Raw genomic sequence first — 72,089 nt, 5'->3', positions numbered from 1 at the left:
TTAAGTAGAAGAGTTGAAAGGATATCTATAAGCTTCATTACCTTTGACCTGTTTTTCAATCAGACTCTTAAGAAAATTCCTTTCAGATCAAATGATAAATAAAATTGAAAGGAAGGTGTTAAGGGATTGTTTCTAATTTACAAACACAAGCTTTTGAGCCTGAAAGAAAAAAAAATATATTATCAGATAAATACTAGGAGAACAACTGTCACTTTGATTATTTTTTTAGCAAGCATATATTTGAAAAGTCTTGATTGATTCATAAGGGATTAGCTAAATTATCTGGATTGTCAGGCATAGAAGAGATAAGGGCATTCCTTAGCCCCCATCAAGTGGTAAAACATCTTTCTTAAAATCAAATAGCAAGCAATTTGGGAATTTGAAAACAGTCATATCTTTCTCCTAATATAACATTTCCCTTTCTACTCTATGTTGAAGAACATAAAAAAGAGAGGAGAAAAATGGTACGTGAAATAAAAGGGAAAATCTTTTATCTAAAGAACAAACAAGATTTGGGGCAAAGGGAAGTAGGAGGATTTTATCCATTGTAATGGTTAAATGAAGATACTGTGTTTGAAAAGTGTAGAAACAAAATCATTAAATACTACTTCTCAAAATTAGAATAAGATTACCTTAACAAAGTATTTAAAGGCCAACTTCTTTGTATATCTTCATAGTTATAAGCTGCTAATTGGAAATTGAATAGACAGGTACTATTCCTCACTTAGAAAGTGGTTCATAAAGCTGTGAAAGTGGTAGTCATGAAGATGATGATAATCATTAAAACTACCTAGTGCATTGTTGTGAAGAAATAGACCATGATTAAAGATCAGAGCAAGAAGCATTCTCTGACTAAATTCTCACCTATGGCCCCTTTGTCCTCAACTGGAAGGCAATTAATTGGTCAGCTGAATTCAATATGAAGAAGAGAAGAGAGATACTATGACCTGCATAGTGGAGTTGAATGCTTCACCTACAATAAATCTTTGCTGACATTTATGTTATATTTAGAATATGTGTTCCTCTTGAGCCTTAGAAATTTTATCATATACCATATTTAAGGGTAAATTCAATGAAGTGTCTTCATCTTAAATAATGAGACCTCAAGAGTATATTCCTGTAATTATATAAACTTGCCAATGACACAATTATAATTCTTATTACTTAACTAAACACTGAAGAATGAACTTTGGGCTTACTAAGGTGTTGAGGGATTTGTATTTATTTTGCATCCAGATGTCTCTATGAGGAAAAGCTTCTTGAGAATCTGAGTCAATCATCTTAATATTTAGGACAATTACTAACATTGTTGTAGTAGTAAAATGAAATGTCACCATCAGTTTAAGAAAAAAGTTACCTTCTGGTTGCTACTCAAATTTTCTAAATGACAGTTCTACTCCAGGGGTTTGCATATACTATGATTTTACCACAGAAATAGAAAGGATTTCAAAGTAATCCCATTTATTTATTTATTTGTTTGTTTGTTTATTTAGGGTTGGGAGATGTTATTTAATTAATTAATTTAAAGGTTTTTTTCATGGTTACATGAGTTTTGGTGATTCAATAAGGACTTTACTTAAAAGGCAGTCGAATCTCCCAATTGGGAGAGCAAGCTCTCTCAGTCTAAACCTCTCCTGCGACCCATCCCCAACCATCACCCCTCTCCCTAGCAGCAGTTAGAAAATCCTAAATCCCTCTCCTCTTCTGACTAACCCTGGCATTAATAAATCCTCTTGTTAACTATTCAAGCCTCTGGTGAATCTTTGTATCAAAAATTGAGGCAAGGGCTAAAGAGGAAAGGAATCATTTTCTTTTATTCCTTGAGAGAACTGGGGGCATACATCTTGACAGGAAGTACCTACTGGAGACTTTCTCCAGCCATCAGTTTGACTGGCAGGGAGGGGCCCTCTTAACTCCTCCCTCAAAAGACTTTAGAAACTAACAAGAGAATCCCTCAAGCCAAAACATAAACATTTCTTACTGGCCCTAATTTCCTCCCTGTATCCTCTGTCTGAAACCTCTGAGAATAAACCTGTTTTAACTGCCCTCTCCTACATACCCCATTTCCTTTATCTCCTATATAGCTTCCCATACCTTCATTCCTCCTCCAATCACCTTATAATCACCTAATATTTCCTTTTATCTTTCCTCACACACAAATTGTGTTCGTTGACCCACTCAGATTATTTATTTACTTTTTGATAACAATTATTATGTCAAATAGTTTGTATGGTATTGGGAATAGTTGTTCTTTGAATGTTTGAAAGAATTCACTTGTAAATCCATTTGGTCCTGAGGATTTTTTCTTAGGGAATTCTTTGATGGCTTGTTCAATTTCTTTTTCTGATATGTGATCATTTAAATATTCTATTTCTTCTGTTAATCTAGACAATTTATATTTTTGCAAATATTCATCCATATCTCCTAGATTGCCATATTTATTGCCATATAGTTGGGCAAAATAGTTTTTATGATTGCATTGATTTCCTCTTCATTAGAGGGGAGGTGTGCCTTTTCATCTTCGATACTATTAATTTGGTATTCTTTCTTTTCTTAAATTAAATTGACCAGTACTTTGTCTATTGTATTTGTTTTATTCAAAGTACCAGCTTCTGATCTTATTTACTTATTCAATTGTTCTTTTGATTTTGATTTTATTAATTTCTTCTTTAATTTTTAAGATCTCTAATTTAGGTTTCATCTGGAGATTTTTAATTTGTTCACTTTCTAGTTTTTTGACTTGCATGCCCAATTCATTGATCTTTGCCTAATTTGTTAATATATTCACTCAAGGACATAAATTTCCCCCTGCGTAGTGCTTTGGCTGCATCCCATAGATTTTGGTAGGATGTCTCATCATTGTCATTCTCTTCAGTGAAATTATTAATTGTTTCTATGATTTGTTATTTAACTATGTGATAATGAGATTAAATCTACCTTGTTCATTCTCAAATCTAATCACCAAAACATGTAAGCACCTCCACTTAACTCACAAGTTGGGAGGTCTGTGACCCACGTGTGCTAGAGTGAATAAAGAATCAGAATTTACTGACTGCCTCCTGGCCAAATTCCTTTTTACCCCTTACAACTAACTGATTTTAGAGAATAACATTATTTAATTTCCAGATAATTTTTGATGTGCCTATCCAAGTACCAATACTAATTATTATTTTATTGCATTATGACCTGAAACATTTGCATTTATTATTTCTGCTCTTTTGCACTTGTTTGCCATGTTTCCATGCCCTAGCACAAGGTCAATCTTTTTGAATGTACCATATGCTGCTGAAAAGAAGGTATATTCTTTTTTGTCCCTATTTATTGTTCGCCAAATATCTATTAATTTCATTTTTTCTAAGATTTCATTCACCTCTCTTAACTCTTTCTTATTTATTTTTTGATTTGATTTATCTAGATCTAATAGCGGAAAGTTCAGGTGTCCCACTAGTATAGTTTTACTATCTATTTCCTCCTTCAATTCCACTAGTTTCTCCTTTAGAAATTTAAGTGCTATACCATTTGGTTCATACATGTTGAGTACTGATATTTCCTCATTGTCTATACTGCCTTTTATCAGGATGTAATTATCTACCCTATATCTTTTAATCAGATCTGTTTTTACTTTGGCTTTCCTAGATATCATGATTGCATCTCCTACCTACTTTTTCTCAGTTGAAGACCAATGGATTTTGCTCTAGCCTTTTACCTTTACCTTGTGTGTGTCTACCTGCCTCACACGTGTTTCTTGTAGATAACATATGGTAGCATTTTCGTTTCTGATCCACTCTGCTATTTACTTCCTTTTTCTGGTTGAGTTCATCCCATTCACATTCAGAGTAATGATTGTCACTTGTGTATTCCACAACATTTTAATATCTTCTCTAAGGTCTGTCCTTTCTTCTTTCACTATTTCCTTTTAAACCAGTGGTTTGCTATTAATCACTCCCCCTAATCCCCACCCTTATTTAACTTACCTTTCTGACCCCTTTCTTTTTGTTCCCTTCTTAACATTTTTTAGGGTCTATTAAATTCCACCCCCCTCTCTTTCCCTCTCTTTTTGTATCTCCTGTCTCACTACCTGCCTTGGTTTTTCCCTTCTGAATTTCCCTGTAGGGTAAGATAGAATTCTATACCCCAATGGATATAGCTGCTCTTTCCTCTCAGAATTGATTCCACTAAGAGTAAGGTCTAAGTATTTCTTATTAACACTCTCTTCCTCTCCTTCTTAAAATACTATTCTTTCCCTATGCTTCCCATACATCTCTTTGTGTGGTGTAGATTATCCTATTTTTCTCATTCCTTCAAGTTTATCTTGGTGCCATCTTCTATTCCCTTACCTTTTCTTCTTTGCACATTTTCTTAGACCATTTAGTACCCCAACCTCTCCCTATGAATAATTCTTCTAATTACTATAATAGAGAATAGGATTTTTGAAAGTTACAAATAATATTTTTCCATACAGGAATATAAATAATTTAATCTTATTGAAGCCCTTAAAGAAAAAATTACTTTTTTTTCTTTTCCCTCTCTTTCTTATTTACCTTTCCATGTTTCTCTTGTTTTTTGTGTTTGGATATCATACTTTCTACTTACTTCTGGCTTTTTCTTTAGTAAGCCTTAGAAATCCTCTATTTTGTTGAATTAGCATACTTTTCCCTGGAAGTATATAGTCAGTTTTGATAGGTAGAGGATCCTTGGTTGTAGACCCAATTCTCTTGCCTTTCTGAATATCATATTCCAAGCCTGGTGGTCTTTTAGCTTGGAGTGTGCCAGATCCTGTGTAATCCTGATTGGTGTTTCTTGAAATCTGAATTTCCTCTTTCTGGCTTCTTGCAATATTTTCTCCTTAATTTGGAAATTCTTGAATTTGGCAATTACATTCCTAGGGATTGTCTTTTGAGAAATTAAAGTAGAGGGTGATCTTTGGGTTCTTTCAATGTCTATTTTGCCCTCTTGTTCAAGAACATCAGGGCAGTTTTCTAGGATAATTTCTTGTAATATGATGTCAAGGTTCCAGTTTGTTTCAGAGTTTTCAGGTGATTCTCAAAATGATTCTCAAATTGTCTCTTCTAGACTGGTTTTCTTGGTTAGTCATTTTCTAAGTGAAATATTTCATGATTCTTTCTATTTTGTAAGTCTTGTGACTTTGCTTGATTAATTCGTGATGTCTTGTGAGATCATTAGCTTCTACTTGCCCAATTATATTCTTTAAAGACTAGTTAACTTTTGACTATAATCTTTTGATTTTCCTTTTCTGTCTGGTCTACCCTGCTTTTCATGGCTTCCAGTAGGTCATTTCTGGGCTTCAATTTGCTTTTCATTTCATGTGATTTCTGGACCTCAATTTTCAAGTGCGATATTTCATCTTTTAAAATGTTATTTTCTTTTTGAACTATTTCCCACTTTTCTTGCCAAATCACTTTGCCCTTTCTCCTGATCTCAGATTTGAACTCTTCAAGGGCTTGTAACCAATCTCCATTTTGGGGGGAAGGTTTGGATGTTTTTACTTGTTTGTCCTCCTCTGCTGTCTCCTCTGTGGTCTGGATTTTTTCTCCACAAAAATTATCCAGGGACTGTGCCTTTCTCTTATTCTTTCTGGTGGTTGATGGTTGTATTTCTTGGGTATTTATGGCCATCACTATGCTGGTGTTTACTTCAAAGCCAGAAGTCTGAGTGAGGAGGGCAGGTTCTCTGTGTATGGAATTATGGAGCAGTTTTTGCCTAAAGCTACCTTTTGAGTCTGCGTGGCTCCTACTGTGTGCTGCCCCTCCCTCTCTCAGCTCTATCTTCTTGTCCAAAGTCCACACACTTCTGTCTCCTGAGATCTCAAATTTAGCTGCTCTCAGGGATAGGTCACTGCTTTTCTTATTCAGCTGCCAAGAACATTGAGATTGCCCCACTCTCATTCTGCTTCTGGCGTGCTGGCTCTGACTCTAACACTTTAGGTGGGGTGCAGGAGAGTTGATCAGCTCGTGTTTTGGTGGGAGCTTTTTCTCCCCCTAATAATGTGGAAATGCCCAAATCCCATGTACTTTCAGTGCTGTACCCTATTTTTGAGTCCCTTCATTCATCTGAACTTGCATTTTTTGTCCTTTTGAGGTATCATATATTGGTTGGTGCTGAGGAGACTAAGAGTCCTGCTTCTACTCTGCAGCCATCTTAACTCAGAAGTTCAGGAATTTTATTTAAATAAGAAAAAGAAGACTAAAGTCATATTATAGGAATTTAACTAAAATTAAGAAAGTTAGAAAGAGAGGTTTGTAAGTTTTAAAATTAATATTCAATGCCTCCAAAGTATGATATTTATAAGTATTTATTAAAACATGGGGAAAGAGTCCCAATTCACCTTTTACCATGAGGCCAAAGACCCCTGTGACCACGCAAACCCAATTTAAAATACAGCCTGGGAAAACCAACAAGCAATAGAAAAATGCTTAAGGAATTATGGGTATGGGGAAAGGGAGTTTAGGTAATGTAGTTTAAAAGGGTACAAGGTCTTTTCAACTTTACAGTTTTAACCAAAGATGGAGGAATTTTTCAGGTTTACCAGCTAGCAGTAACTTTATGGTATGAGTCCATTTAAGGAAGTTCCCCAGAAGATGGATGATTAACAATATTCCCTTCCAGGATTAGAAAAGTTACACAACAGTATTAATTCAGTAGAAGACAAGACTATGGCAGCAGAGAGTGGCAACAGATGCACCCAGAACAATTGATTGAAGAAGGTAGAAATTTAGATAAAACATGAAGGAACCCAGGGAAGTCACAAGGCAGAGATAAGAAGGAAGAGAATTCTAGCCAGGAATGAAAGACTGAAAATTCCTTAATTCTAGATATGGAGTGTCTTATTCAATATGATCCATATAGCAAGGTCCACTCCAGTCTCTCATTATTTATCTTTCTAGCTAAGTGATTAAGCTTCTTGCCCAAGTGATTACACGAGAGGAAGCCAGTTGGCTCTTGGGAAAAATATTTTGAAAGAGTCTTAAATGTCCACAGGAAGTTTAGATCAGGGACCTCACAATTAGTTCAAGGACTCCCAAAATTCCAATATCACAGTAGTGACAAAATTAAAAAATGGACAGAGTGATATCTGTGATATATTAATTGGTCTGGAGACTACAGACGAAGAAACAGATGCTATTTGGCAATTCTATTGCCTATACTCACTTTTGGGTCATGGTTCAAGGACTGAGATGAGGGCCTTGAAAAGCAGTATCACTTTCAGTCACAGTAGATTAGTGACCTGGAAGAATTATATTGTTTTATATGCCAAGGTATCAGAGGCACAAAGGAGAAGTATCTATTCTAATCCCAACATATTAGTGGTGCAAAAAATTCACTGAGAAGTTCTTAAAACAAATTGGAAAAATATAAAAAGCAAGAAAAAACTCACTGAAAAAAATAACCTCTTAAAATTAGAATTGGTTAAGGAAAAGCTAATGACTCCATGAGAAACCAAGAAACAATAAAACAAAGGAATAAAAAAGCAAAATATGAAATATTTCACTAGATCTAAAATATTACATGGGAAACTGGTTAAGAGGAGATAATTTTAAAATAATTGAACTAGAACTCAAAACCATGAAGGTGTATTAAAGACCAAGACTCACCTGAGCTTTCTCAAATTCCCTTTCAAAAATCTTTAAAATAATTATTCAAGATGATATCTGGGGTATAGGGGGGAAATGATGAAATGAAACAATTTTTCCTATACAAGACAACTTAGCAGGTTGGCAACAAAGGTCTGTTTCACTGAAATGAAAGTGTAGTGCAAACAAGTGCAGGATGCCCCAGCAAACTATCAGTAGAACCGGGGACAGACTCAATTGTCAGCAGCCTCTTCTAGAGATCTCAGCCTGTACATAGTAAAGAAGTAGAATGACTTGTTAGAATGAGATTAACAGTGCTTTTTCATGGCTCTGGGTGATGATTTCAGTAGCTCTTCCCACATACAGATCTAGTCTGTAGTCCTGGGTCACAATCCCAGCAGCATTAATTTAATAATGCCTGCAGTTGCAGGGGAACAACACTAGTCACAGTTCTGGCATAGAAGAGTGCTTGTGATCATTCATAGACAAGAGCACAGGTCAGGAAAGAAGTGACCATATCTATCCTTAGATCATGCCACGTTGAAAGAAATTAAAAATTACAGACCTCCTGAGCTAATATGAAAAGGTACACAGGAAAGAGAAATCAGAAGGGATTCAATAAAATTACACTATTTTCAATCATATATAGAAATATGACACTTATAATGCCTGAGAATTTTGTCATTATTAGTCCATATATAATAGTCCATAGAAGGAGTATATATAGACAGAGAGCCCAGGTGTGAGTTGACAATGATTGGATGAGAATAGGCTAAAATATCTCATATGAAAGGCATAAAATGAATAGCTTTTACAATGAAGGAAAAGGTATAAGGGTCTCGGGAAACATTTGAACTTTGTTCTGATGAGAATTTTCTGAAAGAGGGAGTAGTATTCATGCTCAGTTGAATATAAGAATCTATCTTATTTTACCGGAAATTACGAGATGAGGTAGATAAAGGTATACTAATAAAAAGCAAATGGCCAACATTGGAATACTAGTTTGTTTGTTTGTTTGTTTTTTCCTATTAGAATCTGTAATTTTGGAAGCTTCCCTGGGAATCAGAAAGTTGATAAGGCTGTTGTGGAAATTATTTTCCCACTGCCTTGATATAGACAATTTAGGTAAACAAAATCAAAAAGCCAAATTTCTCTGAGGCAAGGTAGAATTTTAGAGTTTATTGGAAGAGGGCCAAATCTCCCTGATAAACTTAGAATTTTACACATGTTACATAGTTGGACCCCAGCGAGAAACAAAGCCAAGCAAGAGAGACCTGGCTTGTATACTAGGAATATTTCCAAACAAGGTTGATGATTTGTGTCATAAGACATAGCATCATTCAGATCTTTTTAAGAAACTTTTACCCAACTACAAAGCTGATTGGTGAGTTCCTTTAGGAAACCTATATTAGTCTAAAGGTCAAATCATAAGATAATACCCTTATTAAGAAATACTGATGATCATTACCTCAGGGCTCATCTGTTTGAGTTGGGAAAGATGGTTAATTCCCAATAAGGAAGGGTATGCATATTTGCACCATATCAGGACATAATGCAGCATTTCAGGACCTGAAACTCATATGGTCAGCATCTCATGATAGAAGGGAAATAAAACTTGGGGAGGGGTTGGAAATCCCCTTAGAAGCAGTTTTATGCTTTAGTTAGAGATCCTTATAAAAATCATGAATTTTACTAATTTTAATTATAATGTAATTATACTATTCACTTTAGAATCACAATATTGATTATTTTAAACCTATCACTATCAGTAAAATCTAATCAAGTATAAGGGGGTAGGCGATCTTTCTTCTAGACAAGGCTCTAAGACTAAAGATTTCTAAATTCTCCTCTAGATTCAAATCTTAATTATATAAAAAATTATCCTTGTTTTGAACTCCACACAGAGAGGAGGAACTACAGTTGAAGGCATTTTTAGCAGAAAAAATTGAACCTTCTTTTGCAGAGAAAAAAAGTATTTATGATACATTACACAAAACAAGACTCCTGAGGTTCCAGGTTAAGATGGGGGCAAAGTAAGAAGCAGCTCTTTACCTCTCCTGACCAAAACACACAAAACTCCTCAAGGGGATATAAAAACAAGTCCAGATGAATGGAGGAACCCCACAACAGGGCACAGCGTGGAAGGTACGTGCAATTGAGGCATTTCCATGCTATAAAGGGGTGAAACAGCTCTCATTAAATCGCGGGCTGAGCAACCACCCCACCCCCACCCCCTCCACACACAACACCTATAGCACCGAAGCCAGCTAAAAAGAAATAGAGCAAGTTTGGGGCACCCATCAAGTCATTGGCAGCTCCGGAACCTGTTCCCGAGAGCAGCAAGATTTAGGACCCCGCGTGGGAGCAGAGAGTGGACACAGGGCGGAGAACGCAGGCTCAGAGCCCAGGCATGGACGGAGGCATGGGTGGAGGCAGACACAGCCAGGAGCTAAAGCTCTGAAACCCTGGGTGGGGAACCAGTGCAGACTGGTATACGACTGTGGAAGCAGCGCCCTGAGACTTGTAAAGAAACCTCCTGCAGAGGATCAAGCAAGGGGGTCCACCAGGGGGCTTGACCTTGGAAAAAACCAGAACTCAGACCTCAGGAGCCAAAGGACCACAGACAGACCCTGAGCACGAGGATAAACCTGAGAAGCTGCTGGGCTAACAATGGCTACCCAGAATCAGGAAGTTCAGAAGAGAAAGATTAACAACAAGAAAAAGAAGTCTTTAACACTCAACAACTTTTACACAGAGAAAATCCAGACAACCGAGCAAACAGAGGAGGAGAACAAACAAGCATCCAGACCGTCCTCAAATAAGGAAAATTCCTCACAAACTATGGGAGAGTTCAAACTGAGATTCTGAGGAAGATGGAAGAGATGTGGCAAGAAAATAACAGTTTAAAAGGTAGAATCTTGCAACTGGAAAGTGAGGCTCAGAAATCAAATGAACTGATAAGAAAATTGAACACCAGAAATGACCAGATTGAAAAAGAAAACCAAAAGATCATAGCTGAAAACCAGTCCCTAAAGGCTAGAATTGAGCAATTAGAAGCTAATGATCTCTCAAGACAACAAGAACAAATTAAAGAAAGTCAAAAGTCTGAAAAAAATAGAAGGAAACATGAAATATCTCAATGAAAGAGTGACAGACCAAGAAATCCGGTCTAGAAGAGACAATTTGAGAATAATTGGTATTCCAGAAAAACCAGAAATTAATAGAGACCTGGACTCCATACTAACAGAAATAATTCAGCAAAATTGCCCTGAAGTCCTATAACAAGAGGGCAATATAGACATTGAAAGGATTCATAGAACACCTGCGACATTCGATCCAGAAAAGAAAACACCCAGAAATATAATTGCAAAATTCAAGAGTTTCCAAGCAAAAGAAAAAATCTTACAAGAAGCCAGAAAGAAACAATTCAAATATCAAGGAGCACCAATCAGGATCACACAGGATCTGGCAGCCTCCACGCTAAAAGATTGCAAGGCTTGGAATACGATATTCAGAAAGGCAAGAGAGCTGGGCCTGCAACCATGGATCAACTACCCATCAAAACTGACTATATATTTCCAGGGGAAAGTATGGGCATTCAACAAAATTGAAGAATTCCAGGTATTTGCACAGAAAAGACCAGGGCTAAATGGAAAGTTTGATATCCAAGGAAGTTTGATATCCGAGGAAGAACTGCAGGAGAGGAAACATAGAAGAAAAACAACTGCTTGAACGCATGGGTCAGGGTGGACATGATTGAGGGTGTGGACTCGAAACTACCACACCAATGCAACTACCAACAATTTGGAAATTGGTCTTGATTAAGGACACTTGACAAAACTAGTGGAAATGTGCATTGGCCATGGGTGGGGGAAGTGCGGGGGGGCGAAGGGAAAAGGAGGAGCATGAATCATGTAACCATGTTAAAAACGAATATTAATAAATGTTTAAAAAAATAAAAAAACAAGACTCCTGAGGATTCATAAGGATTCTTTATTTGTGACAAGTGATCATGCTACAAGATAAAAACAGAAAAAGTCATAAGATGAGAATACAAATTTATTATTGTCAATACTGCCAATTTATCCATTCTGGAAATAATGTGAAAATGTGTATAAAATTCATATAACTATTTATACAGTTTGATTTAGAGATCCAGCTATTATACATCATATTGATATTGTAAGAGTCCAGGCTTATTAATTTTGATGTTATTTTAGGAGCATTCAAATAGCCAACTCTTAAGATTGGTTTCTATATGCTTGAGTTAAATTGAACCTCAACCTTGCCAAATTCCTAGTCCTTTCCTGAGATTGCACTCTGGAAGACTAATAGGTTATCTCAATCTACTTATTTTACCTATGAATCAATTAATATATGTATCAAGCAAGCTTAGATACCTTAGGCCATATGGATTCCTGATCTAGACGTTAGCTACATCTATTGTTTTAGATTCCAGCAGTTTGTATCTCCTGATGATTACTTCATAATGTTAATGTAATGGATCACTTGCCTAATTATTTTCCATTCCCCCATACTGTTGTAACCCCAATAAAATAGCAGTATGTTGGCTAAGGGCTAAGCTCTTATCCAACTGAGGTTACTTATGTTGGAACTTTCCTTGTCTTTGTGTCTTTATTCTCACCTTATATTCCTCTTCCCTTAGACTTTAACTCATAACCTATTTTACTCTGAGTCCCTGGTTCCCCTTTCTGTGTGTCTTATCTATTTGGAAATATTGTGCAGCTGCTGGTTAACTGCATATATGTACTCCAATGAAGTAAAAGTTTTTAAAATATCCATATTAGTATAATTTGAGGTAGCAAAGCACCAGAAGAAAAATAGATGCCTATTGACTCAGTGATAGATAGACAAATTACTGAACATAAACTTAATGGAATTTTATTGTGCCATTATCAAATGACAGGAACAATAACATTTGCAAAGTTTTTTAATTTTTTAAGATTTACAAAGTTCATACCTCATTTTACATTTATCATAAAGGTGCTTAGTAGATGCTATTATTGTCTCATTTTATAGCAGAATAAATGGAGACATATAGAGGCTAACTGATTTGCCCTGGCTCCCACAGCAAGTAAGTGACTGAGCCCATTTGAACTCAGTTCCACTTAACTCCTAATTCATTGCCTTATCTGCTATTCTTTCTAGGTGTCTTTATCAAATTCACCCACAAGAGAATTAAGCAGAAGTCATTATAACATGCTGTTCCCAATTCAGATAGGTATTGATGAAAAACTACTCTTTCTTCCATAAGAATTTGACCCTTAGAGGCAAACTTCTTTTTTCAGAAAGGAAGACTCCACCATCGCCATTTTTCTGGAAATGGAAAAAATGGTATCATACAAAGAAGTCATTAGTGATAATTCTCCTTATAGGACTCCAAATATGAGGACTCAGACTTTCTAAGAATTTTTTATGCCTCTCCTCCTGTGGTATAAGATAAGGAAGAGATGACAGAATCAATTCTGCTATCTTTTATGGGGAAGGCAGACAAAAATATCAGCTGGTGTGAGAAGCAAGAAGCAGAGATCATGATCAACTTTTTCATGCTTAGGATCATAAGACCAAAGAGCAGTTAATGACAAAGTCCTGCCAGTGACAGTTCTACAAGATCATCCTATAGTAACACCTATCAAAGAGTATGTAGCTGCTAAAGATGAAAAGTAACATCAGACCATCCAGGAGCAGAAAGAGAAAATAATAGAAATATAAGATAACAGTAAACTAAGTACTGGAGGCAGATGCAATTACCCCCTCTATATGTCCCTGACACACAGGTTACCTATCTTTGCGTCTTCCCTACTACACACATGTACACACATACACACACAAATACACAAACACACACAAATGAATTATATCTATCTTGTTGAAGAGTAAATACCGCTCTTTGGTAAAGGAATATATGGATATAATGTAATACACTGAAATGAAATTATTAATAACTGAACGAAAATCTTCCACTTCTAAACAAATATACCTAGTGGACTGAGTACTATTTTATAGATTTGAGTCACTGGGTGTGACTAAACCATTTAACCATTTAACCAATAATTGCTTTATTTTATGGGACAATAAAAGATATTCACATCTCACAAAGGGATCACTGAGGAGAAATATCTTTTTTTCTCTTATGCATGAATTATTTTATTATTCCATGCATTGATTAATTTGGGTGTGGAGAGAAACTCAACTTCATACATTGCATTATGATGCCCTTCATTCTGGTTTCCACTATAGATAACAATACCTATGAATGTTGGAGCTCTTTCCAACACCATTGAACAGTATTAAGAATCTACTGTAGAAATAGGCTTCTAAGTTTCAGTGGGGATCATACATAAATTATAAGACTGAAGATGTCAAATTCACACAGAATGAAATGCCATGAATGGGTTGGGATCTTTTATAGAAGAAGGATCAATCATGTTATTGATAAATATATTAAAGTGACTAAGAGGAAAATTGGATTGAACTCAACATTTTAGCTTGTCAACAACTTTTAGATTCTGGTTCTATCATAGTCCCTCTTGGATAACCCTACTAGCTATGTATTATACGTAAATTTGACATAAATTCCAAGTAGCTATAAATTCTTAATTTTATAAGGTCTATCCATTCCTCCTTATTTTGATTTATTGAATCAAAAAAATAAAGAAATATTTTCTCTTGATTACATAGCAAACTTTCAAATAGAATATACCTATCGTTCTCCCCACCACCAAAGTTCTGTTCTCCAAACTAAATTTCCCAGTTCTATCAATCAGTCCTCATGGCATGATTCTGAAGTCATCCTTTGAAATCCTCTTTGTTATTTTCTTTAGTCTCTCCAACTGATCAGTATAGTTTCACCAGAGGAGAATACAGATTCCTGGATACTATAGTCTTTCAAAAAAAGCAATTAGATGTATCACATTATTATCTAACTTCATAAAGCCATGATAGCTTGAAAAATTATTTCTTTTTGCTTGTTCTTCAATTTCATTTTTGGTATCATTAATATTTTTCTTTGTTATTGTTTTTTATTTCCCTTTTTATTCTTTTATGCTCTAAGATTTCTTTGCATATTAAGTGCCTTAAATATCTTTAAATCTATGATATTATCATCAGAATCAAAGAACATTTCCCATCTTGAGTTAATAGGGGGAGAATTTCATTTAAACTAGAATTGTCAGTACCATTACATGTTCCAAAACATATAGACCAGCATGATTACCTGACAGTAAGCATATTCTTCCTTCCTTAGATGATGTTTTTCATCACTTTTTATTTTTTATTTTATTTTATTCATATGGAAAAGTGAATGATAGGATTTTTAAGTCAATGATTAAAACTGATCTGAGATAATTTTCCCAGACCTGGCCTCTTCTAATTTCACTGGGCCATTAGGGAGTAGTGATACTGTTGGACTTATGAGGAATAGAAGAAAAGTAAGGCATTCAGCACAAAGTGGGACAACATTGGCTTGAATGGACAAAAGAGTCAAAGGAAGCAGCAAGTTAGTTTTACCATCCCAAATATCATCACTTCTTCCAGCCACAAAAACCTGGGTCACTTATGCTGCTAGCTATACCCTGAGCTACTGCCATGTGGAATGAAGTTGAAGACACAAAAATGAACTGAAACAGGAAATAACAATATTACAGAAAGACTATTCCAAGCAGAAAAATGATAGGTCAAGGAGAGTATAATCTGGGCAGAACAGGTGCCTTGGAATTGTTAGCATACATGTTTTGATAAGACTGTCAATGGGTCTGTATCACAACAGCATCTGGGAAGATACTGTCTGTTAAACTTGGAAAAAGAGCTAATCCAACATGGAGGTGATATGTAACTGCTTCAAAGACATTTTTCTTTTTGCTTATTTGGGGGAAACATTTTGATTATCTATTTATTTAGTCTGAGTGATTAAATAAAGTATAGGTACTTCATTTGTTCAAAGAAAGATAATATCAAATCTTGCCTATGGAATAAAGAAAAGTTCTGCCCACCTAAGGATGGGGACCAAAGAAAGGGGAGGAGGACAAACTATGCCTTATCTTTAGTCAAAAAAACGCATACCCTCAACTATATGAGGAACATGGAGATCAGAGAGATTAAATGACTTATCGTAGAGCACATGGAAAAGGGAAGAGTTGGGATCTGACTAAAAATCTAGAATGAATTTGAGAAACTTTACAAGACCTGGCAATTTCCCTAATTTGTTGCTGGGAAAACAAAATAATACATTTCTTTAGTACCAATATTTCTGGGCTCATGTTATATAGATATACCATGAAAAAGATGTATACAGAAAAAGGAAATAGTTTGTATTTGAATTAAAAAGAAAGACTTCCTTATGGTCAAATTACTGCATGGTATCCCTGATCATTTCTAAGGCAGTAGATATATCCTTGTACAATAAATAAATAGATCTTATCTAACTGTGGTATTAATAGGATGACATGGATAATATTTTTATAGGATGAAGAACAGATGAGCAGTAATTGTTATCATTGCTGGTACTCCTATCAATTAAGTACCATTTAAGTACTAGCATCTGTCCTCTTAGTAAGCTATATCTATATTTCAATGATATTGTCAATGTTGAGAACACCTAGACTCCTTTTTTATACACAAACAAAAAAAACACAATATAAATACTTTTGTAGGAGATGATTGCTTTTATTTTTAATATATTTTCCTAGATTACAGGAAATACAGTTTTAATGATCATTATTTGACATTTTGCCATTCATGTTTTCTCTTTCCCTCTTTCCCCCTTGTCCTCTCACTCTGAGATGGGAGGTAATATGGTTGGTACCTGTGCCATTATGCAAAACATATTTCTTTATTATCATGTTGTGAAAGATACATATCATTTAAACCAGAGAGAAAGTAGTGAAGGAAATAAAGCATGTTTTAAGCTGCATTGAAGTTCCCTCTGTGGTGGTGGAATTTTTTATCATAGGTCCCTTGAAGCTAACTTTGATCCTTGCATTGCTAAGGATTAGTTAGTCATTTACAATTATTCATTGTAATATACTTATTACTGCTCTTGCTATACAAAGTTCCTCTTACTCTACAATGATCCTCTAGTTCTGCTCACTTCACTACATATCCCTTCACATAAATCTTTCCAGGGGTTTTTTTGTGATCATCTTCTTTGCCTTTTATATAAAACAATAATGTAACATTATAATCACATACCACAACTTCTTCAGCCATTCTCTAGTTAATGCATGGATACATTATGTTTCCAATTCTTTACTGCTATAAAAAGAGTTGCTTTAAAGATTTATGTATAATCAGACCCTTTTCCTTTATTTTATTTCTTTGTGATGCAGACCTAGTAGTGGTATTGCTGGGATATGTTTGTCTTTCAAAACAGATTTTCTCAGTTTTATTGAATTTTAAAATGAACTTTGAATTGGGAAGTTATAGGTTCAAATGGTTTGATGTTTTCTCATGAGCTTTATATCCCTAGTCAAAGAATTTGGCATCTTTGTCTCTATTTTCTGCAAAATGAATAGATAGTTACTAAAATCTAATCTGTTTATAAACTAAGATGATATGTTCTTTTTTCCATATATTCTACTTCTCCCAATAATTTACCATAACTCTATCCATATGATTTATATCTATCTCCAAAACACAAAATTCACTTTCATTTGTGGGAACATGTTGAAATCATTTGAAAATGTTAATATATGAGTATGAGATTTTTAAAATCACTTACTTGAAAAGTCACCTCATTTTGTAGTTATACACCTCAAATTCAAAAGGCAAGGATTTTGTCATAATCTCTAGTATTTAACCAAAAATAAAATTATTCAAAAATTATCATATATTATTTGTCACTTTCCTTTTTGATAAATAACAAGAAATGAAAAACAACTAATTGGGCACTTTTATATGTCAATCAACTCTTAACTAAAAGAATAGGAAAATTAAATGTACATCACTTTCTCTTCCATTTTGTTGTAACCATTACTAGGAAAAAATATTTGAGTCCATGATGAGAATTCATGGATAAATGAATAGGAACATCAGATATTTGGAAGAAAAGAATTCACATTTTCTACATGACCTTAAGATGATGATTCCTCATTTTTTTACCTGTGGATCCTGTAGGTCTTTAGAAAATAATATTATTCATAAAGAATTTCATTTATGTTCTGAAGTCACTTTTCTATTCCATAACTTTCTCATAGCATTTTTCACCTCTGAATTCCTCACTGTGTAGATGAAGGGGTTTAACATGGGAGTTATCATAGTATAAAATATTGCTACAGTTTTGTCCATTGAGAAGGTAGTCAGAGGCCGCAGATACATGAAAGTGCAGGGGACAAAGAACAAGAAAACCACAGTGATATGGGAGATACAAGTGGAGAGGGCCTTTTGTCTCCCTGCCAAGCTGTAACTTTTCAGAGAGTAAAGGATAACAACATAGGATGCCATTAAGATAATAAAACTAATCATAGATGTTAACCCTCCATGAGCAGCAACTAGTAGACCAATGAAAAAGGTTTCTGTGCAGGCTAGCTGGATCAAGGGGATAATGTCACACATAAAGTGGTCTATAGCATTGGGTCCACAGAAAGGGAGCCAGACTATCATGAAAATCTGTCCTATAGAGTGCAGGAAGCCCACTGTCCAAGCCAGAACCACCAAATAACAGCAGAGGCGATGGTTCATTATGGTTGTGTAGTGCAAAGGCTTACAAATGGCCACATACCTGTCAAAGGCCATTATTATGAGGATAACAATCTCAGAGCCACCAAAGAAATGTTCTACAAAAACCTGGGCCATGCATTCATTAAAGGAAATTGTTTTCCTCTTAGAGAGTAAATCTGTAAGCATTTTGGGGATAGTTGAAGTTGAATAACATGCATCTATTAAAGACAAGAAGGTGAGGAAGAAGTACATTGGGGAGTTCAGGGTCTGGCTGAAAGTAATAGTGATCACAATGAGCACATTACCCACCACAGTGACAATATAAGTGATTAAGAATAGAACAAAAAGTATTTTCTGAATGTCAGGGCTGTTTATAAGACCTAAAAGAATGAATTCTGTCACATTATTCCTATTTTCCATTTGATGTTCATAAAGACTCTGAACTCAAGGGAAATGACAAAATCCTGTGGAAATATAGATGTTTATGAATGAAGGTCCCTTCCGATGAGGACAAGTATTCCAGCTGGAGTAGCATATTTTCTTCTCACTATGTGGCTCTGAAGTAATGAAGAAGTTATATATTATTTGCACATAATTAGTCACATATGTAGCAGGAAACAATAATTAATCAAACACATGCCAATATTTACATATTACTGTAAAATACACATTTTAAAAGAGGGAGTTCTATCTTTTTTTGAACTTACAAAATTAATTTTATAAAATGACAGAAAAGTTTGTATTTGTCTAATGAAAATTTTATAGTTTATAATTTGCTTTTGCCTCAGCTCTCTTTGTAAAAAGACCTGGATTCAAATCTTGCCTCAGATATTTATTAGCTAGGCATTGTTGCATTTGTTTTTCTCATTTGTAAAATGAGGATAATGATAAGACTTACTTTCAGTGTTCTTATAAGCATAAAATTAAGTAATATTTATAAAGTTATTTGCAAACCTTTTGTTTCTAATGCTATTAATTGCCATTTTCTTAAGTACCTTTATCATTATTATTCCTCATTCCATAATAAAGCAATTTTCAATTTTCAATAAAATTGAAGAATAAAATATTTTTGACTTTTAAGAAGAAAAAGCATATGCAGACTTGCTGGATTTATGACTGGAAAATAAGGATTATTTATTATGTAAAATAAAAAATTCCTGTGGCATTTTTTTGTAAAAATTATAGGCATCCATATAATATTATAGCTGCTAAAAATGAATATTCCTTATCTTTGGTTATTTGAACACTTTGGTACAAGACTGGTAAGACAAAGTATAGATTACAATTTGCGTTTGTTGCCCAGAAATTCCTATTAGCAACTTTCTCTGCAGTCAAATAAACAAGAAAATTTAGTTCAAGAACTTGAAAAACTATTCCTAAATGTCAAATACAACCTTAAGTAAGCCTATATAAACAATACAAGCAATGGGTATTGGAAGAATTTTGTGGAATTAGTAATTTGTCTGAGTGTGGCAATAAAGAGGAAGTTTGAATGAATTTATAGAGATTCCCCCCTTCTTTTTTTTTATTGTAAGGCAAGGGGGTCAAGTGACTTGCCCAGGGTCACACAGCTGGGAAGTGTCTGAGGCCAGATTTGAACCTAGGACCTCCCATCTCTAGGCTTGACTCTCAATCCACTGGGCTACCCAGCTGACCCCTCCTTTATTTCCTAATTCTTTACAAGTACTTAATTTATGTATGCAGTAGGACAAATTCCCAATTATTCATTTGAGTCTCCCTTAAGTAAAATTAACAAAAGTTAAAACAAGGATGTGAATCTATACAACAAAACATTTGTTGAACAGTGACATCCATTCATTTCCATTATTACTTACTTTATTGGTCAGGAAGTTCAAGTTTGATTTTTTTTCCCCTCTCTGAACTGCTGGGAGAATAATTGGAGGTGAAAGGAAGAGTTGAGATGAATTGTACTTGTAGATATTGTTGTACATGGAATATCTGAGTTTTACCCCTATCTTGAATATATACATACATACATATATATATATATATATATATATATATATATATATATAATTTGTAACCCCATAGCAAATGACTTAATCTCTATGTACTTAGTTTTACCATCTGTAAAATAAGAGTATTAGTATGAGATTCCAAGACCACTAAGGTCCCTTAGAGCTCCATGTCCATTATCTTATGACTACTCCTATTATTACAGAGGTGTAACTAGAGCATGTCATTTAGAGAACTGATTTATTCCAGCATTTATAATTAGTATTTGGTGGGCTTGTGTTTCAAATATCTTTTTTCTAAATTGCATTTCAATGTTCTTTCTCCTACCCAATGCTGAAGGATGACAGATATAGTAGGAATATATATATATATATATATAAATATATATATACAGATATCTATATGCATCTATACATTCATACGTGTCTATGTATGTGTATATATGTATACATATCTATGTAAATGTATATATGCATATATATTACATATAATGATTTTTATTTTTATTCAGAAATATGTCTGGATGAAAATATGGGGTGAGATTAAAGGTAGATTCATATGTAATGGGGAAAAGACACTGATTCCATTGAGACAGAAAATTCTTTAAGGGACAAAACTCCTGAAATCAGCACATTATTTCTCACATCCAGCAAGTAGACAGTCTTCTTAGGACTGTATCCATTCACAAACCTGCTCTCCCAACTCCAGGCTATTTGTTTTGTGTTGAACTAGAAGGTGACTTAAATTTTAAAAGCATCAGTAAAAGTCTGATGATAGTCAAAGATATGATGACATTGATAGCTGAATCTCAATAGAAACGATCTAGCCAGCTACTGGGCAGACATAGCTTAAGTCTTCAAAGTCTGTGTAATTAGCCTCCTAACACAGAAGTCTCACCTATGAGCCCTTTGGACTGGGACTCATTCCCAGATACACAGACAGCTGGCATCGGGTGATCCAGTGAGAAGAGAATGTACATCCAGGGAAGTGACAACTAGCTCGTTTAGAATAAGTCTCTGTTGGCTAATAAACATAACCTTCCAGGAAGTGTTGGAAAATGCCTTTCTCTGGAGCTTCAAAAGTTCTTCCACCTATTGTGTTTGGGAATACATTCTGTGAAGCATCTTTTTCGACAGTAATGAGATCCCATGTGCAAAACTCTCTAATTAGATACATGTGGCAAAGACACAATTAAACTTCATGTTAATTGAACATTAGAGAGAAACTTTGAAGGTGTGGAATGATTTTTACTTTACTATTATCCCCTGGCTCCCATATAAAGAAGGCAAAAAATCTGCTAAACTAACTCAAGTCTTCAGATTATTCATATTTATTTAATGCAATTCTCTAAAGAATCATCAAGTAACTTTTATGAACAATTTCATTAACACTGTGCTAAACCAGGGAACACCCAACCTTCAAGACAATGTTTGCCCTTTTTAGAACTTACACTTTAATTACTGTCTAATGCTTCTGCATGGGTAGATATGATCCACAATAGAATATGAAAGGACAAAAGAGATCTCTATGCTAACCATTTTAGAGAAACTAGAGAAGGAAGTAATGATTTTTAAAAGGAAATTAAAAAAATAGTTTCATGACAACCAGGGAGCCAACCAGGGAGCCCGTGGTATATAAATTATAATTGATGTTCATATTACTACAACTGATGATGATGATGATGTTGGGAAAAATAAATCCACAACATTGATATCATCAATTTAGATAACTAAAGTCAAATAAGTCAAATTCTCCATGTCAAGGTAGAAAGTTAGATTTTATTGGAAGAGGGTCAAATCTTCTGACAAAATTGGTCTCTTGCACGTATTATTACACAGTCAGACACCAGCAAGAGACAATACAAAGAGGCAGAGACATGGTTTATATACTAGTACGTTAACAAAATGAATATTTCCATACAAGGTGCATGACTTATATCCCAAGACATAACATCATATAGACCCTCTCAGTTACCCAACAACAAAGCTGATTGATTAGTTCATTTAGGAAAGCCCATATTAGTCTAAAGCAGTGATTCCCAAAGTTGGCATCACTACCCCTTGGTGGGTGCTGCAGTGATCCAGGGGGGTGATGATGGCCACAGGTGCATTTTGGGACTGTGAATAACTGTAAGGAGGAGGTGATAGTATGTGACATGGGGCTCTAAGTAATATTTTTTCTGGAAAGGAGGTGGTAGGCCAAAAAAGTTTGGGAACCATTGGTCTAAAGGTTAAATCACAAGGCAATACCCTTATTTAGAGAATAATGATGACCATTACCTAAGACTCAACTGATGTGGAGGGGAAGGATGTTACTGTTATGATTAAAAATGATAAGGGCCAAGGGGGCAACTGGGTAGCTCAGCGGATTGAGAGCCAGGCCTAGAGACAGGAGGTCCTAGGTTCAAATCCGGCCTCAGACACTTCCCAGCTGTGTGACCCTGGGCAAGTCACTTGACCCCCATTGCCTACCCTTACCAATCTTCCACCTATAAGTCAATACACAGAAGTTAAGGGTTTAAAATTTAAAAAAATAATGAGGGCCAAGATCAAAAGGGAGAATAGTATTTTAATAAAAGCCATGCTGATAGAGATAAACTGACCACGCGCCTGTAAGAAACCTATTCCAACCTCACCCTCAGCCATTTACCTTTTCCTCTCCCAGCATGCTCAGGTAGCTCAAGAGGCTGTCCAAAGTCACTTCCCCCCAATTTAAAACAGTCCCTAACCTTGAATACATAATCCAAAACAGGAAACCTATTGGACCACAGGAAACATAGTTTTAAGGACCTCAAGTGATTTTAAATGAGACATTACTTATGGTTATTTCCAAAAAGGGAAGGGTGTAGATCAGTGGTTCCCAAACTTTGTTGGTTTACTGTCCCCTTTCCAGAAAAAATATTACTTAACCCCCTGGAAATTAATTTTTTTTAAAATTTAGTAGCAATTAATAGGAAAGATAAGTGCACCTGTGGCCATCACCGATCCCCTGGATCACTGACAGTACCCACCAGGGGGCTGTAGCACCCACTTTTGGAATCACTGGGATGTTTGTACCATATCTGGACATGAAACTCAGATGATCAGCATCTTATCGTAAAGGGAAGTACAAACTTAGGGAGGCATTAGAAATCCCTTAAAAGAAGTTTTATGCTTCAGTTAGAAATCCTTATAAATTTATATATATATATATATATACATATATATACATATATATGAAACATATTATTTAATAAAATAAATATATATAAATCATATATCATAAAATCATGAATTCTACTAATTATAATTAAGATTATAATGAAATTATATTATTCACTTTAGAATCACAATATTGATTAGCTTAAATCCATCACTATCACGAAAATCCAATCAGGTATAAGAAGGTAGGGGTCTATCTTCCCAACAATGATAATTTTTTTTTAGTTCAAAGACCTCTGAAAGCATACACTTCTCTCAGGAAGGGCACTCTTGATACAGCTGATAGAGTCATTGCATAAGCTCTTTATGTCCATCTAGACATTTATTTTTGAAGTGGAAGAAATGAATTCATTCCTTAAATACTACAATCTACTTTTGAATCAACAGAAAATGTTTCTTTCTACGGAGTCTGAATGTGCCTCTATCAAAATGTTTTGCATGATAGTGAACTTGGGAAGTAGAATGGTTCATATAGTGAAGAGGGCACTACCTAGACATTTCTTGAAATCCTGACTCTATCTATCACATATTAATGGTTTTACGTTTCCTAAAGCACTTTATTTCTCTGGATTTCATTTTCTTTAAATATTAAAGGAAAACATTGGACTAAAGTCCCCTATAGCTATGTATGATTCTATCAATTAAACAAGTTACTCTGTCTCTGTGCATATATAAATATATATAATTACATCTGCACATACATAGTGCACACAATATGGGTGTAAATGAACATATACTCATTATTACAAACTTTGATATATGTGCTTTGCAAGTGTGTATGTACATTCATAAATTATGCTTATGCAGGCATTATGCATTCTTTTTAATTTAACTTTTTATTTTTATTTATTTAATTTTTTTTAGGCAATGGTGTTCAATTGACTTGCCCAGGGTCACACAGCTGGGACGTGTCTGAGGTAAGATTTGAACCTAGGACCTCCCATCTCTAGGCCTGGCTCTCAATCCACTGAGCTACCCAGCTATCCCCTTTATTTTTTAATTACACGTATGAACAGTTTTTGACAATTGTTTTCTGAAATTGTCTGATTCATATTCTCTTCATCCTTCTCCTCCCCATTCCTTAAATAAAGAGTCTAATACAAATGATACCAGTGCTTTCATGTAATAGATAGGCATAATATATTCTTAAGATACTGTAGTACACTTAGTCTAGAGAAACTATTTGAGTTTTTTTGGCCTAGGTTATGAGCAACATAGGAAAAGGTGTCATTATAAATTTTTTTGTCTCTTCCCTTCCTAAGTTAGGGAAAAATACAAAAGAGATTTGGAATTCCAGAAGTATCAAATTGAATTTGATCAGATTGACCTCCCTAAATCCCAGGAGTCATAGAAACTATGATGTTTGCTTGGTATTAAGGAAAATTCTGCTTAAAAAATGTTCATTCCATTTTACTCTAGTCATTGGACATGTAGGGTTAGGCTAGGGTGGTCTAAGAGGTACACCTTGCCCTTAGGTGCATCCCCTTCCATGACTACTTCTATCCCAACATTTTGATGGATGTCTTTTGATGATGATAGAAATTGCCACATTGTAAGTGGAAAGAGTATTAAAAAATGAACATAAAAGAGGCAGGGGAGCAACACAAACAGTAAATTCTTGATTCTTTTCTCTCTTGTCCCTCTATCTCTTGTAGTCAGGAAGCCTCTTATTCATTGCTTCAGTATCCAGTTCCAAAGATTCAAGATGAAGACTTAATAACAATTCCATTCTCCAAAATTCCTTGGCAAAAGTTCCTGATCTTTAATTTCCTTTCATTCCTAACTCTACAATTTCAAGTTCACATGACTTCATTTAATAAAATGGAGACATGGTGTCCACTAGAAATGCACTGTTTCTATGCGCCTATTTCAAGCCCAGGGTGATTGAAAAGATATTGACCTTAATGCAATAGCAGTATAATTTTTGAGCTGAAATAAGAATAGGATGGGCCCTTTTATTTGTCTAGAGGAGAGAGAAAAACTATATATCTTGATAACCCCCTATATTGCTTAAAGAGACTCATTAAAAGAAAAACAACACTCAAATATCTTAGAACTGGGAACTGACACTGTTGATGCTAAAGGATAGTAAAAAAAAGTTGGTTTCTGCCTATCAATGGCCTTTAACTTGTAGTTGATCTAGGAACACTTCCTCATCCAATTCTTTATAAAATATTAGAAATGAAGACATATGCTTTTATTACTCAATTACCTTTGTTTATACTCCTAAGCTCATTGCAAGTAGAAATGTTTTTTTCCAAGTAAGAGCAATGAAATATTTTGGCTAGAGTCTTCACCTTTTATAATTTTTTTCTTTAAAGAATCAGTTTCTTGTAATGAATAAAATGTTACTCAAGTATAATCTCTCCATTCTAACATCAGCCTTCATTCCAGGAAACCAGCAGTTATTTCCAGTGACAAAAGTAGACAGAAACAAGCATGTGCATGAGTGTGCCCATGGAAGTATTCACATAGCTACACACATAATTTAAATGAAATAGGTTTAAAACATAATCTATAAGTATGTCAGAAAGAGAATGAGCTCTACAATAAATTCTCTTTTTTTTAAACCCTTACCTTCTGCCTTGGAATCAATACTATTTATTGGTTCCAAGGCAACAGGTGATAAGGGCTAGCCTAGGCAATGGGAGTTAAATGACTTACCCAGGGTCACAAAGTGAGGAAGGGTCTGAGGTCAGATTTGAACCCAAGATCTTTGTCTCTGGACCTGGCTTTCAATCTATTGAGTTACCTAGCTGTCCCTCAAAATCAATTTTCAAAGAGGAAATTCAGCAATATTCTTAACTGTAGTCTATAAGGCCTACCAATAAAATTTGTGGATTTCTAGGGGAGTGTAATCTTGAAAGAGAAATATTATATCTTTATTATATTATTATTACCTAAATGTAATTGAGCATTCCCATCATTTTTTTTATATTTGCATCAAATATTTCTCAGAGAAGGGAATCATAGGCATCATAAGACTGCCAAATGCAGTCTATAAAAATGTTTTAAGAACTCATGTTCTTCCAATTAATTTTCTTCATCTCTTTTTTATTATTATTATTCATTTTGGCATCCATAACAACTGAATTCTGGGATTTTAACCAGAAATAAAATTTCATATAGCACCAAACATCCAGCAGTTTATTCAGCAACAACCAACATAAAAATGTAATAATTTTTTGCATATATGTGTGCAACTGAAATGTATGTAACAAGGTACATGTATGTAACAATGTATGTAGCAAGGTATGTAACAAAATTTAAAATATAGATTGTTGCTGCATTCACATTGTCTATTATCTAGTAAACATGATTTAATTCTCAGTTTTAGAAAAATAAAAGACAAGTCTCTGGGTATTTGGTTTATATAATAATAATTTACATTTGGATAGTACTAGGTTAGAAAAATACATGAGCATTTGACAATATATCAGAATCTTCCAAAAACATGTGTTTTCATTTATGTTTTTAATCAGGAAACAAGTACTAGAATTTGTCATAGAAAATGATGGTAAAGTTTATGAAACATGCATTTTGGGAAAAGACTCAGATCTTAAATACATTTGTTTATATTTCTAAAGAAAACTTGAAGCCCTCCTAGATCGATACATCCAGAGTTGTAATTTTCCAAAGAATCCAACAAGAAATAGGAGAATGTTAAAACAACATGAATAATCATTGAAATGAAACCTGTATTGGTAAAGATAAAGAGAACAATGAGGATAGTCTGGGCAGGCAAGCTGAATCTACGGAATAATATTACACATAAAGCGATTGGACACATAAAGACACTGGACCCACAGAAGAGGTCCAGATTATGGTGAAAATATGTCCAGTTCAATGTAGGAAGTCCACCTAATTCAGAAACGAGATATCAAAACTGGTAATTCATTATCTTTGTTTAGCACAAAGGTTGGCAGGTGGTCATATAACTATTAAAGGCAATTACTCTGAGGACAATCTCAGAAGGCACAGGGAAATGTACTAGTAAACTCTAGGTCATGCACACATTGAAGAAAATACTTTCCTCACAGGACAAATTAACAAAAATTTGGGGGACCTTTGATGATTGTAGGATCAGGGAAACTGTAGAAAGCAATGAGGTCTCCCTAATCCCAGGTCTTTGGAGAGACATACAGACACATAAGCAAGTTGGCAGGAAGGGAGGGGCCGGATCTTGTGGAAGTGCTCCTTCAACTCCCCTCTCCCACTAAGCAGTTGGAGTCAGTTAACAGTTTGGTAATGGTGGACAATCTGGCTTGAAAACTTCAGGGCCTAGATGGTAAGGGGGAGAAAGGCTAAACTCCTTATGATGATATATTTTTTTGGAATTATTTTCCCACAGGACAGAATTAGTGAAGCTTCCTGTTTAAAAATTCACTGGCTCAGAGATTAGGATTAACTTCAGGGACACCAGTAAGAGGAATTTGGTTAATGGAGGATGTGAATATATTTCCCAAATTGTCAATATCCAGACACTGTTCCTAGTTAATAAGGATTTAATGATATCAGGAAATGGGAAGGGGGAATATCACTTAGGGTTGATAGGTAAGGAAAAAACAACCTAAACATTTATGTCTAAAATAGACCCTCCCCCTAAAGGGGGAAATGTATCTTGAATGGCTGATCTCTGTATCCCTATAAATATTCATCTTCTAAACCTAGATAGCTAAACTAAGATAAACAGTGGTATTGTTGAAAGGTCTAATCAAAGGTTTGTTAGTCAGAGACTGAATGGCCCAGCTCAGAGCCACATAGCTTGCAGAGACAGCTCCCAAATCAGGATCAAGACCCAACACCCAAGACCTAAGACCCAATTCCCAAGACCAAAGACTCCACAAGCAGGGAGACCTGCCTTTTTATCCCAGGACTCCAACTGCCTCTAACTGCCCCCTCTCTCAGAGTTCTGTGGGGCACTATGGAATTCTGTGCTGCAGCCTGAACCCCTCTCAGCAATACGGATCCCACATGATGGGTAGCAAGCATCTTCCAAAGAAGAGAAGGCTAGAAAGAAGCATATTGGAGAAAGCAGAATATGATAGAGGCCATAGAAATCACAATGAATATATTACTCATCACGGTGATGATATGTGATTAAAATGTAACAAATATGTTTTTCTGCATGTCAAGAGCCCTTGAGATTCAATAGCACAAATTCAGTCATATTCCTATTTTCTATCTCATTATTTACTATTTAACCATTAAACAGCTGCTGAATTCACTTGTAAATGCCAGTTATTTTAAGGAGATATAGGTGTGTTCAAGCATTATGACTCAACTGAGAAATTCCTTTTCACAGTATAGCTTTGAAACAGTCAAGAAGACATGTAGTATCTACTTCTCCAATTACACATAAAAATGATATTTACAATCATTTTTAAAAATTGAGTTCAAACTCCCTCCTTCCCTTCTTTCTCTTCTCCTTCCCTAGGAAAGTGAGCAATTTGGTATTGGTTATACATATACAATCATGCAAAATATTTTCATCTTAGTAATGTTGTAAAAAGGTGTATATTAAAAATATTAGAAAATGAAGTGAAAAAATAGTATCATTCCAACTACATTCAGACACTATAAATTCTTTTTCTGGAGATGGACAGCACTTTTCAACATGAGTCTTTTGGAGTTGTCTTAGATCATTGTATTGGTGAGATTAAATAAAATAATTCACAATTGAGCATTATATTTTATTGTAGTTATTGCGAACAATATTCTTCTTGTTCTCTCTTCACTTTGCATCAGTTCGTAGCAGTCTTTTAAGGGATTTTTGTAGGCATTCCATTTGTCATTTCTGATAGCATAATCATACATGACATCACCCTAGCCCATATTAATTCCCATGACTAAACCACTTTGAAATCAAGAAAACATTATCCCTAAAAAAAACAAATAAACAAAAAACCTAGGAGTGCCATGGCTCCTAGATTCTTCCCTTCCCACTCTGGTTCAGTTCCCAGATCTCTCACACTCCCACCTATAGTCCCTTACTTTGTGTCCTCGCCAGACCCTAGCATCCTCCTCCATGCTCCCCATGTTTGCTTGTGAAGCTCTATTTTTTATAAAGAAATTTTATTTTATCAATTATATGTAATAGTTTCCCACATAATTTTTATCAAATTATATAATCCAAGATATCTTCCTCTCTTCCTCCCTCCTACTCAGAGGTGGTAAGCAATTTAATCTGGGTTATAGATATATTATCATGGAAAACATTTCCATAGTGTTCATTTTTTTTGTAAGAGAATGATCATATTAAACCAAAACATCTAAATAAAAATCTAAGTAAATGAAAGTGAAAAATAGTGTGTTTTGATCTGCTTTCCTACTCCAACAGTTCTTTTCTCTGGAGATAGAAAGTATTTTTTGTCATAAGTCCATCCGAACTGTCCCAGATCATTGTACTACCAATAATAGCTGTCAGTCACAGGTGATCATAGTATAATAGTGCTATTACTGTGTATATTGTTCTGACAGGCAAACTATTCTATGTTCTCCTAAATTACTATGATATCACTTTTTTGTCCAAATTTTATACCCATTTTGACATTATCTTGGTTTAGGGTATGAGATATTGGTCTCAACTATAAAGGTGAATTACCAGGGAAGTTAACTAAATATTATCTGTGGGTTCACAATGGGGTGTGGGGGTGACAGGGATGACAGATGACTGGACCAAATAAGGTAGGGAGACCAGGTTTAACTACTAGGAGGTAACTGTGAACAGAAAATGGTAGTTAGGCCCCAACAGTCACTCAGCCCACCTAGGCAAAGGCCTATGGAACCAGCAGTAAAGGTTTATAACAATTTAATTGAGGGAAACAATAATAAAGGATGGGAATAAGAGATTCTACTCTTACAAGCTAAGGGCAAATCACAGGGTCAAAGGAGGGACTTATCTATACTACTATAAGACTGTGCTGTTTGGAATTCAGGGAGGTGCCATTTAAAAGTATTTATAAACTTCCTGTGGACATGTGGGGGACTTTGAGATTAATTTTCTGTGATCCAATGGGTTTCCGGTTTCTGACATGATTATGTCAGATGACAGGAACCAATGTAGAGCTCAACTTAAATTTAGGAACTGGAGCTGAGGCTCGCTCTCTCTGGCATGCGAGACTAAGGAAGATGGGTGGAGATATGGATGAGTGCAATTTTAAAAAAATAGTCGTCGTATATATATTTTTCAACATGGCTATAATTAAACTATTAATTTACCTCATAACTTCAGCCTTCATCATTTTTAATCCTTACAAGACCTAAGCCAGGCAAGGCCTAGAGAATAACAGTACAGGGGTAGGAATCCTCACAGTAGAGTCCAGAGATGTTTTCAGGATGCCAGGAACCAACTCCTCCAGAACCCATGGTCCAAAGTAGCCCAGTAGGGAGAGAAAATCTACAAGCTATCCACCAGATCGCAGATCACTCCCTACCCCATGCTTTCATGCAGGATTAATATTCTCTGCTTCCAGCCTTCACCACACTCCAGGATCCCAGGGAATCAGAGCACAACTGCACTAGCTCTGAGCTCTCCCAGGGAATCAGTTACTGCTTATCCCATCCATCATGGAGTCCTTCTCAGAGAATGCAAGCCACTTCCTGCTTCCCCATTCCATATGAAATTCTCCAGCCCTTCCTGTTAGGTCTAATACTAATACTAAGCTAATAACTAAATAAAAATCTTCCTCACAATACTACTGAGTTTCTGCAATACTGTTTTCTACTTTTCCCAGCAGTTTTTGTCAAAAAGTGAGTTCTCATCCCAAAACCTGGGATTGAGTTTATTAAACACTAGATTGCTAAAATCTTTTACCCCTAATCTAATCCATTGCTACACCACTCTATTACTGTATTATATTATTTTGATAATTATTGCTTCATACTATATTTAAGATCTGGTACTGCCAGACCACCATCCTTTCATATTTTTCTTTTCATTAATTCTCTTCATATTCTGAATCTTTTGTTATTCAAGGTGACTTTTATTATTATTTTTTTTCTAGTTCTTTAAAATAGTTCTTTGGTAATGTGATTGATATGGCTAGCACTGAATAAGTAGATTAATTGACGTAGAATTGTCATTTTTGTTATATTAGCTTGGCCTACCTATATGCAATTAATGTTTTTCAAATTGTTTAGATATGACTTTATGTGAAAAGTGTTTCATAATTTTGATCACATAATTCTTATATTGGCTTTGGCAAATAGATGCCCAAGTATTTTAAATGGAATTTCTCCTATAATCTCTTGTTATTGGACATTATTTGTAATAATATACAGAAGTACTTTGATTTATGTGGGTTTATTTTATATTTTGTGAATTTAATAAAAATTCAAGTTTTTATTCTTTTTGAAAAAAACATTTTTGTCACCATCAGAGCCATCCTTTGACTGGACAAATGTACTCACTTAAAGAGGAAGCAAAAGGTCTTGTGGCTCCATGGCCTTCTGGAAGAGACTGGCCTCTAGAAAATTGGGCTCTGATGTGAACTGAGGTCAAATTTGCCCAACCAGAGAGACCCAGAAGGAGTGATGTCAATGGATACACAAGAGAAGCAAATGAGGAAGTAGAAGGGGCTTTTGGAGATTTTTTTTTTGGCTTTTGGTGCTCTTGATCTTGGAATTCTTGTTGGCATGGCTACTTTTGATGACAAGTGTGGCAAACTCAGATTAATTATACATGGCCAAGTGATCATTTGCTACTCTCTCTCTTTTAGTAATGAATGATTATGAAATAATATAAAATTACAGAGAATTTTAATCATGACAGTATCTTGTAACTTTGCTAAAGTTATTATTTCAACTAGTTTTTAGTTGAGTTTTCTACGTATACCATCATATCATATGCAAAGAGTGATAGCTTCGTTTTCTCATTACATACTTCACTCCTATTTCTTTTTCTTCTCTTACTGCTGAAGCTAGCTTTTCTAGTAAAAAAAAAGATAGAATTATAGTGATAGCAAGCATTCTTGTTTCACCTCTGATCTTTTTGGAAAGGTTTCTATCTTGACTGTATTGTAGATGATATTGCTAATGGTTTTAGATAAATACTACTTATCATTTTAAGGAAAGGTGCTTTTATGCCTATGCTTTCTAGTTAAAAACAATAGGAAGAGATGTTGTGTTTCATCCAAGGCTTTTTCTGCAGCTCCTGAGATAATCATGTGATTTCTGTTAGTTTGGTTATTGATATGCTCAATTATGGTGATAGTTTTCCTAATATTAAACTAATCTTGAATTCCTGTTATAAATTTCACCTTCTCTTCTTTCTTCTGCCCTCTTCTTTTTCCCTTCTGTGTTTCCTTCATCATTATCATCTTCTACTCCTCCTTCTTCTCCTTCTTCTCTTCTCTTCCTTCTACTTTATCTTACTGTCCTTCTCCTCCTACTCAAAAATTTTCAGGGACTCCATATTACTGATATAGGAAAATATAGTACAACACAGCAACAATTATAACAATAACAAAAATATTATCTTTGATATTTGCAGCCAACTTCATTATATTTCCCATATGTATTGAACTTGTTTCCCATGATTATATTTCATGCATTTGACATTTGAATTTTCAAAATGTTGTTCTTGTTATTAATTGTAAATGACTTTCCTTTGCTTCATTCCTTTGGTCATAAAGTTTACTACGGTGGGAATGCATCCCTTTCTCATTTTTATCTCATTAAAAAAACAGCTTTCTTCAAAGTTTAGGCTAAATACTTCTTTCATGAAATATTTTCTGATCCTTTCTCCTCCAATTTTTAGAATTTATTTTTCTTTGGAAAAATTTTTTTATGTCTTTGCAATTTTCTGTATTCTGTTTAAATATCTTTGTTGATTGCCATACAATTAAAAATTATCTCCTTAAAGTCAGGTACTATGCTGTTAATATTCCTATTTCTAACACCTAGCACAATTCCTGGACCAGAAGAATCATTGAATGTATATTCATTATTTTGATTTGCTTAGGACTATTGTTTTAGAGGCTTCTCAAATTTTCCCTGGTCTCTATCCCAATCTCCAATATATGGCAAAAATAGATTTGTCCACTAAATTGTCGAAAAGTCCTGTAAGTGGTAAGTAACACCTATTTTTATCTCCATTTTTCAAAGTCTATTTTGAGAAATGAAACATTTAGTGGGTAACTTGGTAGCTCAGTGTATTGAGATCCAGGCCTAGAGGTGAGAGGTCCTACTTTTAAATCTGGCCTAGAACACTTCCTAGGCAAGTCACTTAACCCAAATTGCCTAGCCTTTATCACTCTTCTGATTGGAAATAATACATGGTATTGATCCCAAGGCAGAAGGTAAGAGTTTAATAAAAAAAGAAAGAAATGAAATGAAACATTTAGAGATATTTTTTAAATGTAAGACTTTTTCCTTTTCTTTTTTTTATTCATCATGGAATGTTTGCATAAAATTACTTATCTTAATTACAATTTATTGTATACAATATACAAATTACAATGATTGTAAGGATGATCTTAGACCAGTCTACAAAATATTGGTAAAATAATATAGAAAATATTCATAACTACAAGGTTGACAGTTTTATACTGTATTGAGTCAACTGTACAAAGATCTTCTAACTATATTCATGATGGTTAAGGATTATTCATGGGTGGAAAGTTTATAGAAAAAGAAATAGAGGCTTTATTATACTTGGTTTTTTTCCCTGAACTAGCTCTGTATGCTACAGGCCAATCAATCCCTAATAGGCCTCAACTTCAATATTTAAACAACAAGAATATGAATAGAAATATTTATAACTTCTTGTACTAAAAATAATTTTGATTAAAATATCAATACAAATTAGAGGAAAGATATTAGAATTTGAGCCAAATGATAAAATGGCCCTTCTGACCTTAAGAACAGGATAAAATTTTGGTTAACTTTTCCACAAATGTCTCTGGCTCATTACACTGGAAATTGGAAAAGTAAATACATATTTACAAATATAATATGTAAATACATGAATACAATAATTTTTCTGGGAATATTGAGGGCATTTTATAGGATGATACTGAGCAAAGGGATTGACAAATATTCTGCAACACTATTTTAAAGAATGACTTTAGTCACACAGAAGTTTAGTGACTTACTCAGGGTTACATAGATTTTATAGGTTCAAAGGAACACTGGAACTCATATCTTCCATAAACTGAGATGTCTACTCTCAGGATCATATCTCATCTCACAACACAGCAAAAATATAATCACAGATTTCTACAGATTTCAGTTAATATATACTTAAAACTTGGAATAATAAAATATTCAAGGCAATAGTGAAATTAGCACATTTATTTTGTAAGGAAATATATTCCCACACAAGCCTTCCCATTCATAATACATTCTCAGCATTCTTCTTGTATAATATCAGTTATAGAGTATGGTCAATAGAACCAATTTTCTTTTTAAAAAATGTCCCCAACTACAAAATGAATAGTTGTTTTCCTTAGGAGTCCATGGAACTTTTAGAGTAGGATTTTAAGGAAAAGCAACTTCAGGGGCCCTGACACTAATGATAAAACAGTGTTTATATATCAGTTGATTGACAGAGAAGATGGTCTCTTCATTAACCACCTTTTTGTTCCCAAGGAAAAGAGTCTTAAACATAGAATGCCCTTTTGAGTTTCTCTTGCAGGATGTTAGTGTTTGGCTGGGCCATCCTTTCTCCTCCAGAGCTGCCTCATGGCATTCTTCATCTCCTTGTTTCTCAGAGTATAGATTAAGGGGTTCAGCATAGGGGTGACAATAGTAAAAAAAACAGTTATTGTTTTATCAATGGAGAAGGTACAGACAGGTCTAACGTACATGAAAATACAAGGTACAAAGAATAAGACAACAACTGTAATGTGGGATATGCAAATAGAAAGAGCTTTGAGTCTGCTTTCCATACTGTGAGTCCTCAGGGAGTTTAGGATGACCCCATAGGAGATAAGCAACAGTGTAAAGATGACAACACAGATTGCTCCTCCATTAGCAACCACTGAGAGTCCTATGATATAGGTATTGGTACAAGCAAGTTCTAGTAAAGGGTACATGTCACAGATGAAGTGATCAATGACATTAGGACCACAGAAGGGGAGCCTGAAAATTAAAAGGAGCTGAACCACCGAGTGAAGGAAACCTCCAACCCAGGCTACAACCAGCAGCAGAACACATGTATGTGGCCTCATGATAATCAAATAGTACAGGGGCTTACAGATAGCCACATAGCGGTCATAAGCCATTACCATCAAGAGAAAGACCTCTGCTCCACCAAAGAAGTGTGCAATAAAAAGCTGGATCATGCAGGCTCTGAAGGAAATAGTTTTCTTCTCATATAGTAAGTCTATGATCATTTTAGGGGAAAAGGTTGTGGAATAAACAGCATCCATAAGAGATAAAAAAGCAAGGAAGAAGTACATTGGAGATCGCAGAGAATGGCTAGAAATGACTGTTGCCACAATCAGGAGGTTGCCCCCCATAGTTATTATGTAGATGGGTAAGAAGATAACAAATAATATTTTCTGAATCTCAGGATTCTGAGTTAGTCCTAGGAGCACGAATTCAGTCACATTGTTCCTGGTTTCCATTCTTTAATGCATAAATTCAGAAATCAAAATTTATTCATCTGTAATAGAAATTATTACCATTTAATTAGTTTTAAAAGTAAAGGAGAAATGGTTAGCTTTAAAAGTGATTCTGTAGGGGGCAGCTGGGTATCTCAGTGGATTGAGAGTCAGGCCTAGAGAACGGAGGTCCTAGGTTCAAATCCGGCCTCAGACACTTCCCAGCTGTGTGATCCTGGGCAAGTCACTTGACCCCCATTGCCCACCCTTACCACTCTTCCACCTAGGAGCCAATACACAGAAGTTAAGGGTTTAATAAAATAAAAGTGATCCCCTAAACTGTCTATTTTGTAACAAAGGTGTTTTTGAACAGAAATATTAGCGAATAGACACCTAAAACCTAATAATATAAAGTATCTTTTCCAAGTCTAGTCTTGAGCTACAGGGAGAAGACAAAATAGACAGATAGGTTCAAATTTTTAGCTGGGGAGCCCCATGTTTAAAATTATTTCCTGGTAGTCAGAGGGGATTTTGGGCTCCCATTTGAGTTTCATTACTGTTAGATATATTTTTCCTTTTGTTTAATGTTTGAGTCCCCTTTTAAAATGAAAGTAGAGAGTTTTGCATTAAAGCATAAACATTTTAATAGTTATGTTTTAATTTTTCCACATCAATCAAAACCACAGTGAACCAGACACTTCTAAATATAAGGAAATAGATACAATAGTGAAACATTCTCTCAAGGGAAACATCTTGCATATATATGTCTGTCTGTCTGTATATAAAGAAGGGAAAGGGAAGAAATGTTTATTAAACAACTGTCTGCCAGACACTGGGCTAAGTGCTTTACATATTTATATTAAATAGATAGAAAATAATTAGAATGTGGGAAGGAGCTAGTAACTAGACCGGGGATCAAGAATTTAATAAGCATAATATTGAAGGTATCTTTGGGACTCTGAAAGGTAGACACTCTTGGAATCAATCAATCAATTAATATTTGTTAAATAACTATGAACCAGGAACTATGCTATGTGGAAAAAATTACAGTTTAAAGGCACATAAATCCTGGTCTATGTGGGAGTGGTGCTGAAATTTAGAAAGCAAAGTCTTCTTGACTGAACTATAGTTGCAAGAAGAATAGTCTCATTTAATAAAACTGGAAATTTTGTTGCACTCAGTTTTTAAGGACTTTAAACATCAAGCAAAGGAGTTGATATTCTAAAAGTACTAGGGAGGCACTAGAATTTATTGAGTTTGGAGCCAGCAGGTGTGATAGTCTCATCTGTGCTTAAAAAATGATTCCACAAACTATGAGAATAGGTTGTCATAGATAAAAATGTATAACAAAGAGATCAGTCACTAAGGAGGTTAATGCAATAGTCAAGGGGAGAAAGCAACTGGGGCCTGAATCATAGAGTTTAAAGAAGGAAATAATGTGTCTGAGATTTTGTGCAAAGAAATTTGATAAAATTTTAGCAAGTGATAATATTAATGGAGAGGGTGAGAATGAACAGGAAAATTAGGCTCACTCATTTGCAGCTGGGACAATAAATGGACAGTGCTGCCTTTGATAGGAATAGAGAAATTTTGGAAAGGACCCCTTTAGGTAAGGGTCCTCTATATAAGACATTACTACAGCTCTGGGATAAAATAAAAGATGATTAAAAAACTGTAAACTGTAATAAGGGAATAAATCTAGTAGGGTAATAACAGGGGTTATGGTATGTAATATGTGAATTATGCAAGTAGGGTAATAAACTGAGGTGGTAAGGGACTAAAAGGCAGGTAGGGAGATAAGGTAGTTGTAATGGAAATTAAGGCAGGTAAGTTTGTAATAGGGGACAAAAGCACTGTGATTAGGGGTTTGTGGATCCCTAAGGCAGTAAAGTAGATAAGGAATATACAATAGTGGAGCAAAGGGAGACACAGACTGGGTACTGGTGTTTGAGACAGAGACACTGAAGGGAAACAGACTGAGCCCTTCAGGTAGGAAGGGCACTTCTACAGAAAAAGATTAGGGCTATCCAGGAATGGCTTGAAACTGACTAGAGGGCTTTCTAGTCAGTTTCTTAGGTTCACAAAGGAAGAGTCCAGAGGAAGTATAGGGATTACCACTTCCTCTCAAAATGGACGCCTCCAACTCCCTCAGAATCCAAAGAGAATATTGTTCCTTTCTCCCCTTCTCCCTCTCTTATCAATCAACTAATGAATTAGCCAAAGGTTTGATTAAGTGACAAACAGGGTTTGTTGAGTTTCAGGGTTGATTGTAAAGGACAGAGGGATACAAGGTAACTCTAATAGCCACCTAGGGAAAGCTTCAGGTGGGGGAGGGAGACAGGAATGTGAGACTGAGAAAGGACCTGCCTAACTCAGCCCCAAGAGGTTTTGTTGCCTAAAAGGGGTAGGAAAGTTGGAAACAATGATTCAAGAGATAATTTCTATCAAGGGAAGCCCTACTTGACTACAGGGAAACTAAATCTACAAGTTTGAAAGCTACCACCCAGATTCACCCTCCTTTCAAAAACCCACAGAAATTCAGGAAGGGAAAATGAGGATTGGGAAAGGGAAGGTCAGGGAAATCCAAAGGAAATAGCCAAGCTAACAAATCTTAAGAGAAAAGCTGCAGAATATAGGACAGGTTTTCAGTCCAAAGATAGAGCTCAGTTGACCCTCCTACTCTCATCAAGTCTCCAGGATCAACTGCCCCTCCTCAGGATTCTAAACCCTTTTCAACTGTCAGAAATTCTGCAGTAAGGATTTGCAGCGTTAATATGCACCCTTTTGCACTACAAAACACATACATCCTTCTGTGACTATTAAAAATATAGTTTGCTATGCATAATTATAAATAAATAAAACCAAGTTAAACAGGTAAGCATGAGAGCAAAAAGGGAAAATTATTCAGGATTAACACCAAATAAAACAGAATGTAACAGCTCACAAATTAATATTTTAATTTTTTTCTTTTTAATTAAAATCAACATTTTATTATTTTACATGATAGGAAAAAGTTATGAGAAAGAAAATATCATGGTATATGGGTGAAAGTTCACTCTTGAATGCCAATACTTACTTCTTAAGATTAAATTCAAATGTTACTGAGGAAAAAATTAAAAATGAATTTGAAGTAAGTGCTATTATCTGAAGAATGAATTATTTTTATGGATATATGACATAATATTTTATAGATATATTTTCTATAAATATATTACCTGCAACATATGTCTCTGCTTAGAGAGCCAAATTTGTTTATTAGTTTACTTTTCACCTTAGATATTAATAACTTATCTTTGGTACTAAACTCACCTGAAAGTAGAAGCAACTGCTTAGTCAACAGAATACTTCAGTTGTCCACTGTAGTTAGCCTCACAAGTCACATAGAGAAGGCAAGATGATGTTAACTTGCCAGACTGATAAAAGGCCTTAAATGGATCTTGGAAAGTTCTTATTTTCTCAAATTCTGTCCCTCCTCTCAGTCTGTCAAGAAACTGTCCTTGGAAAGTTGAAGAGGTTCTATTACTTCCAAGATGACTCAACCATTATAATGCATAAAAGACTACTTAACCTATATTCAGAAACAACAATATTTATCATTGAGCCATTCATACTATATATTCTTTTTTTAATTAAAATGGCTCCAGGGAAAAGGGACTTTCCACACCAACCTTCAAGTACAGCAAATGTCTCCAGAGATGTTTCAGAGTTAATTATAATGTTAGGGTCAGAAGAATGTCTCAGGAGCACGGGGGTGGCGATAGCATCCCAAATCCTAGAGAACAATTAGAGGCATAATCTCTACATAGGCAGTGTATTTTCCAGAAATAATTCAATTTGTGTTACATTTCAGTAACACAAAATCTCTCTATATATCTCTCCCTCTCGCTTTCTCTCTGTCGTCTTCTTTCTCTTTCTCTCTGTCACTCTCTGTCTCTCTCTCCCCAAACATACAAATAAGTATATAAATATATATGTACATATATACACACATATGTATGTATATCTTAAGTACCTTATATCTTCTATATGTATATATGTATACCTTTTCCAGGAATAATTCAACATTTCAATAAAACAAAATATCTCTCTCCTATATACACATTCATATGTATATTAATATATATGTACATATATAGCTACATTCATATACACAAATACATGTATGTATGTCTTAAGTACCTATGTAGAACAAGTTCCTCAGCTAAGTATGAGACATACAGGACCACAAGGTGGGATGCCACACAATGAGGTTTCACTATCAAGTACTTCAGTACTCCAGTCCTTGGAAAATACATATAGATAGGTAGAGAGACAGACAGATAAATAGATAAATAGATAGATAGATAGATAGAGAGATAGATAGATAGATAGATAGATAGATAGACAGACAGACAGATAGATAGATGATAGATAGATAGATAGATAGATAGATAGATAGATAGATAGATAGATAGATATAGAANGATAGATAGATAGATAGATAGATAGATAGATAGATAGATAGATAGATAGATAGATTTTTTCTGTAACAATGAAACTTTAGGCTATAATGATAGGCATCATAATATTTCATATAAAATGGGAATACATATCCTTAATGGATTTTATCTGAAAGTGTTCAATTTTTGCTGGACCATATGTTTGGGAGGATAAAAAATCAAGAAAACTGATCATAATTCCATATTGTAAATTATGTAATAAATGTGAAGTATTTAGTCTGAGAGAAAATTAAGGAGGAATATGATCACTGTCACTAAATATTTGTATGGATGATATAATAAATGATCAGTAATCTGAGAGATTTCACATTCTAGGTCATTGCTATTCAATAATACTCAATAATATAAACACAGGAATTCTGGATGTTAAAAACTAGATTTTATTATGTTTATGGACAGGTCCAAGGTTCATAAACTAACTGAATTAAGATTTAGTATGAACCAAGCTTTATATATTGAAAAAAATTGTCACAAAGACATTTAAATAATATTTTAATAAGATCACATTAAGTAAGGAAATAACTAAGTAGTTAGTAACTAAATAATAAGGAATTAAGGCCAGATCAGAAGAACTCAGGTCTTCCCAACTTCAGACTCAGCAGTTCTCATAGGTACATTCTAGCTCTTATTTTCTGTGATACACTAGTTTACCCTCCTGCCAGTTCTTTTTCAGTGTTCCAAAATCCCATCAAAGTTATGGAAGAGACTAGAAGATTCTTCTAATCTATTTATTATTTATATCTACATTTTCAAAAGAAGTTTGCCACATTCTTAGTTGTTTTAAAGTGAGACTTCCAAAAACTGGATGTAATTAAAATAAAGAATGGGCTTTGGGAAATATGATGCAAAGGATTTCACTTTTTAATTCTGATCCTGAGCAGTTGCCATATAGTACTAGGTCTCATTCATCCCTTTAATATGAATGTGGATTCCAATTTACAGGTCTCAATCCACTAAAATCAATTTCTATAAAGATCTTTTTTTGATAAGTGGTAGTTCATAAAACTAGCAATTGATTTCTATATATACAGCTTTATTTCTCATCTTCATCATTTCTTATTACACCTCAACTCTGATTTCTAAGTGAATAGAAAATTTCTTCCTACTTTCTACACAAACAAAGAGTTTTTTTCTATTTGTTAACTTTCAGATTACATGTCATTAGGGTTTCATGCCTTCTCTTTTATCATAAACTCATGGAGTGCTTTATATTCTATTTCCTTAGAATTCTATATTCCATTCCCTTGCCTCTACTTCTTTTGCCTCATATATCTACTCCTCACTTTCCATTCCATCTATATTTCTACCCTTTCTTCCTTCTCCCCTCAACTTAAGTCAACATGGTATCACACTAATCTTCAATCATTCTTAATCTATCCTATCCTTCCTGATCACAAATATATCTCTTCCCTCCTTAATCTGAAAATGTTCCCTTGTTATTGTATATTTTCTATATCATCCTTTCTCCTGGAAGATATAGTCCTAGAAAAGGCCTTTTATGTTTTGATTTTCCTATTTCCTCTTTTCTTTCTCTAGATTTTTAACCCTCTGCTACATGACTTGAAGCATCATGATTTGATTGAAAATTTTCTTTACATTTAATTATTGGTAATCTCTTAATTGTCCAATTCTAATATAAAGGTCAATTTATTTTAACACTAAAATGTAATTTATGTTTCCTATCATTCTCAGTTGAATTAAGAAAAAAAGAATAGAAATAAAAGAAATATGTATCGTAATCATTCACAATAAAACAATATCAATTCTTACGTTGGTCATGCTCCAAAAAATGTGTCCCTTTTTGCATTTTAAGTTCATATCCGTAACCCCCAGTAGTGAGAGTAGGCCCTAATAAAATCAGATCCATCAGCTAGGAATCACAAAGCACATAATCTGCTCCCCACCATGAGAAAAATAAAATTTTCCCTATTACAAATACTAGATATCCTTCTAATAAAATTACTGATGCAGGAGTTCTATGAGAAAACATACAGTATTTTATACAATCCTGGGTCATACATTGACATGTTGAATTGACATGTTACCTGTGATTTATTATCCTATAGAAAACTTGGTTTAGAACCACTGAGGTACTCTAAATCCATTGTCTCCATCTTTTAAATCATTACCAATCATTGTCCTTGCAAAAGACTTACCTAATTCCTTAGCCGATAAATCCTTTATCCCTATAAAGTAGGTACCCCAACTCATTAAACTTTGTCACAAACCAGCAAGATGATGTCTGTATGTCTGAACTGTCAGTCTTGTGCTTTGGCCTTCCTGTAACCCAAAAATCATTTTTCTTATCTTGGTTCGATGACCCACTAATACTTCATACAGCAGATTTTGACAGATGTCTTTTTTGGCAGGTGGTGTACTGATTGCTTCACCTTCAATCTTCTGGATTTTTGAATGATCAATGAATTCATCCAAGTTCTAAATTCCTTATGTCAATTTCTGTAGAATATTAATTTTGTACACATTTTATTCTGGTAATAATCTTCCATTTCTCAATTCCATATCTTTTCATGTGCTGTCCTTTACACCTGGAATTCTCTGCATACTCTTTTCTATATACAAATTTTCCTGTTGTCCTTCAATAATAATTTCATATTCCTATTTCTGTAGGAGGCTTTTAGTTCTACACCATCCCCCATCCATAACTCATGACATTCTTCTGTAATTACCCATTACTTACATAGTATTTGTATTATTTGACAAAAACTCAGAGAAAAATTGGAAAAGAGTCTAGCACAGTGATGGGCAAACTTTTTAAAGAGGAGGCCAAAGGAAAGGAAATGCTCATCTGTCAGTCTGTTTCTAAGGCAACTTTTTCGAAGTTTCATTGTATTTTTTCCTACTCATTGTATTCATCAAATTAGGAACAATGTCACACTGCCTAATAGAACATTTCAGGGGGGCCAAATCTGGCCTGCAAGACATAGTTTGCCCATCACTGGTCTAGCAGAAATGAGACAGAAAAAAACCTAATTCTATATACCAAAAGAAAAACAAAATGGATGAGTGATTTACAAATAAAAGGTCATACTGTAAACAAATGAGGGAAATATGGAATAATTTGACTATGAGATCTGTGGAAAAGGGAAGAATTTATGAGTAAATGAGATATAGATAACATTATAAGGTATAAAATAAATAACTTTGACTACATTAAATTAAAAAGATTTAATGCAAACAAAATGAAAGAAACCAAAGTTAGAAGGAAAATAAAAACTAGGAAAAATGAAAGCAAGTGTCTCTGAAAAGGCCTCATTTATTAAATATTTATATAATTGACTCAAATTTATAGGTATAAAAATTATTCTCCAAATGACAAATAATCAAATGGTAGGAATGGACAGTTCTCATATTTAAAAAAATTAAAACTATATTTAGCCATCTAAAAATGTTCCAAATAAGTATTAATTAGAGAAAATAAATTAAGACAACTCTGAGCAATGACATTTCTCCTCTATCAGATAGCCTAATATAACAAAAAAGGAAAATGATAAAAATTGGAGTGGATGCAGAAAAATTTGTGCACTAATTTACTCTTGTTGGAACTCCGAACTGATATAACTGTTCTGGAGCCACAGTCAAGATTACATAGGATGTGAATGGTTCTATGTTAAAGGAACAGAAGGGCTGGACATGATATTCTGAAAGACAAAAGAATTAAGATCATAATCAAAAACTCTCTACCCTGCAAAATAGAATAAACTTATATGGTAAAAATTTAATGAAACTTTGAGAATGTGAAATCCTGCCTAAGCCAACAGCAAAACAGCCCATATTTGCCCTTTAAAGCTCAAAGCCCTAAGGCAGGCCCTCAGTGATGTCTCAAACCCTAGGACAAGGTAGTATGTTTTGTTCCTGGCTGCTGGAGTCCCAGAGTGAGGTTCTGAGCCTGAGTGCCTAAGCCCAAGGTGAGACCTCAAGCCCCAGTGCAAAGCAGTTAGTAGTACACTTAGCTTTTTCAAGCTTTGGAGCCCTTACCGAAAGCCTGCAGTGAGGACCTGAACTCAAGCACAAGGCTGACAACTGTGTGTGTCTGACTTGTGTAAGGCTAGAGTGAGGTCTGAAGCACTTATCCAAGTCTGAGGTTAGGCCCTGAGCCTCAGCAAAAGGTAACCTAACAGTGGTCTGAGCCTGTAAGCCATCAGCAGTTTTCAGGGAGACTAAATCAACATTGGGGTGTGACCTTCATAATTCCCAGCCTACAAGTCATCATACCACCTTGGAAAAAACTGACACTTGTAACCTAAGGGTAGCAGGAAGGAAAAACTGAAAATTGTTATTATGAGTAATTGGGAAAATAAAATACCTTTGAAAAAAATCATAATAGAAAAAATGTGCTGATCTTTAAAAAAAAAACAATGTAGAAATAGAAAAAAATTCACTAGTTACTTCCAGCATGAAACCTGAAAAGGAGAACTTCCATAAATACTATAGAGAGAGTTCTCAAATAAAAAAAAAAGTGTTAAGTAGCACCCCTCCCCCTCAAATAAAGTACCAAAGGAACCAAAGTCAGGATCACATAAAATTTAGCAATTACGACCTTAAAGGAGGCGAAAGGTTAGATAATGCTCTCCCAGATGGCAAAATATCTAACTTTAACCAAAAATAATGAACTCAGGAAAACTGATCATACTCCTATAGAAGGAAATGAATTTTAATCAAAACGAGAACTTCCAAGCATTCTTAAAGAAAAAATCAAAGGGGCATAGAAACTTTGACATGAGAACACAAGAATAGAAATAATAAGAAGATGGCAAATATGAGCAAACGTAAGGTACTAAACAAAGCCAAATTGATGGTATTCTTATATTTGGAAATGTTCAATTATTTCCTCAAAAGAGTATTATCATGAGTGGTCATAGAAAAAGTGTTATTAGATAAAGTCTGGAAGTAATTTGGTTATAGCTTTATTATCTTTTTTTTTAAAGCAATGTAAAGGAAAGATAAAATGAACGCTTTGGAGGGGAGAGATAGGATAAAAATGAGGACAATGATCTACATAATTTGACTTTGTAAAAAATGTTTATACAATAAGAAGGAGTATGAGGAATGGGTAACAATAATGTTGGCCTACAATGAAATGAGTCGTCCTGATTCATTGATGATAGTCCACTCAGTCTATTTCATCACAATGTTCAATGCCAAGATGTGATTTCTCATTGGCTTGCATAACCCAACTGCTCATACCCATACTTCACCCTCATGTTTTTAGTCTTTCTTCTTCATACTTTAATAACATGAGAAGGTTGTTGAAATTAAACTGATATTCATTTTTGTGAAATGAGTAAATTTATTTTCTTCCCAAATTCTGTAAAATTGATGTTGGTCCAAGGCTTTCTTTATACTATTAAGTTGTGTACAAGATGTTTTGTTTTGAGGGTAATTATTTGATTGTTTTTGTTTTATCTTTTTCATGACATGATTATTTTTATTTATACATCATTCCTTCTTTTATTCATGGACTCAGGTATCTCTTACCCCTAGTAGACAAATATTGGACACTATGAAGGGATATTAAGTAAGTATCCCCACTAATTCTCTAACATTATGAAAACTTGCACATGAAGTCTAAATACAAATATTATTAAGGAGAAAATATTTTGATATTCATTAATTCTTGATAGTGTCTTTCACATAATTGTTTCACAAATTGTATATTAGGGAGCTCAGCATAGGGATCACCACTGTATAGAACTGTTATAGGAAATTAGATTAGCAGAGTAAAGGTGATTGACAGGAAAAAAAGGGTTCCAGAACTTTGTGTGGCTGGCAAATAGTGTCAGTTGCTCTCTGAACTTCCCTTGTATGGAGAGAGCTGGGTTTTCCTCCTGTGTATCCTGCTTTGGGTCAAAACAACAACTATCCAGAAGTCGTTGACTGGAATTTGGTTGAGTGATAGGTGAGGCTCAAAGTGGTAGACACTTGTATCAATATCCTTACTCCCTCTCCAAAAGTTGGAGTATACTGGCAGTAACATCTGGATTCCTGTGCTGCTTTGAGGACACATATATGAGACCCGACCCTATTCAGCTGGACCTGTTCACCTTCCAGTTTTCCTTCATGTGAATATCTCAGTAGGAACTCTAGTTAGGTTTGACTTAGGCAGCTGAGGGATTTTAGTGTGTTAGTGTAGTCTCACCCTTTTGGACCTTGTGGGGAGGGAATCCAAGTTGTATTTAAGCTACTTCATCCCACTCCCTTCCCTTCCTGTCCCAGTTTGTTATAAACCTTGTTATATAATCTACCAGACTCTCTTTGAACAATCCTTACCCAGATCTGGTGATTTCCCACATCACCAACAGGTAGGAACCACTGTGTTAATCCAGCTAGATACCCTGTTGATACCTCATTTACCATCATTTATACCTATTCTACGCAAGCCCCTATATTTATTTTCTTCAGAATAGTGTTTACTCTGACTAAAGCCATGAGCCTCTGGAACTGGGCAAACAGTAGAGGAAGAGGGGAATTCCAAAGATGGCAACACCTGTCAATTAGGAGGTACAGGCGGAAAAGGCTTTATGTCTCTGAATGGCTGACTGAATTTTCAAACAGTGACAACAATGAGAAGATAGGATGTGAAAACAATACTAAGGGTGAAAAGTACATTAAAAATGGTGTTATAGATTAAAATTAATCTGAAGGTTTACAACCAGATTTATGAGCATTTGTTAGTAAAGGGAGAGAATGATAGTGCTAGGTTTCAGCCTTTCTAACTTTAGGCAAAGAACAATTCTTCATTGCAGCTGGCTCCCCAATTGTCATAGAATAAGAGATAAGATAGCAAAGAAATCAGCTCCAGAAACCATTAAATCAAAGGGAGAAGCAAAAAAAGGCCCTCTTTCCACTTCCCATCATGGTTTCAAACTCAATTCACTCCTCCCTCCATGGCCATCTTGTGCTGCCTCTGCCACACTGAAGGAGACCCAGGCATCAGGTCATTAGACACACCATGTGACTTATTCCTAAACATGTGTTTGCTTTGCTTTCACAGTCCCCTTCTGTATTTGTGCCTTGTTCTTTGTCTCCATAAAAATTCTCTATGAGGGGTGTGTGTGTGTGTGTGTGTGTGTGTGTGTGTGTGTGTCTGTGTGTGTGTCTGTGTGTGTTATTGTTTTTATGTTTATTGATTTCCCTCAGCTTTTTTAAAGGTAGGTTCTGTTCTCTGGGAGGTTAGGGCACCCTCTTAAACTTCAGTCCTTTCTTGATGCTACCATTAGTCTTATTTCTGTGTTGATGCAAATTTCCTTTTCCAAGATGGCATGATGTCTTGTGGACTAGGAGCTCTGAGAGCCTCCCACTGCTGATTCAATTACCCTCTGAGATTGGAGATAGCTCAAATTCCAGCTTTAGGCTTGTGTGTAGGCTTTTGGTTCCACTCTGGCATTGATCAGGTCAGGCACACAGCACACTGCCCTGCTCTGGGGCTTTACCTTAAGCTCTGGCCAAGGTCAACCAAAAGGTTCCCTCAAGTCAGCATCCAGGTGACTGTCCCTGCCAGTAATTGAGGCCCAGCTCTGGATCTACAGACTGCCTCAATGTGGGATGTACCTCCTCACCCCAAGCTGTGGCTGAGATTCTTGGCCTCACTCGAGGCCCACACAGATCATGCTATACAGCACAGACTACCCTAGGTCAGAATTCTGAACATCACTGAAGGGTTGCTTGCAACTTTAAGGAATGTTCATTAGATTGGACTGCTATTGGCCCAGGCAGGATCTCAGAACCCAGATGTTGGGCCCAGGTTCAGAACCTGAAATAGTAGATTTCTATATTTGGGGCTGGGGGTGGGGATAGGAAGGCAATTGTTTTGTTGTTGGCTTCTTACTCTTTGCTGTAGCCTCCTGTAGGCTCATCCCAGTGCCACAGGTGTTCTCTTTCAAGTTGTTGTCTTCATGAAAGTTGCTTCACTCTGTCTCCCTGTTGGTTCTTTCAGTTCTGTATTCATTTTTTGTGGTGTGATTTTAAGATTGCTTGGAGAGGATTCCATTGCTGGTTTTGAGTTTCCCTACTTCTCTCTCTTCTTTTGCTCTGGAACCCTAGGGTATTTTTAATGTATTCTTCTTAGTGGAATGAGCATGCATGCAGGAAAGCTTCTCCTATGGAAAAGAGCTCATTAGATACTGAAATTAGCCAACTTATTGTTTGAAAGATGATGAAGAGGAAAAAAAAAAACAACAGAACGTGGCTTTAGGGACAAGGTATAATAGCAACTTCTTTTTTATTTAATCAATTTATTTATTTAGAATTTGTTGTTTTTCCCCATGGTTACCTGATTCATGTTCTTTCCCTCCCATCTCCCAGATCCATCAAGCAATTCCACTGGGTTTTACATGTATCATTGTTCAAAACCTATTTTCATAGTATTAATATTTGCAATAGAGTAATCATTTAAAGGCAACATCCCAATCATATCTGCAATAAACCATGTGATCAAGAAGTTGTTTTTCTTCTGCATTTCTACTCCACAGTACTTCCACTGGATGTGGATAGCATTCTTTCTCCTAAGTCCCTCAGAAATGTCCTTGTCCTGCTCCTAATAGAGAAATCAATTATGTTCAGTTGTGCCACAGTGTATCAGTCTCTGTGTACAATGTAATGATTGACAGTGAAAAATATCATCAGTCTACTTGTCACAGGACCATTGATTTAGATTTTAAACAATTCAGAGGATATACCAAAAATCCCCTTTGTTTCACAAATGAATGAAGGACCAGGTAGGTTAAATAAATTGTCTAAGATCATAGAAGATAGGTGAGAAATAGGTAGAAAAAAGCACATAGAAATCATGGGCAGTTTTTGACCCCAAGTTCTTTGATTCCAAAATCACTTTTCTTACCCATAAGTATTGTCTTCTTATTTTTTCTGGTTTTTTCCTCCTCCTCTTTCTGCTCCTCCTCTTTCTTCTCTTCTCTTCTTTTCCCCTTTCTTCTTTACTTCATCATTATCAACTTCCCCTCCTACTTCTTCTCTTTCACCTATTCTCTTCCTTCTCTTTCATCTCATTTTCCTTCTCCTCCTACTCAAAAATCTTCAGGGACTCCATGTCACTGATAAAGAAAAATATAGTACAATACAACAACAAAAACAACAACAATAATAACAATAACAAAAATTATTCTCTGATATTTGCAGCCATCATCATTATATTCCACATATATTTTGGACTTGTTTCTCATTATTATATTTTATGCATTTGACATTTTAATTTTAAAAATGTTGTGCTTGCTATTTATTGTAAATGACTTTCCATCTCTATGCTTCATTCCTTTTGTCATGAAGTTTGTTATGGTGGGAATACATCCCTTCATCATGTTTATTTCATAGGAGGAAAAAAACTTTGTTCAAAATATAGGATAAATGCTTCTTTCATGAAGTATTCTCATTTCTTTTCTCCTCCAAATTTTAGAATTTATTTTTCTTCTTAAAATTTTTTGTCTTTTATTTTCTATGTTTTCTGCTAAAATATATTGATTGGTTGTCATCCAAATTAAAAAAAAATATCTCCTTAAAGGCAGGTACTGTGCAGTTAATATCTCTATTTCTAATACCTAGCATAATTCCTAGCCCAGAAGAATCATTGAATGAATATTCATTGTTTTGATTTGCTTAGGACTATGGTTTTAGAGGCTTCTCAGATTCTCCCTGTTCTCTATGCCTATCTACAATATATGGCAAAAAGAGATTTGTCCATTAAAGAGTTGAAAAGTCCTGTAAGTGGTAAACAACAACTATTTTTATCTCCATTTTTCAACAATGAAAAATTTAGTGGGTAACTGTGTAGGTCAGTGGATTGAAAGCCAGGTCTAGAAATGAGAGGTCCTAGCTTCAAATCTGGCCTCAGACACTTCCTAGCTGTGTGGCCCTGGACAAGTCCCTTAATTCCCATTGGCTAGCCCTCATTACTCTTCTCCCTTGGAAGCAATAAATGGTACTGATCTCAACACAGAAGGTAATGGTTTAAGAAAAAGAAAGAAATGAAATATTTATAGATATTTTTTAAATGTAAGATTATTTCTTTTCTTTTTTTTTTACTTATCATCTAATGTTTCCATGGAAATACCTATCTTTACAGTAACAATGATTTGAGACCAGTCTATAAAATATTGCTAAAATAATATATAAAATATTCATAACTTCAAGTTTAGCAGTTTTATACTGTTCCAAGTCAGCTGCAGAAAGATCTTCTAACTACATTCTTGATGGTTAAGGATGAAACATGGGTGGAAAATTCATAGAAAGAGACATAAGGAGACTAATAACTTTTGTTTTCCTGAACTAGCTCCATATGCTACAGTCCAGACAATTGTTATTATGCTTCATTTTCACCATTTAAACAACTACAATAGGAATAGAAATATTTATAGCTTCTCATATTAAGAATAAATTTGATTAAAATATCAATATAAACTAGAGGAAAGATGTTAGAATTTGACCCTAATGAAAAATGGCTCTTCTGACATTAAGAATGAGATAAAATTTTGGTTAACTTTCCCACAAGTGTCTCTGGCTCATTATAAGCAAAATTACAATGATAAATACATTTTATTTCCTATAAAATGCTCTCAATTTTCCCAGCAAAATTACTCAGGAGAAAAAGATCATTAAGCATAAGAACTTTATAAAAGCTTTTTTATTATAAGACCTAAAATATGGAAACTATTTATATCCAAATCGAGATTAATAAGTTAATACTTCTTTTTCTCTAGGGTATTACATAGGTCCATTTGAATTATATTATTTCCTTTCCTGGTTTGGAATTACTAGAAACTCAATTTTCCCCCTTTTAAATCATACAGTGTATAGATTTTACACTATCAGAATCAAGGTCTAAATTTGTTCCTTCCTAGCATGATGCTATCCCTAAAAATGTTTCCTTTTTTTCCCTCCTTTAGATCTTGGTTCTGTGCTTTTTCCATCACTAATTTTTCATTCCCATAAGTCTTTTGTTATTCTGTAACTGGTTTAACAACTGTTTATTATGCGTTCTTCCTTATTGGGTCATCATGAAAATGCAGCTTTACAAGTGTTTCTCTCTAATTTTTTCTTGGTCAGTCATTACATTTATATCAGACTTTCTGATCATTTTTTTGATTTTCTTGGCAAAGATACTGGGTTTTTTTTTTTTTGCAATTTCCCTCTCTGAGTCCTTTTGCAGGTTAGAAACTTAAGCAAACTTTCCCAGGGTCACACATTTTATAAGTATCTGATGTTGGATTTGGACACATGTCCTCATGAATCCAAGGCCAGAACTCTATCCACTATGCAGGCTAGCTACTCTTTCTGTCAAGTACTAGTTGCTATTACATCTGTCCTGTGGTGGCTTATATGGATATTGTATGTACTCTTTAGTGCAGGACTATTGCAACTCTGAATTTGATTCAATGATTTAAAATTCTCTGATAACTGTCTTTCCATGATCCATATGGTCCTTCTTATATGGAAGCAATTTCACTTTCTCTGCCTTCCCAAGATTTTAAAAATGATGAGAGAAGTCCAACCAGATTCATCATAGTACTTATATTCATGTTTTTTAATTCAGAAAGAAATTATAATACATAACATTCAGTAGTAGATTCATAATTAAAATTCAAATATTCAAAGTTCATATAATTTAAACCCTTCTTTCTAATGAGGAAATTGAGGATTAGTGGCATTAGATGACATTTCCAAAGTCAGAAAGGAAATAACCATTAGTGACATGAATAGAACATAGGATTTATTCCTTGACAACCAATTCTCCATTCACTATATCATAGTACATGAGTTTGTTTTTTTTTTATAAATACACCCACTACACAAAAAAAGATAGCCATTCAACTACATAACTATTATACTTTCAGGCTATCTGATTGGTGATGTTCACAAAGTTAGAGTAGTTTTTTTTTTAATTGTTTGTAATTTTGTTGTCATGAGCAACATTTTAGACCTGAGATTCCATTGCTATGGAAACTAATACTGAGCAAAGGGATTGACAAATATTCAACAACACTATTTTAAAGAATGATTTCAGTCACACAGAAGTTTAGTGACTTACTCAGGGTTACATAGATTTTATAGGTCCAAAGGAACACTGTAACTCATATATTCCATAAACTGAGATGTCTACTCTTAGGATCATATTTCATCTCACAACACAGAAAAAATATAATCACATATTTCTACAGACTCCAGTTAATATGTACTTAAACATGGGATAATAAAATATTCAAGTCAATAGTGAAATTAACACATTTATTCTATAAGGAAATATATTCCCATACAAGCCTTCCCATTCATAATACATTCTCAGCATTCATCTTGTATAATCAGTTATAGTGTAGGTCAATGGAACCAATTTTCTTTAAAAAAATGTCCTCAACTAAAAAATGAAAAGTTGTTTGCCTTAGGAGTACATAGAACATATAGAGTAGCATTTTGAGTAAAAGCAACTTTAGGGGCAGTGACACTAATGATAAAACAGTGTTTATGTATCAGTTGATTGACAGAAGAGATGGTCTTTTCATTAACCACCTTTTTGATCCTAAGGAAGAGTAATAACCATAGAATGCCCTTTTGTAGGATGTTAGTGTTTGGCTGGGCCATCCTTTCTCCTCCAGAGCTGCCTCATGGCATTCTTCATCTCCTTGTTTCTCAGAGTATAGATTAAGGGGTTCAACATAGGGGTGATGATAGTAAAAAAAACAGTTATTGTTTTATCAATGGAGAAGGTACAGACAGGTCTAACGTACATGAAAATACAAGGTACAAAGAATAAGACAACAACTGTAATGTGGGATATGCAAGTAGAAAGAGCTTTGAGTCTGCTTTCCATACTGTGAGTCCTCAGGGAGTTTAGGATGACCCCATAGGAGATAAGCAACAGTGTAAAGATGACAACACAGATTGCTCCTCCATTAGCAACCACTGAGAGTCCTATGATATAGGTATTGGTACAAGCAAGTTCTAGTAAAGGGTACATGTCACAGATGAAGTGATCAATGACATTAGGACCACAGAAGGGGAGCCTGAAAATTAAAAGGAGCTGAACCACCGAGTGAAGGAAACCTCCAACCCAGGCTACAACCAGCAGCAGAACACATGTACGTCGCCTCATGATAACCAAGTAGTACAAGGGCTTACAGATAGCCACATAGCGGTCATAAGCCATTATCACCAAGAGAAAGACCTCTGCTCCACCAAATAAGTGTTCAATAAAAAGCTGGCTCATGCAAGCTCTAAAGGAAATAGTTTTCTTCTCATATAGTAAGTCTATGATCATTTTAGGGGAAACAGCTGTGGAATAAACAGCATCCATAACAGATAAATAGGCAAGGAAGAAGTACATTGGAGATCGCAGAGAATGGCTAGAAATGACTGTTGCCACAATCAGGAGGTTGCCCCCCATAGTTATAATGTAGATGGGTAAGAAGATAACAAATAATATTTTCTGAATCTCAGGATTCTGAGTTAGTCCTAGGAGCACGAATTCAGTCACATTGTTCCTGGCTTCCATCTTTTTGAATATATAAATTCAGAAATCAAAATTGATTTACCTGTAATAGAAATTATTACCATTTAATTAATTTCAAAAGTAAAGGAGAAATGGTCAGCTTTAAAAACGATCCCCTAAACTGTCTGTTTTCTTATCACAAAGGGTTTTTTTAACAGAAATGTTAGTGAATAGATACCTAAAATATAATAATATAAACTTCACGTTGATATAAAATATTTATACTAATTAATTAAATTAATACAATAGAATATAGAATATAGACATAATAAAATAAAACATAAAAGTATAAACTTTCCAACTCTAGTCATGAGCCACAGGGAGAAAGAAAAATAGGTAGATACATTCAAATTTTAACCTGTGGAGCCCCATGTTTAAAATAATCTTCTGGTAGTCAGAGGGAATTTGGGGCTCTTATTAGAATTTCATAGCTTTGGGCTTTTCATATTTTTGTTTCCCTTTGCTTAATGTTTGAGTTTAATGAAATTGGAAATGAATATTATACTCGAGTTTTAAGGACTTTAAACATCAAGTAAAGGAGTTGATATTCTAGAAGTAATAGGGAGGGACTAGGATTTATTATTGAGTTTGGAGGCAGCAGGTGTAATGTTCTCATCTGTGGTTAAAAATAATTCTCAGAAACTATGAGAATAGGTTGTCATAGATGAAAATTTATAATAAAGAGATCAGTCATTAAGGAGGTTAATGCAATAGTTAAGGAGAGAAAGCAACTGGAGCCTGAATCATAGTGGTGGATATATGAGTGTAAAGAAGGAAATAACCTGTCAAAGATTTTGTACAAGCAAATGTGATAAAATTTTAGCAAGTGATTGCATAAATGGAGTGGATGAGAATGAGTAGGAAAAGGAGGCTTACCCATTTGCATCTGGATCAATAAAAGGACGGTGCTGCCTTTGATAGAAATAGAGAAATTTAGGAATGGACTCCTTTAGGTAAGGGTCCCCTAAATAAGACATTACTACAGCTCTGGAATTAAATTAAAGATAATTTAAAACTGTAATCACATAAATCCTTCTGTGTCTATTGCAAATAGAGTCTCCTATATATAGATATGAATGAATAATACCAGGGTAAACAGGTAACCATGAGAGTAAAAAAGAAAAATTATTCAGGATAAACACCAGATAAAACTGAACATAATAGCTCACAAATAATATTTTCATTTTTTCTTTTGTAAATTAAAATAAACTTTTTATTATTTTGTAAGATAGGAAAAAAAGGTATGAGAAAGAAAATATCATATGTAGGGGTGAAAGTTCATTTTTGCATTTTCTAGTTCTTACTTCCTCAGGTTACGTTCAAATGTTAATCAGGAAAATATTTAAAAAATGAATTGGAAGTAGGTGCTATTACATGAAGAGTAAATTATGTTTATGAATATATAACCAAACATTTTATAGATATATTTCCTAGAAATATATTACTTGGAATATATTTCTCTAATTTGAGAGTCAAATTTCTTTATTAGTTTTCTTTTCATCTTAGATATTAATAACTTATCTTTGGTACTAAACTCACCTGAAAGTAGAAGCAACTGCTTAGTCAACAGAATACTTCAGTTGTCCACTGTAGTCAGCCTTTGTGAGTCACATGGAGAAGGCAAGATGATGTTAAACTGCCAGAGTGATAAAAGGCCTTAAATGGATCTTGGAAAGTTCTTATTTTCTCAAATTCTGTCCCTCTCAGTCTTTCAAGAAACTGTCCTTGAAAAGTTGAAGAGGTTCTATTAATTTCAAGATGACTCAACCATTATAATACATAAAAGACTACTTAACCTATATTCAGAAACAACAATGTTTATCATTGAGCCATTCATACTATATATTCTTTTTTTAATTAAAATGGCTCCAGGGAAAAGGGACTTTCCACACCAACCTTCAAGTACAGCAAATGTCTCCAGAGATGTTCCAGAGTTAATTGTAATGTTAGGGTCAGAAGAATGTCTCAGGAGCACGGGGGTGGGGATAGCATCCCAAATCCTAGAGAACAATTAAAGGCATAAACTATACATAGGCAGTGTATTTTCCAGGAATAATTCAACATTTCAGTAATACAAAATCTCTCTATCTCTCCTGTCTCCCTCTCTTTCTGTCTTCTTCCCTCTCTCTCTCTTTCTCTGTCTCCCTCTCTGTCTCTCTTTCTCTCTCTCCCCATACATATATGTATGTATATGAATATATATGTATATATATACACACACATATGCATGTATATCTTAAGTACCTAGGTAGAACAAGTTCCTTTGGTAAACATGAGACATATGGGACCACAAGTTGTGATGCCACACAATGAGAGTTCACTATCAATTTCATCAATACTACAGTTCTTGGATTATACATACATATATGAATATTCCTTCTGTACCAATGAGACTCTAGACTATATTAATAGGTATCATAGTATTTCATGTAAAATGGGAATACATAGTCTTCATGAATTCTATCTGAATGGGTCTTTACTTTTTGCTGGGTTATATGTCTGGGAGAATAACAAAGTAAGAAAACTGATGATAATTCCATATTATGAATTATGTAATAAATGTTAAGTATTTAGTCTGAGAAAATTAAGGAAGAATATGATTGCTGTCACTAAATATTTGTATGGATGATATAAAGAATGATAAATAATCTCACAGATTTCACATGCTAGGTCATTGCTGTTGAATAATACTCAATATTATCAACAAACGAGTTCAAGATGTTAAAAACTAGATTTTATTATGTTTATGCACAGATTGAAGGTTCATAAACTAACTGAACCAAGATTTAGTATGAACCATGCTTTTAATTGAAAAAAATTTGTCAAAGAGACAGTTAAATAATATTTTAATAAGGTCACATTAAGTAAGGAAGTAACTAAGTAGTCAGTAACTAAATAGTTGGAAATCAAGGCCAGATCTGAAGAACTCAGGTCTTCCCAACTTCAGACTCAGCACTTTTCCTAGGTACATTCTAGCTCTTATTTTCTGTGATACATTGTTTTACCCTCCTGCCAGTTCTTTTTCAGTGTCCTAAAATCCCATCAAAGTTATGGAAGAGACTAGAAGATTCTTCTAATGTCTTTATCATTTATATCTACATTTTCAAAAGAAGTTTGCCACATTCTTAGTTGTCTTAAGGTGAGACTTCCAAAATTGGATGTAATTAAAATAAAGCATGGGTTTGGAAAAATATGATACAAAGGATTTCACTTTTTAAATCTGATCCTGAGCACCTGGCTTATGGTACTTGGTTTCAATTATCCCTTTAATATGAATGTGGATCTTGATTTGCTTGTCTCAATACACTAAAATCAATTTCTATACTTTTAAATGATAAATAGTGGCTCAGAAACCTAGCAATTACTTTCTTCACATACTACTTCATTTCTCATCTTCATAATTTCTTATTATCCCTCAACTCAAACTGGTTTTTAAGTGATTAGAAAAGTTCTTCCTTCTTTCTACACAAACAAAAAAGTTTTTTTTTCTATGTGTTAACTTTCAGGTTGCATGTCATTAGGGTTTTAAGCCTTCTCTTTTATCATAAACTCATGGAGTACTTCATATTCTATCTCCTTAGATTTCTATATTCCATTCCCTTGCCTATACTTCTTTTGCCTCATATACCTACTCTTCACTTTCCATCCCCATCTATGTTTCTACCCTTTCTTCTTTCTCCCCTCAACTTAAGTCTACATGGTCTCTCACTAATCTTTAATCATTCTGAATCTATCCTATCCTTCCTGCTCACAAACATGTCCCTTCCCTCCTACTTTAAAAATAACACAAAAAAATCAAGCAAAATCCTTATTTAATCTGACAATGTTCCCTTGTTATAGTATATTTTCTATATCATCCTTTCTCTTGGAATATATAGTCCTAGAGAAGTTATTTTATATTTTGATGCTTTTACTTCCTTTTTTCTTTCTCTAGATTTTAAACCCACTACTGCATGATTTGAAGCATCATAATTTAGTTGAAAATTTTCTTCATATTTAATTATTGATGATCTCTTAATTATTCAATATAAATGTCAATTTATTTCCACACTAAAATGTAATTTTTATTTCCTATTATTGTCACTTGAATAAAGAAGAAAAAAAGAATAAAAAGAAAAGAAATCTTTATCATAATCATTCACAGTACAACATAACCAGTTCTTACATTGGTCATACTCCAAAAAATGTGACCATTTTTGCATTTTAAGTTGATGTCTGTAGTACCCAGTAGTTAGAGTAGGTCCCAATAGAATCAGAGCCATCAACTAGGAATCCCAAAGCACATAGTCTGCTCCCCAGCATGAGAAAATTAAATTTTCCCTATCACAAATATTAGATATTCTTCCAATAAAATTACTGATAAAGGAATCCTTTGATAAAACATACAGTATTCTACACAAAACTGGATCATACATTGACATATTTTTGTACAAGCCTTTTTCCTTATTATCTCTCTGGGGTACAAACCCAGAAGTGGTATGGCTGGTTCAAAGGGCAGTTGGTCTTTTAAAGCCCTTTGGGCATACTTCCAAATTGACCTCCAGAATGGTTTGGTTAATTCACAACTCCACTAGCAATGTATTAGTGTCCCAATTTTGCCACATCCCCTCCAACATTTATTACTTTCCTTTGCTATCATATTGGCTAATCAGCTAGGTGTGAGGTGGTATCTCAGAATTGTTTTGATTTGCATTTCTCTAATTTTGAAAGATTTAAAGCACTTTTTCATATGCTTGTTGATAGTTTTGATTTCTTTATCTCAGAACAGCTTATTCATGTTTCTTGCCCATTTATCAATTTGTTTTTTTATTATTTTGTACAATTTATTTATGTCCTTATAGGTTTGAGAAATTAGACCATTTTTCAGATGTTTTTGTTATGAAGACTTTTTCCAATTTTTTGCTTCCCTTCTAATGTTGGTTGAATTATTTTTATTTGTACAAAACCTTTTAGATTCAATGTAACCAAAATTATTCTTTTTTCATTTTGCAATATTTTCTATCTCTTGTTTGGTCTTAAATTCTTTCCTTCCCCATAGATCTGACAGGTTTACTATTTTATGTTCACCTAATTTATTTATAGTTTCTTTATATTTAACTCATTCACTCATTCTGCATTTATCTTGGTACAGAGTATGAAATGTTGATCCAAGCCTAATCTCCCCCATACTGTTTTCTAATTTTCCCAGCACTTTTTGTCAAATAGTGGGTTCTTTTTCCAAAATCTGGGATCATTGGTTTTCTAGTACACTATCTTGCTGAGGACATTTACCCCAAATCTATTCCATTGATCCTCCCTTCTGTTTCTTAGCCAGTACCAGATTGTTTTGATGACCTCTGCTTTATAGTATATTTTAAGATTTAGTACTGCTAGGCCTCCATCCTTCACATTTTTTTATGTTACCTTGATATTCTTGATCTTTTGTTCTTCCAAATTAGCATTTATATCATTTTTTCTAATTTAATTTATAAAATTTATTGGTAGTTTGATAGGTATGACACTAAAGAAGGAAATTAATTTGGATATGATTGTCATTTTTATTATATTAGCTTGTCTTACCCATACACAATTAATGTTTTTCCAATTATTTAGATCTAGTTTTAATTGTGTGGAAAGTATTTTGTACTTGTGTTCATATGATTCCTGTGTTTGTCTTGGTAAATAGATTTCCTAAATAGTTTATGTTGTTTAGAGTGTTTTAAAAGGAATTTCTTTTTCTAAGTTTTACTTCTGAGTTGTGTTGGAAAGATATAGAAATATTTTTATTTGTTTGGGCTTATTTTGTATCCTGTATCCTTAACTGCTAAAGTTGTTGAATATTTTCACTGGCTTTTTAGTTGGTTCTCAGGGTTTCTTTAAGTAGAGCATCATATCCTGTACCTTAGTCCCTTCAATTTCTTTTTCTTCTCTAATTGCTACCAATAGACTTTCTAGTACAATGTTAAATAGTAGAGGTGATAATGGGCATCCTTTCTTCACTCCTAATCTTAATAGGAAGGCTTCTAACTCAACCCCATTGCAGATGATGCTTGCTGGTGGTTTTAAATATATACTGTTTATTATTTTTAGGAAAGGTCCATCTATTCCTATACTTTCTAGTATTTTCAATAGAAGTGAGTGTTGTATTTTGTCAGAGGTTTTTCTACCTCTATTGAGATAATCATGTGATTTCTATTGTTGATATGGCCAATTAAGAATGTTTTTTCTAATATAAAACTATTCTTTCATGCCTGGAATAAATCCCACTTCATCATAGTGAATAATCTTCATGAAAACTTGCTGGAGTCTTTTTGCTAGTATTTTATTTAAGATTTTTGCATCTATGTTCATTAGGAATACTGGTCTGTAGTTTTCTTTTTCTGTTTTTGGTCTACCTGACTTGGGAATCCTTAACATATTTGTATCATCAAAGGAATTTGATAAAACTCCTTCTTTGCTTATTTTGTCAAATAGCTCATATGGTATTGGGATGAGTTATTCTTTAAAAGTTTGATAGAATTCACTTGTGATTCCATCTGGCTCTGGGGATTTTTTCTTATGAAGTTACTTGATGGCTTATTCAATTTATTTTTCTGAGATGGGATTGTTTTAAGTATTCTATTTTCTCTTTTGGTAATCTATGCAATTCATATTTTTTGTAAATATTCATCCATTTCACCTACATTGTCATATTTTTGTCATATCATTGCCTAAAAGAGTTCTAAATAATTACCTTAATTTCTTCATCATTGGAGGTGAGATCTCCCTTTTTATCATTGATACTGATACTATTCAATTGATTTTCTTCTTTCTTTTTTGATTAGATTAACAAGTTATTTTTACTTCATTCATTTTTTCCCAAAGTACCAGCTCCTAGTCTTGTTTATTAGTTCAATAGTTCTTTTAATTTCAATTTTTTAAATTTCTTCTTTGATTTTTAGGATTTCCAATTTAGTTTTTATCTAGGGATTTTTAATGTATTTTCCTTCTATTTTTTTTAATTTGCATACCTAATTATTGACCTCATCCCTTTCTGATTTGTTGAGATATGCACTCAGGGATATAAGGTTTTCCCTGAGTACTGCTTTAGCTGCATCTCATAGATTTTGATATTTTGTTTCCTCATAGTCATTCTCTCCAATGAAATCCTTAATAGTTTCTATGATTTGTTCTTCACCCAACCAATTTTGGAGAACCATATTATTTGATTTCTGATCAATTTTTTTTATTTGTCTCTCCATGTACCCTTATTGATTAAAATTTTTATTGTATTATGATATGAAAAAAGTTGGATTCATTATTTTTGCTTTTTTGCATTTGTTTACAATGTTTTTATGCCCTAGTAAGTGGTCAATCTTTGTGAATGTACTATGTACTGCTGAAAAGAAGATGTATTCTTTTTGTCCCTATTTGTTTTTTCTCCATATATCTATTAACTTGAATATTTCTAAGATTTCATTCACATCTCTTACATTTTTCTTATTTATTTTTTGTTTTGATTTATCTAGATCTGATAGAGGAATGTTCAGGTCTCCCATTAGTATAGTATTTCTATACTTCCTCCTTGAGCTCATATAGTTTCTCCTTTAAAAATCTGGATGCTATACTTTTTGGTGCATACATGTTGAATACTGATATTTCTTCATTGTCCATACTGTCTTTTACCAGGATATAATTACCTTCCCTATCTATTTTAATCATATTTATTTTTACTTTAGCTTTCTCAGATATCATGATTTTGACTTCTGCCTTCTTTTTCTCATTTGGTGAGAAATAAATTTTGCTTCAGCCTCCTACTTTTACCTTATGTGTGTCTACCTGTCTCATGTGTGTTTCTTGTAGACAATATATGGTAGGATTTGGTTTCTAATACACTCTGTTATCTGCTTCCATTTTTGGGTAAGTTCATCCCATTTCACATTTAGAGTTATGATTACCACATGTGTATTGCCCATCATTTTGATTTCCTCTTTTAGTTCTGTCCTTTCTTCTTACACTATTTCCTTCTTCACCAGTGTTTTACTTTTCATCTGTCCCTCTATTCCCCACCTTCATTTTACTTTCATTCCCACCCCCTCCCTTCTTATTCCCCTCTTATTTTTCTTTAAGGTCTATTCATTGTCCTCCCCACCTTTTCCTCCCCTTTAATACTCCCTGACTCCCTCCCTCCAATTCATTATTCCCTCTCAACTTCCCTGTACAGTCAGATGCAATTAATACCCCAAATAGATCTGGCTGTTCTTCCCTCTCAGAAGTGATTCCACTGAGAATAAGATTTAAGTATTACCTTTAACCACTTTCTTCCTACCCTTTTTATAATGGCATTCTTCCCCCTGCCCCACCAGGACTTCTTAATGTGGTATAATTCATCTTATTTTTCTTCTTCCTATAAATTTCTCTTAGTACCATCGTCTATCCCCCCACTTTCTTTACATATCATTTTAAATAACTTAGTACAACAACCTCTGCCTTTGAATAATTCCTCTATTATGGAAATGAAAACACTTTTTAAGAGTTACAGATATCATTTTCCCATATAACAATATAATCAACTTAAACTTACTGAAGCCCTTAAATTTTCCTCCCTATTTCTTTTTTATCTTTTTATTGTAGTCTTGAATTTTGTATTTGGACATCAAAATTTTCCACTAAGATCTAGTCTTTTCTTGAGGAATGTTTGGAAATCTTCTATTTTGTTAAATTCCCATACTTTCCCCTGAATTATATAGTCAATTTTTATGAGTAGGTGATCCTTGGTTATAGGTATAATTCTCTTGCCTTCCTTAATATCATATTTCCTGCCTCACAGTTCTTTAGTGTAGAGGCTACTAAATCCTGTGTAAGCCTAATTTTGGATCCTTAATATCTGAATTCTCTCTTTTTGACTGCTTATAATATTTTCTCCTTGGTTTGGAACCTCTTGAATTTGGCTGTAACATTCCTGGGGGTTGTCTTTTGGGGATTTAATATAGGGGGTGATCTATGGATTGTTTCGATGTTTATTTTGCCCTTTTGTTCAAGAACATCAGGGCAGTTTTCTTGATAGTTTATTTTGTAATATGATGTTGAGGCTTTTATTTTGTTCCAGGATTTCCAGCATACCAATAATTCTCAAATTATCTCTCTTGGATCTGTTTTTTAGTTCAGTTGTATTTTCAATGTGATGTTTCAGGTATCCTTCTATTTTGTTATTCTTTTGATTTTTCTTTATTAATTCTTATTGTCTTATAATAACATTAGCTTCTACTTGCCCAATTCTAGTCTTTAAAGACTGATTTTCAGGTATGATCTTTTCATATTCATTTTCATTTTTGTCCATCTTGCCTTTCATGGCTTCCATCAGGTCAGTTCTGGTCTCCAATTTGCTTATAACTTAATTTGATTTCTATGCCTCTTTTTTCCATGTGGGCAATTCTGACTATTAAGCTGTTATACTTTTTTATATTACTTCTTTTTATTTTTCCTGCTTTTCTTCCCATTTTTCTTCTATCTTTCTTACTTGGTTCTTGAACTCCATTTTGAGTTCCTCTGAAACTTGTGACCAATTTCCATTTTTTTCTGAAAAGTTTGAATGTGTTTGTTTGTTTGTCACTCTGCTTTTGCTTCTGTATTTTACTCTTTTTCTCCATAGAAATTAACCAGGGTCAAAAGCTATTTCTGCTGCTCCTTTATTTATTTTGCTACTTGGGGATTGTGGTTCCTACATGTTGGTGGATGTTGTTTTTTTAACTTTTGTCTCACAGGGTTTGGTTGTATCTTCCAGGCAGTTCTTTGTGTAGTGTACTTTTCCTAGGCCCTGCTGCCTCTGCTGTAGCCACCCTTGTTTCTGTACTCAGCTGCCCAGACTCTGGGGTTTTCAGTCTTATATCCCAAGTCTTGCTGCCCAGGCCTTGTATTGCCCTCATGGGTAAGTCTGTGGTCAGTCATCCCTGGAGAATTTAGAGCTTGCCTGGCCCTTACTCTGATTCTGGTGAGGTAGGTAGTGTGGCAGAGGAGTGTTCAACTCATTCTTTGATGAGCATAGTTTTACCCCCTTATAGTGTGGAAATCTCCAAACACTGCCTACATTGAATTTTGATTTCTGTTCTTTTGAGATACTTTATATTGCTTATTTGGAAGGAGATTCAGGAAGTTCCTGCTATTGCATAGCCATCTTAGCTTCATCCCACCAAGCCCCCCCCCTCCCAATAATATCTAAGTCATGACAAGTCCTGGGAGTGACTTTTGGAGTCCTTAGGAGACAGGCTAATAACAGTTTGTATGAATTAAATACCTAAGGGACTTCCAATGCAGTAAAATCCCATAAGTCTCATGAAATAGGGGTCACTGAGTTATGTGTCTTAATTTATCAGCATGTTAAGTGAGATTCTTGACTGGCAATACTTAAGGAATGTGTTGTTTAGGGACCAAAATGATTTAGACTGAGCTTAAAAAGCCAGACATTAAGTGAGTTTACTCTCTCTCTGACAGTTTTTGGGCTTGAGAAAGGAGTATTTTCTCTAGCAAGCTGGTGTTTATCTATTTAAACCATCTTTGGCAAACAAAAGTCCAGCCAAATCCAGCTGCCAAATCTAGGAGCTACAAATTGCAACCTCTGTCAGGAATTTATTTTAGAAAGACTCAAAACCTTATTTCTCTCTTTCTTTCTCTTTACTAATAAATACTTATAAATTTAGTATAAAGGCTCCAATATTAATTTTAATCATAACAAATGTTATTATTTGGAAGCCTCTGGAGCCCCTCCTGGTGAGATAATTATCCTCTCATCAGGAAAAGTTCCTAGGATAGTTTTCAATGAAGGCCCAGTTGGTGCTCCTTTCTCAAAATTAGTTTATAGTCTTAAAGGATTCAGAAGCCACTGGAAAAATAGAGGCTTGAGTGAATCCACCTAATTATCATAGTCAAAATTCCTTTTTCTTCCTCAATCTCTTCCACAATGGCCATATGATTTTCTTTAAGTGCACATTTGATCTTGTGTCACCTTATAATTTAAAACCTCCAAAGACTGCATTATATTTGCATTCAAATTCCAGCTCTTTTTATTTAAAGATATTCCTAAAGAAATGGTAATATATATATATATATATACATGCATATATGTATGTATATATGTGCAAATACATACATATTTCTAGTTTCACATAGAATAATTCTCTTGCCTTCTGTCTTAAAATTGATACTAAATACTGTTTTAAGGTAGAAGTGGGTAAGGACTAGGCAATTGAGGTTAAGTGATTTTTCCAGGTTCACTCAGATAGGAAGTGAAGTGTCTGAGGCCAAATGAAATTCCTTCAAGACAAATATTATTTTCCTTTTTGTTTCCTTGTTTGTTTTGGTCTTTGTATATCTAATACTACACAGAGATTTTACTGATAGTAGTTGCTGAATTAATGTTTATTGATTGATTGACCATGATGTGTCTTTGTATATATGAAGATACACATTACCTCCCCCCTTTCTGCCTCTCTAAGATAAGCATACCAAGTTACTTGAATTGGTCATCAATAGGCATTGACTAGAAATTTGGACTATCTAACATTTGATACCCTTTGTAAAAGATGACACCCAAACTTTAAGACAATAGTCTACATAAAGTTCTATTGGAGAAAAATACAATAAGATGATGCCATCCTCCTAGCAGGATATAGTGAGTATCTGAATTAAGCCCAATACTGAAAATGTTTTCTTGATTCTATATAATTAAAAAAAAAACATTCAGGGTCAACTCAGTGGCTCAGTGTATAAAGAACCAGGCCTGGAGATGAGAAGTCCTGTGTTCAAATCTGGCTTCAAATACTTTTTTTTTTTAAATCCTGGGACTCCATTCTAGGAGCATAGGGCCACAACCAGTAGGCAATGGGTCATCACATAGTCACTCGGGGTCACCCAGCTGGGAAGTGTCTGAGCCCGGGTTTGAACCTAGGACCTTTCCTCTCTAGGCCTGGCTCTCAATCCACTGAGCTAGCCCAGCTGCCCCTACTTTAGGTTGCAGTTTCTTTAGCAGATGTTGTTTTTACAGGGTGGGGTTGCTAGCCCCACGCCCAAACCTCCTCCTTTTTCATCCCTGCTAGGGACCGTCCTTGGCCTAGGAGTGGTAAGGGTGGGCATTAGGGGTTAAGTGACTTGCCCAAGGTCACACAGCTGGAAGTGTCCGAGGCCGGACTTGAACCTAGGACCTCCAGTCTCTAGGCCTGGCTCTCAATCCACTGAGCCACCCAGCTGCCCCCCCCCCAATACTTACTAGATAAATAATCCTTGGCTAGTAACTTAATCATAATTGCCTAGTTCTTACTACTCTTCTGACTTACAACCAATAAGTCAGTATTGATTCCAGGAGAAAAGGTATGAATTAATATTTTTCCATTGAGTTTTGGGTCTACTAAAATCTCCTTTTTTTTTTCTATTTGTGAAACTCAGTTTTGAAATTTAAGTCCAAGTATTTTTGTTCATTACATCTTCAAAGCTATAGTGCAAAGCTTTAGTTCATCAAAAAAATATCAAAATATTTTGAACTCTGATCTCATCTCAGTGTTCCCTGATTTTGTCTCTTAATTACTTCATTGATAAAATGAGATAATGTTTGCTAAACATTTAATGCAGTGTCTGGCACCTAGTAAGCATTTAACAAATACTATTCCATTCACTTTAGATCATCCATAAATGTGGTAATCAGACCATCTATGCCTTGTATTCAAGTTATTGTTGAATATGTCTAAAAAAAGCAAGAAAATAGTACATTCCACTAGAGATCACCTATTGATTAATTTTAGAGCATTATTGTGAGAAGCCAATAAGAGAATAGATAAAAATCTAAGACTCCTCTTTTGACCCCTTTTGTGATCCTTGTGATTTCTCTTTTGAAAAGTATTGTGACCTTATTGAAGAGCTTTAGGTTCCTAGCAGGTCAGCATTTAAAAGATTAACACTCTCCCCCTTTGGCCAAGAATGCAGCTGCCTGGTATAGCCAAGGCCAAAACCTTAGCAAGGGCAATTCTCCCCTGAGAAAAATATTCCCGGACTCAGTTTTCTGATAAGAACCCAGTCAAAATTCAGCCTTGGCTTTGGTCTGTTCTGCAGGCAATGAGACTTTTTGTGTTTTGATATGACATAATTTATAACTTCTGGGCATCTGCAAAGTTTTGGGGAAGGGGTTCTTTTGTGTGAAATGAATCTTGAAATATATATAATAAACTCAATGCTCCTGGAGACAGAGCTAGAAGCATGAGCTAAAAGATCTTCAGTGTCAAATTATTTCCTTATCAACTAAACTGTCCTTATCAGATTATCAGAGATGATAAAGAGATCTAGAGACATTGTTCTTTTTTTCTTATCACTTTAATTCTTATTATGAAGGCTTATACAGAAAGAGGAGAATATTTTGGAAATATATATCATATAAATTTGTAATTATTTTATTTTAAATGTAAGAACACTTGAACAGCAGTGTAAAGGCCTATTTGGAAAGATTATAGTTTGGAAGACCTAAAACTATTTCAAGAGCTATGCCAATAAATTAGAAAAGAATAGATGCTATCTTCAAATGCAATCAGTTCTAAGTGTTAAAGGAGAGACAGAGAGATGGTGATAGAGATAAATAGACAAAGATTCCTATAACCTCAACTCTCTTCAAATTCCCTTGGTATGGCTATCTTTTCTAAATTTCTACAAGAAAAAGAATGGAATGCAAAATGGGTCTTTGCAAATGAAAAGAATAAGAAAATTGAAAGCAAATGTGACAAAATAGATATATGAGCAATGGCATGGATCCAGTAAATTTGATGGTAAAAGTACAGCAATTCAATGAAACCACTTAAAAGAAACTATTATATTTATTGCCTTCTTCTACCTACCTCAAAAGTAACACTGGAAGGCACCTATATAATCTTGAAATGTATAATCCATATTGACCATTCCAGATCTTACATATTTTATATTCTTTCAGCAAATATCCTTTCCAGATTTATATTCTTTTATCTTTTTCTAAGGTTCCTTCCTGCATTAACAACCTTTATTCTTTTTTTTTTTTTTTTTTTTTTTGCTAAGTCCCTTGCTTCAGGTTCTCTCCCAACTTTGACTGATTTTTCACTACATTTGAAGATCCATTTCAAAAGTTACCCTCTATGCTTAAAAGGCAAAATTCTATTTTAAAGTCCATTATAATTTTACCTCCTGTATTCATAGATTTACTTATGCTTTAAATATTCCATCAAAACTCTGTTATTTTGTGTTCTATTTTCAAAGATTCTTTCCAGTTCTGATATTCTGCTTTCTTGGACTTAAGATATCAGGCATTGATAAAGCCATTGGTCCGTCCCAGTTTTGACTAATAAATAAAAAGATCAACAATAAGAAGACAGCAAAGTTTTATTAATAAACCTCTGAAAAACCTCACTTTAAAATTATTTGTGTCTACAGGGGAAAACAAAGAGATCATACCATACATTGCCATTCACTCCTTTCACCCTATAAATTAGAAATACGTGCCTATCATAGAAAAATACAGAAAGCAGTAGAAAAAATGCATGGTTATAATGACTCACTCCCCATCTTTGAAAATCGTCCCTTCTCAACTATGCTTGAATACTACTCTTCCTCGCTTGCCTATTTAAATCTCACATTCCTTGGAGAATGGGTTATATATCCTGCCTTACTATAACTAATTAATCTTTCCAAGCTCAAGGGAATTGCTCATCTGTAACATTAACTGGAATCTTACTTTATGTTGACTAATATGGAATATGATATTTAATATAGTTTCCCACCTTCTTAAATAGAGACTATGTTTTCTGACTTTTTTGTATCTTAAGGCTCAATACAGTGATATTTCCAATGACTCTCAGTAAATTTATTCTGATGCTGATTTTTTTAAAAATTACCATTTCAAGTTATTCTTCACATTCTTTCCTTAGAAATTAAATTAAGCCAGAGGGGTGGGTCCTACAGATAAGAAATACTCTGATTTGACTTATTAAAGGAAGTCTAACGTCTAGTCCTTGTTGATGTTATACAAAGGGAAGAGAATCTGCAAATACATTGACTAACCAGAATGGACGTACCTCTTCATCTATGCCTTATTTCTTAGGGCTGAAATTTTAAGAGTAAAAGTCCAAGAGGAAAAGGTGTTTCCATGTTTGAAGAACAATAACAACAAAAAGCAGAAAAGATTTATAAAACTGATGTGGGCTGACAATGGACAATGAGGGGTAGTAATAGAAACAGGACCCACATACTCTGACATCTTGCATTTTTCCATATTAGCACTGGTTAATTATCAACTGCAAAATCTGTAGTTTCAGCATTAGTCAAGTATGAATTACAAATTTATCAGTTACCTATTCTTTGTATTAGATCTGTGATATTCTGTACTGAGGGCATTAGCTTTTTGCTTAATCTCTTTTATTAATTATTAATATTGTCCTTAGAACTGAAAAACATAATTAATTGTCTATAGAGGTCCTCTAATTTATTGCATTCCTCCCATATTTTCTCATTCTAGAAGGAGAGCAAGATTTCTTCCATGTTGACAAATGATGACATGATGGACAATGGGGAAACATGGAATCTGCCTACTGGGGACTCTGACATTCCAGAAGAATCTTCCAAATTTGCTGCTTATTCTTTATGGCAACAAATCCTACAACATATCTCCACCTTAATTTCAAATGAGAGATGGCAAGCTCCCAGACCCCAGTAAATATGCCATCACAGATCCTTAGTGTGTGGAAGCTTCCAATCTACAGATGAGCTGTTTCTGCATGCTATCAGCACCAAAGAGGCTACTCTACTAGCCCCGGGGCTTATCTACCATTCCTAAGGCTATCTGATTAGCCCCCAGACTATTCTACCAGCTATTAAGTCATTAAAGTACCATAAATCACTTCTACTTCAAATAAAATTATTTTCTTACTTCTGCAAAGCATGTAGTTTGAGTCTCCCATTCCTGTAATTAGACCCTGCTACAAACTTGAATGTGTTTCTTCCATAACAAGTCCATATTTAATACAGCAGTGAAAACATACAGTTTGATCACATAAAATATATAACAACTTTTATAAAGTGATAAAGGAAAATAAAATGTTATCTATTCATAACAGATCTCTCAGAAAATAAAAAGGAAGAAATAATCCAGAGTCAGAATCTGAATAAAATGTTGGTAAATTTATATTTTGCTCCAAGACCTTCAGGACCTTTTTTTCCACCAACAAATTTCAAGTTTTATTTTGACATCACATGCCATTTAATCCTCGTGTAAATTTGCTTATTCAACAAAGTAGCCATCTAGTTAAAATGCGAACACTGAAATCTTTATTTCAACCTATTTTTCATTTTCTTTATGAGGCCTTTCAATTTGGAGGAAGGAAATAACTCACCTAGAACAAAATCCTAGAAATGTGGAGTTTGAGAAGTCAAGTAATTTGGGTTGGGTTGTAAAGCATAAAGTAGGAATTCTGTGGGAATAAATCAAATGCCACAAATAAATATATACTAATAAATTTATATTACCATTAAATGTGAAAATAAAGATAATCACTTCTATTCAATGCCTGGAACATTCCCATTAAGTAAGTTTTGATATTCAGTAAGTCTAAAGTATCTCAACTGTATATTTCCTCTATGTTACAAAAGAAGGAAGCAGAAGGAAGCTTACATCTCTTATACCACCTCAGAAGAGGAATTATATCAAATCTCTGAGAAGCTACCATTCCAATGATAATTTTCAATTGATCTTCATAAATTGGGGAGTGATAAGATAGAATATTACTAGGATGGGATGTAATAGATCATAAGCTCATTACAGGCCGGGATAGTATTCAAAACCTTTGGAACTCAAGAACACACAAAGAAATATTCATTTAATATGGTCTCAGTAAATTTTCACTGATAAAGATACTGAGGAAGGGGTAAAGAACCATTGTAAATCCTCCCATTGCCTGTAAGCGTTTATTATTTTGGCAATCTGTTTTTATAAAATCATTCATGGTTCATTAATTAAAATGTAAAATAATTTTTGTAGTCTAGTCTTAGGTACTGATTGATAGGAGAAGGAGAATCCTTCAGCAAGAAGTACTGTATATTTATGATGTCCCAAGCACAGTGCCAGGCACCAAAGGAGTAAAAATAAGCTCTCCTCATGAATGTTGAAAATAATAGTTCACTTTCCTGTTAAAATTATAAGTCTACTTAAATTAATACCTGCCCTTTGATCCAGTCATACCACCACTCGGTTTGTACCCAAAAAGAGATAATAAGGAAAAAGACCTGTACAAAAATAATCACAGCCATGCTCTTTTTGGTGGGGAAAATTGGAAAACGAGGGGGTGTTCATTGATTGGGGAATGGCTGAATAAATTGTTGTAGCTGACGGAGATGGACTATTATTGTGCTGAAAGGAATAAAGAAATGGAGGAATTCCATGTGAACTAGAATGATTTCAGGAATTGATGCAAAGTGAAAAAAGCAGAACCAGGAGAATACTGATTGAAGAGACTGTTACATAATAGCGTCACTCCTGGCTTTCCTTCAAGAAGAAGAGCTGATACTTTGTGATCATCAAACAAAATATTCTAACACAGCATTTTCCTCAATAACATCATTTATAATCCCAACACTTCACCCTCAACCCTCCATAATCAGGTATATAATATGAAAAAAATTATATATTGACACATAATGCATATTTCTGTGTTCATTGTGTTGTGAAAGAAAACACATATTGCTTACACTAGAAAAAATTCATAGTGGAAATAAAGTAAAAAATGATATGTTTCAACTTCCATTTAGAATATGTTCCTTCTATAGTGGTAGAAAATTCATACTTTTTGTATGCATCTCTTGGAATTGTCCTGGATTCGATTCTTACCTTGTTGATGATAGCTAAGTTATTCACAGATGATCATCATGCATTATTGTTGTTACTGTGTACAGTGTTCTCATTTTTCTGCTAACTTCAATTTAGTTTATTTAATTTTTCCTGTGCTTTTTTCCTGATCATCTTGTCATTTCTTTTACCAAAATAGAATTCCATTAGAAGTATATACCACAAGTTTTTCAGTCATTCCCCAGGTGATAGACTTAAACTCTTACAACTTTCTAGTTCTTTGCCACCA

The 72,089-nt window shown here is 34.4% G+C and overlaps 3 protein-coding genes across 3 annotated transcripts; all 3 read right to left on the bottom strand.

Moving 5' to 3' along the window:
- Positions 1–17,759: 17,759 nt before the first annotated feature.
- Positions 17,760–18,689, bottom strand: LOC123253072 (olfactory receptor 4C12-like). Its single transcript, XM_044682356.1, has one exon. It carries the CDS (start codon positions 18,687–18,689, stop codon positions 17,760–17,762), a length of 930 nt encoding a protein of 309 aa, XP_044538291.1.
- Positions 18,690–31,143: 12,454 nt separating this feature from the next.
- On the bottom strand, positions 31,144–36,018 carry LOC123252612 (olfactory receptor 4A15-like). Its single transcript, XM_044681886.1, has 2 exons — positions 35,130–36,018; positions 31,144–31,190 (listed from the first exon to the last, which is right to left on the bottom strand). The coding sequence occupies exons 1-2, from the start codon at positions 36,016–36,018 to the stop codon at positions 31,144–31,146; spliced, it is 936 nt and encodes a 311-aa protein (XP_044537821.1).
- A 17,058-nt stretch (positions 36,019–53,076) lies between these two features.
- Positions 53,077–54,006, bottom strand: LOC123252611 (olfactory receptor 4A15-like). Its single transcript, XM_044681885.1, has one exon. It carries the CDS (start codon positions 54,004–54,006, stop codon positions 53,077–53,079), a length of 930 nt encoding a protein of 309 aa, XP_044537820.1.
- Positions 54,007–72,089: the final 18,083 nt, after the last annotated feature.

This window comes from Gracilinanus agilis, chromosome 6, assembly GCF_016433145.1.
Source record: "Gracilinanus agilis isolate LMUSP501 chromosome 6, AgileGrace, whole genome shotgun sequence".
Lineage (NCBI taxonomy): Eukaryota > Metazoa > Chordata > Mammalia > Didelphimorphia > Didelphidae > Gracilinanus > Gracilinanus agilis.
The sequence above is the reverse complement of the archived record's forward strand: the minus strand, read 5'-3'. Positions and strand labels throughout refer to the sequence as shown.

What these genes read in the sequence shown, in the direction of transcription:
- LOC123253072 (XM_044682356.1), bottom strand. Translation starts at nt 18,689, where the DNA reads ATGGAAAATAGGAATAATGTGACAGAATTCATTCTTTTAGGTCTTATA.
- LOC123252612 (XM_044681886.1), bottom strand. Translation starts at nt 36,018, where the DNA reads ATGGAAACCAGGAACAATGTGACTGAATTCGTGCTCCTAGGACTAACT. An exon ending in GGAGATGAAGAATGCCATGA is followed by an intron (nt 31,191 to 35,129) that starts GGCAGCTCTGGA and finishes TCACTTTTTGAC; the next exon opens with AAAAACTGCTGGGAAAAGTA.
- LOC123252611 (XM_044681885.1), bottom strand. Translation starts at nt 54,006, where the DNA reads ATGGAAGCCAGGAACAATGTGACTGAATTCGTGCTCCTAGGACTAACT.